This window comes from Mustelus asterias, unplaced genomic scaffold (genome assembly GCF_964213995.1).
Source record: "Mustelus asterias unplaced genomic scaffold, sMusAst1.hap1.1 HAP1_SCAFFOLD_36, whole genome shotgun sequence".
NCBI classification, from domain to species: domain Eukaryota; kingdom Metazoa; phylum Chordata; class Chondrichthyes; order Carcharhiniformes; family Triakidae; genus Mustelus; species Mustelus asterias.
Genome location: NW_027590118.1, coordinates 4,491,704 through 4,563,792, shown reverse-complemented (window position 1 = coordinate 4,563,792; position 72,089 = coordinate 4,491,704). Strand labels below are relative to the sequence as shown.

Genomic DNA, 72,089 nt, shown 5'->3' with positions numbered 1-72,089 from the left:
TGATGCCTGTCTAAACTAAAGCCGTATGTAATTGCAGAGCCCGTATCCTTCCATTCCCATCCTATTCCTCCATTCATTTAGATGCCCTTAAAATGCCGCTATCGTACCTGCTCCCATCACCTGCCCGGGCAGTGCGTTCCAGACATTCACCACCCTCTATGTAAAAAACTTGTCTCGCACACCTCCTCTAAACCTTCCCCCACACACCTTAAACCTATGTCCTCTCGTACTTGCCTTCTCTACCCTCAGAAAGGGCATCTGACTCTCCACTCTATCCATGCCACTCATAATCTTGTAAACCTCTATCAGGTCGCCCCTCAACCTCCGTTGTTCCAGTGAAAACAAACCGAGTTCATCCAATCTCTCCTCATAGCTAATACCATCCAGAGCAGCCAACATTCAGGTAAACCTCTTCTGTACCCTCTCCACAGCATCCACATCCTTCTGTGGTGTGGCAACCAGAATTCTACATCAATATTTTAAATGAGGGCTAACTAAGTTTCTGTGCAGCTGCAGCATGACCTGCCAATTTGTAAACTCAATGCCCCGACCGATGAAGGTAAGCATGCCGTGTGCCTTCTTGACTACCTTATCCACCTGTGTTGCCAGTTTCATTGATCGGTGGATATAGACGCCCAGGTCTCTCTGCTGTCAATATTCCTAAATGGTTATTTCGTTAACTGTATAATTCCTCCATGCATTATACCTTCCAAATTGCATCACCTCACATTTATGTGGATTAAACTACATCCGCCATTTTTCCGCCAAAGTTTCCAACCAGTCTATATCCTGCTGTATCCTCTGATAATACTCTTCACTCCTGCAACTCCACCAATTTCTGCATCGTCTGCGAACTTACTAATCAGACCAGCTGCATTTTCCTCCAAATCATTTGCAATAAACAACGAAGAACAAAGGTCCCAGAACTGTGAAACACCGCTAGTCACAGCCTTCCAATCAGAAAAGCCACCACCGACTCTTACACTCTGCCTTCTATGGCCAAGCCAATTCTGTATCCATCTTGCCAGCTCTCCTCCGATTCCGTGTGACTTCACCATTTTTTTGCCATTCCAGCATAAGGTACCTTGTCAAAGTCTTTACTGAAGTCCATGTACACAACATCCACTGCCTTTGCCTTATCTATCATCTTCATCACTTGCTCGAAAAACTACATCAAGTTCTTGTGGCTCGACCTTTCCTTCAGAAAACCATCTTGCCCGTCGCTAATACATCCACTTATTTCCAATTGGCAGTAAAACTGTATCGAAGAATCCTCTCCAATAATTTCCCGACCACTGACATAATGGTCATCTGACTGTAATTACCTGGATTATCCTTGCTACCCTTCTTAAACAAAGGAACAACATTGGCTATTCTCCAATTTTCTGGGACTTCCCCTGCAGCCAGTGAGGATACAAAGATTTCTCTCAAGGCCCCAGCCTCCTCCCTTGCCTCTCTCAGTATTCTGGGGGATATCCTATCAGGCCCTGGGGACTTGTCTACCTTAATGTTTTCAAGACCTGCAATATTTCCTCCTTTTTGATCTCAACATGACTCAAACTACCGACACACCCTTTCCCAGACTCATCATCCACCAAGCCCTTTTCTTTGGTGGATACTGACGCAAGGTACTCATTTAACACCTCGCCCATTTCTTCCGGCTCCACATATGGATGTATATATATATTATATAAAACTTGGGTTTTTCCTGAATCCTTCAGGCCAATGATTTTTCATGATCCGTTTAATCCCTCCTGACTCCTTGCTTCAGATTCCTTCTGCTTTCCTTTTATTCCACACTTGCTCCGTGTGTTTCCAGCCTCCTCACCTTGACAAATGCTTTCTTTTTCCCATTGACGAGGCTCATAATGTCTCCCATTACAGAAAGTTCCCGAAACGTGTAATATTGGTCCTTCATCCTGACAGGAATGTGCCGGTCCTCAATTCCTATCAACTTCCACTTCAATGCCACCCACATGAACAAAGAACAAAGAACAGAACAGCACGGGAACAGGCCCTTCGGCCCTCCAAGCCTGCGCCGCTCATGTGCCCAACTGGACCATTCCTTTGTATCCCTCTATTCCCAGTCTGTTCATGTGGCAATCTAGATAAGTCTTAAACGATCCCAATGTGTCCGCCTCAATCACCTTGCTTGGCAGTGCATTCCTGGCCCTCACCACCCTCTGGAAAATACGTCCCCCTGACATTTGTGTTGAACCTTGCCCCCCTCACCTTGAACCCGTGACCCCTTGTGTTCGTCACCACCGACCTGGAAAAAAGCTTCCCACCGTTCACCCTATCTATGCCGTTCATAATTTTATACACCTCAATTAGGTCTCCCCTCATCCTCTGTCTTTCCAGTGAGAACAACCCCAGTTTACCCAATCTCTCCTCATAGCTAAGACCCTTCATACCAGGCAACATCCTGGTAAACATTTTCTGTACTCTCTCCAAAGCCTGCACGTCCTTCTGGTAGTGTGGCGACCAGAACTGGACGCAGTATTCCAAATGTGGCCGAACCAACGTTCTATACAGCTGCAACATCATATGCCAACTTTTATATTCTATGCCCCGTCCAATAAAGGCAAGCATGCCATATGCCTTCTTGACCACCCTCTCCACCTGTGCTGCCACCTTTAAGGATCTGTGGACTTGTCCACACAGGTCCCTCTGTGTGTCTATACTCCTGATGGTTCTGCCATTTATTGTATAGATCCCCCTTACATTAGATCTACCGAAATGCCAGACGTTCATTTGCCCTCAAACATCTGCCCCCAATCTACATCCTTCAGTTCCTGCCAAACACTGTTGTAACTCGACTTCTTCCAATTTAGCATCTTCACTTCAGGACTACACTTATCTCTATCCATCAGTACCTTGAAGCTTACTGTTGTGGTCACTGTTCCTGATCTGCTCCCCTGCTGAAACCTCGGCCACCTGGCTGGATTCATTCCCCAATAGCAGGTCCAGTATGACCCCTTCTCTAGTTGGACTATCTACATACTGTTTGATGAAGCCCTCCTAGATGGTCCTTACAAACTCTGCCCCATTACCCCAGGACGAAGTGAGTCCCAGGTAATACAGGTGAAGTTAAAATTACCCATCACAACAACCCTGTTACTTTTACACCTTGCCGAAATCTGCCTCCATATCTGTTCCTCTATCTCCCGCAGGACTTGGGAGGCGTGTAGGAAACTCCCCACATTGTAACTACACCCTTCCTATTCCTGAGCTCTTCCCACATTCTTTCGCTGTCTGAGCACTCCGAGATGTCCTCCCGCACTACAGCTGCGATATTCCCCTTAACCAGTAGTGCAACTCCACCACCCCTTTTACATGTGCCTCTTTCCAGCCTAAGCATCTGTATCCGCGAATGTTAAACTGTCAATCCTGTCCTTCCCTTAAACAAGTCTCTGGAATGGCAACAACATCATAGCTCCAAATAATAATCCAAGCTCTCAGTTCATCTGTCTTACCTGCAAAACTATTCGCATTGAAGCAAATGCACTTCAGTCCACCAGGCCCTCTTTGATCAGCCACCATTCCCTGATAGGTACAGCACTGGGATCGGTATAGAGAAAAGCTCCCTCTACACTGCCCCCCATCAAATACTCCCAGGACAGCAACAGCACGGGGTTAGATACAGAGTAATTCTCCCTCCACACTGTCCCCATCAAACACACCCTGGACAGGTACAGCATGGGGTTAGATACAGAGTAAAGCTCCTTCTAAAATGTACCCATCAAACACTCCCAGGTCAGGTACAGCACGGGGTTAGATACAGAGTAAAGCTCCTTCTGCACTGTCCCCCATCAAGCACTCCCAACACAGGTACAGCATGAAGTTAGATACAGAGTAAAGCTCCCCCAACACTGTCCCCCCATCAAATACTCCCAGGTCAGTTGCAGCACGGGGTTAGATACAGAGTAAAGCTCCCTCTACAATGTCCACCATCAAACACTCCCAACACAGGTACAGCATGAGGTTAGATACAGAGTAAAGCTCCCTCTACACTGTCCCCACATCAAACACTCCCCGGAAACATACAGCACGGGGTTTGATACAGAGTAAAGCTCCCTCGTCACTGTCACCATCAAACACTCCCAGGACAGGTACAGCAAGGGGTTAGATACAGAGTAAAGCTCCCTCTACACTGTCCGCATCAAACACTCCCAGGACAGCTACAGCACGGGTTTAGATACATAGTAAAGCTCCCTCTACACTGTCCCCATCAAACACTCCCAGGACAGGCACAGCACGGGGTTAGATGCAGAGTAAAGCTCCCCCTACACTGTCCGCATCAAACACTCCCAGGACAGGAACAGCACGGGGTTAGATACAGAGTAAAGCTCCCTCTACACTGTCCCCATCAAACACTCCCAGAACAGTTACAGCACGGGGTTAGATTCAGATTAAAGCTCCCTCTACACTGTCCCCATCAAACATTCCCAGGACAAGTACAGCAAGGGTTTCGATACAGAGTAAAGCTCCCTCTACCTTGTCCCCATCAAACACTCCCAGGACAGACACAGCACTGGGTTAGATACAGAGTAAAGCTCCCTCTAAACTGTCCCCATCAAACAGTCCCAGGACAGGTACAGCACGGGGTTAGATACAGACTAAAGCTCCCTCTACACTGTCCCCTTCAAACACTCCCAGGACGGGTACAGCACGGGGTTAGATACAGGGTAAATCTCCCTCTACACTGTCCCCATCAAACACTCCCAGGACAGGCACAGCACGGGGTTAGATACAGAGTAAAGCTCCCTCGACACTGTCCCCATCAAACACTCCCAGGACAGGTACAGCAAGGGGTTAGATACAGAGCAAAGCCCCCTCTACACTGTCCCCCCATTAAACACTCCCCGTACAGATACAGCACGGGGTTAGATACAGAGTAAAGCTCCCTCGACACTGTCCCCATCAACCACTCCCAGGACAGGTACAGCACGGGGTTAGATACAGAGTAAAGCTCCCTCTACACTGTCCCCATCAAACACTCCCAGGACAGGTTCATCAAGGGGAGAGATACAGATAAAAGCTCCCTTTTAACTGTCCCCATCAAACACTCCCAGGACAGGCACAGCACGGGGTACGATACAGAGTAAAGCTCGCTCGACACTGTCCCCATCAAACACTCCCAGGACAGGTTCATCAAGGGGAGAGATACAGATAAAAGCTCCCTTTACACTGTCCCCATCAAACACTCCCAGGACAGGCACAGCATGGGGTTTGATTCAGAATAAAGCTCCCTCTGCACTGGCCCCCATCAAACACTCCCAGGACAGGTGCAGTTCAAAGTTAGATGCAGAGTATAGCTCCCTCTCCATTGTCCCAATCAAACACTCCCAGGACAGGTACAGCATGGGGTTAGATGCAGAGTAAAGCTTCCTCTACATTGTCACCATCAAAAGCTTTTGGCAATTTTCCTTCATAATCGTTGCCTGCAGCACAGTCTGAGCGTGAGTATGTGGCTGTGAGTGTGATTGTGTGCCTATCTTGTGCTTTGTTGGAGATTTCAGAATCTAACAGAAGCTTCCCTTCCTTGCCTTCTCCTGTCTTATATTCTCCTTGACATCCAAAGCGCACCTCATGTTGAAAGCTCGAATCATTTAAACAGACTGTATTCATGTTTTTGTCAATGAGGAAATTGCAAAACCACAGACCACTAGCAGGTGCATTTAGACAGTACAAAGCCCAATGTAGTTTATTTTGGAATGCTACAATGTTGTTCCACTCAGCACACTGCGTGCCTTAATGCTGCAGAAAGATTTTACCATATCTATTCTGATCACATTGGCAACATTTCACTGGGTCAATGTTCCCAACAATTTCTAAATCTTTCCACACAGCAATCTCTCGGTTTCAGCATGTGTTTCCTTGTTTGTTTCTCCATGGTTTGTGTGGATTCTCTGATAGATTCCTCGTCCTTACCCTTCACATGTGCAGTTGTCCACACCCCATGTCCCTGTCTTGCTCCCAAACGCGGCATCCCATTGGAATAAGGCAGCTGATACAGGAGTGTTTCAGTGACTGCAGAAGGTGAGTTCTGATCCTGACCCAGCTGTGTCGGTTTGCTGGGTTAACCCCACCATCCAGTGGCAGTTTAAATAGGGCATGGATTGTTTGAAATCAAAGTGTTAATCAGTCACTCTTTGTGTCTCTGCCTATATGTTTGCATGCCTGTGTCTGTGTATGCCTCTCTGTGTCTGAGTGTTTTTTTGTGTTCATGTTTTAATAAGTGCCAATTTGCCGCAATGTTCCAGCTTAATATACTTGTTTCTGAATCTCAAACTGCCTGCGGTCCATTGCAAATCCACAATAATGTTTAAATTAGTGAATATCTCCCAGTCTCTCTGTGACTCTCTCTGTTACTCACTTGCTCAATTTGTCCATCTCCGTCCCAGCGAGAAGCATGAAGTACTGTAGAACTCTCACCCACTCTCTGAGTCTCTCTCAATCTCTCCCTCTCTCTTTTTCTCTCTCTCTAAATCTCTCAAACTCTCTCTGTCACACACACTGTTGGTTGTGTTCCTCGATTTCAGAAATTCTGAAAGCCATGCAAACCAGAAAAATAATTGCAGCGAGTCCCCACAACATGAGGGAGTGGAGAGAGAAAAGGGATGTGTTACCAATCTCACTGTGGACTGCATATCGATTGTGACTGTCTTCAAAACTGCCCATAAGTCTGTTAACACTTCATTGATTCAGATTAAATGAAAACGGACCTGTATTCTCCCCAGTTGCGTTCTGTTAACTCCCCTGGATTCCACAAACACCTGTCTCCACAACTGTCAATCCCTCTCCCCAGCTCTCCCTCTCGCCCTCCCTCACCCCTGGGAAATAAGGAAAAGCAGGTGACAGAAGTGTTGGTGAGGGATCACTTTGGGGACAGTGACCATAATTCCATTAGTTTTAAGATAGCTGTGGGGAATGATAGGTCTGGCCCAAAGCTTAAAATTCTAAATTGGGGCAAGGCCAATTTTGATGGTATCAAAGAACAAAGAACAAAGAACAGTACAGCACAGGAAACAGGCCCTTCGGCCCTCCAAGTCTGTGCCGCTCCTTGGTCCAACGAGACCAATCGTTTGTATCCCTCCATTCCCAGGCTGCTCATGTGACTATCCAGGTAAGTCTTAAACGATGTCAGCGTGTCTGCCTCCACCACTCTACTTCGCAGCGCATTCCAGGCCCCCACCACCCTCTGTGTAAAAAACATCCCTCTGATATCTGAGTTATACTTCGCCCCTCTCACCTTGAGCCCGTGACCCCTCGTGAACGTCACTTCTGGTCTGGGAAAAAGCTTCCCACAGTTCATCCTATCTATACCCTTCATAATCTTGTACACCTCTATTAGATCTCCCCTCATTATCCGTCTTTCCAGGGAGAACAACCCCAGTTTACCCAATCTCTCCTCATAGCTAAGACCCTCCATAACAGGCAACATCCTGGTAAACCTTCTCTGCACTCTCTCCAATGCCTCAACGTCCTTCTGATAGTGCGGCGACCAGAACTGGACGCAGTACTCCAGATGTGGCCGAACCAGCGTTCTATACAGTTGCATCATCAGACTCCAGCTTTTATACTCTATACCCCGTCCTATAAAGGCACGCATACCATATGCCTTCTTCCCCACCTTCTCCACCTGTGTTGCCACCTTCAAGGATTTGTGGACTTGCACAGCTAGCTCCCTCTGTGTTTCTATACTCCTGATGACCCTGCCATTTATTGTATAACTCCTCCCTACATTATTTATTCCAAAATGCATCACTTCGCATTTATCCGGATTAAACTCCATCTGCCACCTCTCCGCCCAATTGTCCAGCCTATCTATATCCTGCTGTATTGCCCGACAATGCTCTTCGCTATCCGCTATCCGCAATTCCAGCCATCTTCGTGTCATCCGCAAACTTGCTGATTACACCAGTTACACCTTCTTCCAAATCATTTATATATATATATCATAAATAGCAGAGGTCCCAGTACAGAGCCCTGCGGAACACCACTGGTCACAGACCTCCAGCCGGAAAAAGACCCTTCGATCACTACCCTCTGTCTCCTATGGCCAAGCCAGTTCTCCACCCATCTAGCCACTTCTCCTTGTAATCCATGAGCCTTAACCTTCTTAACCAACCTGCCATGTCGGACTTTGTCAAATGCCTTACTGAAACCCATATGGAGGACATCCACGGCCCTTCTTTCATCAACCGTTTTTGTCACTTCCTCAAAAAACTCCACCAAATTTGTAAGGCACGACCTCCCTCTTAGAAAACAATGCTGTCTGTCACGAATGAGATTGTTCCTTTCTAAATGCATATACATCCTGTCTCTAAAAATCCTCTCCGACAACTTCCCTACCACGGACGTCAAGCTCACCAGCCTATAATTACCCGGGTTATCCCTGCTCCCCTTCTTAAACAACGGGGCCACATTCGCTATCATCCAATCCTGAGGGACCTCACCCGTGTCCAAAGAAGCGACAAAGATTCCCGTCAGAGGCCCAGCAAATTCATCTCTCGTCTCCCTGAGCAGTCTAGGATAGATGCCATCAGGCCCTGGGGCTTTGTCAGTTTTAATGTTCTCTAAAAAACCTAACACTTCCTCTCTTGTAATGGAGATTTTCTCTAACGGGTCAACACCTCCCTCCAGACACTCCCGGTTAACACGCCTCTCTCCTTCGTGAATACCGATGCAAAGTATTCATTTAGGATCTCCCCTATTCCCTTGGGTTCTAAGCATAATTCCCCTCCTTTGTCCCTGAGAGGTCCGATTTTCTCCCTGACAACTCTTTTGTTCTTAACGTATGAATAGAATGCCTTAGGATTCTCCTTAATCCTGCCTGCCAAGAACATCTCGTGACCTCTTTTTTTCCCTTCTAACTCCCCGTTTGAGTTCTTTCCTACTCTCTCTATATTCCTCCAGAGCTCCATCTGTTTTCTGTTGCGTGGACTTAAGCTACCCCTCCCTTTTCATTTTAATCAGATCGTCAATTTCCCTGGTTATCCATGGCTCTCGAATCCTACCTTTCCTATCCTTCCTTTTTACAAGCACATGCCTGTCCTGCAGCCTTATCAATAGTTCCTTAAAAGACTCCCACATGCCAGACGCGGACTTACCCTCGAACATCCTCTCCCAATCAACATCCACCAATTCCTGCCTAATCCGGCTATAGTTAGCCTTCCCCCAATTTAGCACCCTGCCCGTAGGACAGCACTCATCCTTGTCCATTACTATCCTAAAGTTAACAGAGATGTGGTCACTATTTGCCACATGTTCCCCTACCGAAACTTTGACGACCTGACCGGGCTCATTTCCCAGCACTAGGTCCAGTAGAGCCCCCTCTCTAGTCGGGCTATCGACATACTGTTCCAAAGAACCTTCCAGTACGCATTTTACAAATTCCTCCCCGTCCGGACCCCCAGCTCTAAGCACTTTCCAGTCTGTGCCAGGGAAATTAAAGTCCCCCACTACAACAACCCTATTTTTTCTGCACCTATCCAGAATCTCCTGACATATCCTTTCCTCCACTTCCCGTGGGCTGTTGGGTGGTCTGTAGTACACCCCCAGCACAGTGACTGCACCCTTCCTGTTTCTGAGTTCCAACCACAGCGACTCAGTACATGACCCCTCTAAGTTGTCTACTCTCTGCAACGCGGTAACATGCTCCTTAACTAATATCGCTACTTCCCCACCTTTTTTAGCCCCTCCTCTGTCTCGGCTAAAACACTTATACCCCGGAATATTCAGCTGCCAGTCCTGTCCTTCTTTTAACCAGGTTTCCGTCACCGCAACCACATCCAAATTCCGCACAAGCATTAAGGCTCGAAGTTCGTCTGTTTTACCCGTCACACTCCTCGCATTGAAGCAGATGCACTCCAGACCTCCAGGCCCACTCAGGTCATCCTCCTCCAGAGTGCTCCTCTTCTTAGCTAGCCTTGACCTGCCCCTCAGCTCAGCCCCACCCTCAGTATTTACTGACCTACTGCTTTGTTCCCCACCCCCCTGCCACACTAGTTTAAATCCTGCTGAAACACTCCAGCAAAACTCCCAGCCAGGATATTTGCTCCCTTCCAGTTAAGGTGTAACCCATCCTTTCTGTCCAGTTGCCATCCTGACTTGAAGATTTCCCAGTTATCTATGAATTTAAAACCCTCCCTCTTGTACCAGCCCTTTAGCCACGCGTTCAACTGTAGAATCTCCCTGTTCCGAGCCTCACTTGCACTAGACACCGGGAACTGTCCCGAGATTGCTACCCTGGAGGTCTTACTTTTTAGCCTCGCACCTAACTCCCTCCATTTCTCTCGTATGACCCCCCTGCTCTTCCTACCTACATCATTTTCACCAATGTGTAAAATCACATCCGTTTGACTACTTTCCTTTTTAAATATGCTTCCTACCCTGTCGGATACATCCAGTACCCCGGCACGAGGGAGGCCGACTACCATCCTGGATTCTCGGTCACTCCCACAGAACCGCCTGTTTGTGCATCTACCCATTGCGTCCCCCACAACTATCGCTCCCCTAAACCCCTTCTTTCCCTTCCAGACCCCTGAGCCTGTCTCCGTGGAGGCGATCTGGTCCTCGTAGCTTACCCCTGGAGGGTCATCCCCCTCCACAGAATCCAAAACATTCTACCTATTTTGGAGGGGGACAACCACAGGGGATCCCTCCACAGACTGCCCACTCCCTTCCCTTCTCCCATCTGTTGCCCATCCCTTTCTTTTATGGGAGACTGCCACTGGGGTACTTTCTGACACATCACCCTTCTGACTATTACCCCTCCTAACTGTGACCCACGTGTCTTCCTTCCGACACCCTGGTGTCACTACCTGACTATAAATTTTATCTATTAATCTCTCATTTTCCCGAACTAAACTGAGCTCATCGAGCCTCAGCTCCAGCTCCCTTACACGATCCTTCAGGAGTTGCAGTTCCACGCATCTGGCACAGATATGGACTTCCGGGAGGCAGGAACTTTCAAAAGTGAATTGGGGGAGCCTGGGAAGGCAAAGGGATGTCTGGTAAGTGGCCGGCTTTCAAAAGTGTGTTAAACAGGGTTCAGGGTAAGCACATTCCTCTTGGAGTGAAGGGAAAGGCTGGTAGAAGTAGGGAACCCTGGATGACTGGGGTTCTTGAGGTCCTGGTCAAGAAGAAGAAGGAGAGCATGACACGCATAGGCAGCTTGATCAAGTGAATCCCTTGAAGAGTATAGGGGGTTTAGGAGTAGAGTTGAGAGAAATCAGGGGAGCAAAAAGGGTACACAAGATTGTTTTGGCAGACAACTCAAAGGAGAATCCAAACAGCTTCTACAAATACAAAAGACCAAAAGAGTAACTAGGGAGAGAGTTGTGTCTCGCAAAGATCAACAGGGTCATCTATGTGCGGATCCACAAGAGTTGGAGAGATCCTAAATGAATATTCCTCATCATTATTCACTGTTGAGAAAAGTATGGATGTTCGGGAACTTGGGGAAATAAATAGTGATGTCTTGAGGTGTGTACATATAACGGAGAGGGAGGTGCTGGAAGTCTTAAAGCACATTAAGGTAGATAAATTCCCTGATGAGGTATATCCCAGGATGTTGTGGAAGGCTAGGGAGGAAATTGCGGTTCCCCGAGCAGAGACATTTGAATCACTGATAATCACATGTGAGATGCCTGAAGATTGGAGGGTGGCAAATGTTGTGCCTTTGTTTAAAAAGGGCTGCAGGGAAAAGCCTGGAAACTACAGGCCGGTGAGCCTCACATCTGTGGTGGGTCAGTTTTTGGAAGGTATTTTGAGAGACAAGATCTATAGGCATTTAGAGACGCATGGACTGATTCGGAACAGTCAGCATGGCTTTGCGAGTGGAAAATCATGTCTCACAAATTTGATTGAGTTTTTTGAAAGGGTAAACAAGGAGGTAGATGAGGGCAGTGCAGTTGATGTTGTCTACATGGACTTTAGCAAGGCCTTTGATAAGGTACCTCTTGGTAAGTTGTTGAGTAAGGTGAAATCACACGGGATCCAGGCTGATGTAGCTAAATGGAAACAAAATTGGCTTGATGACAGAAGACAGAGGGTGGTTGTAAAAGTTTGGTTTTCAAACTGGAGGCCTGTGACCAGCGGTGTGCCTCAAGGATTGGTGCTGGGTCCACTGTTATTTGTCATTTATATTAACGATTTAGAGGAGAAGATAGGGAGGCATTTTTCGTAAGTTTGCAGATGACACCAAGATTGGTGGCATAGTGGACAGTGAAGAAGGTTATCTCGGATTGCAACGGGATCTTGGTCAATTGGGCCAGTGAGCTGACAAATCGCAGGTGGAGTTTAATTAAGATCAATGTAAGGTGATGCATTTTGGTAGATTGTACCAGAGCAGGACTTATTCAGTTAATGGGAGAGCGTTGGGGAGAGTTACAGAAGAAAGAGATCTCGGGGTTTAAAAAGAAGGGCGGCATGGACAAGTTGGTCCGAAAGGCCTGTTTCCATGCTGTAAACCTATTCAACTCTGTGACTCTCCCTTAGTCGCCCCGGCTCTCCCAGCCATGCCCTTTTTCTTCCCCCCCTCGCCCCCTCTCTCCCTCCCTCGCACTCTCTCTCCCTCCCTGGCCTCCTCCCTCCCTCCCTCATCCCCTCTCTCCCACTAAGAGGTGATGTGTTTGGATCTGCTGCAGGGTCAGAATTTTCTGAGAAGTCCCATTGTTGTTGAGCTGCAGTAGATTGAGGGATGGAATATTATTTTGGAAATTAAGTAGTTCCAGATTTTTGATTCATGGAATTTTGCAATTTATGCTCATCCATTTTATTCGTTTTCATGAATAGAAATACTTCCGTTAGGAACTCAAGGGCACACTGATCAATGAAACTATTGGGTTGAGTGAAATCTTGTACATTTCCTGCCTCCATCTTTGATTTTGGAAGAGTTTAAAAACAGGACAAGTTTGACTTAGTTTTAATTTTTAATGTTTCTTTGTCAGTGAACGATGTGAAATGTCTCGATAGCTCTGTCTTCTATTGAAAAGGAACAAGTGTCAGCTAATTCCTGACATTTAAACAACACAACAACCCAGCAGAATTCTCTGCTTTTTCCAAAAACAATTGTAAGTTGTCCACATTTGTATGAATCTAGAAATGAACTCCACTGATTTTCTTACCTGATTGATATGGTTCCTTTGAAGCTGTGTTTCTGCCTCAAACTTTCTGTCAATTTGATCCCTGAATCCTTAAACGCTTGGAAGTAATTCAGACACTTTTGATTTCTATATGGTTCGGAAACATAATGTTCTGATGACTGAATTTCATGGAATTCATTTCCAATTCGAATATCCAATTTATATGCTTATAATTTATCATTGTTGTGTTATTGTATTTAGTTGTATTCTTCCACGATGGTTATTCTCATTCTCACTTTGGATTATTTCAGAAATACTGAAATTATAATTGTGTTTCCTGATTCCATATTGTTGATGTAAATGGTGAAAGACATTGATCCCAGCGCTGATCCTTGTGGAAAACCACTTCTCACCTTCCAGTGTTATCCAAACCTGTGTGTTTTACCCACTGTCGCGAATGAAGGCATAAAGTCGTCTTTAAATACTTAAACACAATTTCCTTTATTCTGTTGCTACTTAAACAACAGCAAATACTTGCAATACATAAACCAAATTCTCATTATCTGTTACTTAACCTAACTTAAGGTTGATTTCCACTTGGAATTAAAACCTGGTCAGGATTTTGTTGTTAAATAGAATCACTCACTTGTTCTCTCCTCCTTCCAGATGTTGTCTCTCCTTGTGAGCTTGGTTCCCGGGTTCTTCACACTGCCTTTCTGAACAAGCTATTTGTGTTAGCAGAGTTAAAATTCCAAAAGTTCCTTGGTAACCAGCCCATTCATTTATGTGAACCCCAATTGCATCGTTCGATGAGGCCAATCATATCCAACCAGAATAGCATCATTGTTCAATTGAGGCCTCATTATCTCAGTGCATATTGTTTGCATTCCAATGGCCATATGAGGAAGAATGTCTCCCAGAAGTCTGTACAGACCTCATCTCTGCCAGGGACAAGCTGTTGAATGTGACACCTTCTGTGCTTTGTCAAATTCCAGGCCACTGACCACAAGGAAATTCAACACAGTGAAAAAAACAACTTTAACCAAGAAGTCAGGTTTGCTTGATTGAAGATCTTTCAGTCTATTAAAAGTTAAAACTCCATTCAGCCACAGCAGCAATCAGTGTTAGTCCCGTTAACTCCGATTCACTGTGTTCTGTCTTTGTAGCCAACTTGTTGTCCACTCTGGTGCTTGTCCTCTTACTCCACTTGCTTTGAGATTACTCACGAATCTGTCAAGTGTTAACTTACTTCAGACATTTAGAAACTCAATGTGTCAGACATGAATCATATTAATCTCATCGATTATTCCAGATTATTAAACAAATAATTCAACGAAATCTATCAAGAATGATCTTAGAACATAGAACATAGAACAGTACAGCACAGAACAGGCCCTTCGGCCCACGATGTTGTACCGAGCTTTGTCTGAAACCCAGATCAAGCTATTTCCTCCTTATCATCCCGAAGTACACCATGTGCCTATCCAATAGCTTCTTAAATGTTCCTAAAGTTTCTGACTGTACTATCCCTGCAGGCAGTCCATTCCACACCCCAACCACTCTCTGAATAAAAAACCTACCTCGGACATCCTTCCTACACCTCCCACCATGAACCGTAGAGTTATGCCCCTTAGTTACCGCTCCATTCACCCGAGGAAATAGTCTTTGAACGTTCACTCTATCGATCACCCTCATCATCTTATAAACCTCTATCAAGTCTCCTCTCAACCTCCTCCGCTCCAAAGATAAAAGCCCAAGTTCCCTCAACCGTTCCTCATAAGACCTACCCTCCAAACCAGGCAGCATGCTGGTAAATCTCCTTTGCACTCTTTCCAGTGTCTCCACATCCTTCTTGTAGTGAGGTAACCGGAACTGCACAAAATATTCCAAATGTGGTCTCACCAAGGTCCTGTACAGTTGCAGCATAACCCCACGGCTCTTAAACTCAAAACCCCTGTTAATGAACGCCAACACACGATAGGCCTTCTTCTTTAAGGCTCTATCCACTTGAGTGGCAACCTTCAGAGATCTATGGATATGAACCCCAAGATCTCTCTGTTCCTCCACATTCTTCAGAACCCTACATTTGATCCTGGATTCCACATTTAAATTTGTTCCACCAAAATGAATCACCTCGCATTTGTCAGGGTTAAACTCCATTTGCCATTTTTCAGCCCAGCTCTGCATCCTATCTATGTCTCTTTGCAGCCTACAACAGCCCTCCAGCTCATCCACTACTCCACCAATCTTGGTGTCATCAGCAAATTTACTGATCCATCCTCCAGCCCCCTCCTCCAAGTCATTTATAAAAATTACAAAGAGCAGAGGACCAAGCACTGATCCCTGTGGCACTCCCCTGGTAACCAGTTTCCAGTCCGAAAATTTTCCATCCACCACCACCCTCTGTCTTCGATCAGACAGCCAATTACCTATCCAATCGGCCAAACTTCCCTCTATCGCACACATGCTTACTTTCTTCATAGGCTGACAGTGGGGGACTTTATCAAACACCTTACTAACATCCATGTATATGACATCAACTGCACTACCTTCATCTACACACTTAGTTACCTCCTCAAAAAATTCTATCAAATTTGTGAGGCACGACTTGCCCTTCACGAATCCGTGCTGACTATCCTGGATTAAGCTGCATCTTTCTAAATGGTCGTAAACCCTAGCCCTAAGGACCTTTTCCATCAACTTAACGACCACCGAAGTAAGACTAACCGGCGATTAATTACAAGGGTAATTTCTGTTCCCTTTCTTAAACAGAGGAACTACATTCGCCACTCTCCAGTCCTCTGGCACCATCCCCGTGGACAGCGAGGACCGAAAGATCAAAGCCAAAGGCTCTGCTATCTCATCCCTTGCCTCCCAAAGAATCCTAGGATATATTTCATCAGGCCCAGGGGACTTATCAACTTTCAGTTTATTCAAAATTGCTAGTACATCTTCCCTCCGAACATCTACTTCCTCCACCCTATCAGCCTGTGACACCCTCTCCTCCTCAAAAACATGGCCCCTCTCCTTGGTGAACACCGAAAAAAAGTATTCATTCATCACCTCTCCTATCTCTTCTGACTCCATGCACAAATTCCACTGCCGTCCTCGACCGGCCCCAGCCTCACCCTGGTCATTCTTTTATTCCTCACATAAGAGTAAAAAGCCGTGGGGTTTTCCTTGATCCGACCCGCCAAGGACTTCTCATGCCCCCTCCTAGCTCTCCTAAGCCCCTTTTTCAGCTCATTTCTTGCTAACTTGTCACCCTCCATCGAGCCAACTGAAACTTGTTTGCTCAAAATAACATACGCTTCCTTCTTCCTCTTGACAAGACATTCCACCTCTTTTGTGAACCATGGTTCCCTCACTCAGCCATTTACTCTCTGCCTGGCAGGGACATACCTATCAATGACACGCAGTATTTGTTCCTTGAAAAGGTTCCACTTCTCATTAGTCCCTTTGCCTGACAATTTCTTTTCCCATCCTATGCTTCCTAATTCCCGCCTGATTGCATCATAATTACCTCTCCCCCAATTGTAGACTATGCCCTGCCGTATGGCCCTCTCCCTCTCCATTGCAACAACAAAATACGCCGAGTTGTGGTCACGATCTCCAAAGTGCTCTCCCACAACCAAATCCAACACTTGGCCCGGTTCATTTCCCAGTACCAAATCCAATGTGGCCCCACCTCTTGTCGGCTTATCCACATATTGTGTCAGGAACCCCTCCTGCACACACTGCACAAAAACTGCCCCATCCAAACTATTCGACCTATAAAGGTTCCAATCAATATTTGGAAGGTTAAAGTCCTCCATGACAACTACCCTGTGACCTCCGCACCTATCCATAATCTGCTTAGCAATTTCTTGCTCCACATCTCTATTACTATTTGGGGGCCTATAGTAAACTCCTAACAACGTGACCGCTCCTTTCCTATTCCTAACCTCAGCCCATATTACCTCTGTAGGCAGATCCCCTTCAAAATGCCTTTCTGCAGCCGTTACACTCTCCTTGATTAACAGTGCCACTCCTCCACCTCTTTTACCAGCTACCCTACACTTACTGAAACATCTATACCCCGGAACTTCCAACAACCATTCCTGTCCTTGTTCTGCCCATGTCTCCGTAATGGCCCCAACATCGTAGTCCCTATTGCCAATCTACGCCCCAAGTTCATCTACCTTATTTCGGATGCTCCTTGCATCGAAGTAGACACACGTCAACCCACCTTCTTGTCTGCTGGTACCCACCTTTGACAATGATACCCTTCCCAGTACCTCACTACACTCACTGACCTCTGGACTACAATTCCTTTTCCCATCCCCCTGAAAAATTAGTTTAAACCCCCCCCAAAGAGTCGTAGCAAGTTTCCCTCCCAGGATATTGGTGCCCCTCTGGTTCAGGTGCACCCCGTCCTGTTGGTATAGGTTCCACCTTCCCCAGAAAGTGTTCCAATTATCCACATAGCTGAAACCCTCCCTCCTACACCATCCCTGTATCCATGTGTTTAACTGCACTCTCTCCCTGTTCCTCAACTCGCTATCCCGTGGCACCGGCAACATACCAGAGATGACAACCTGTTTTGTCCTGGCTCTCAGCTTCCACCCAAGCTCTCTGAATTCCTGTTTTAAATCCCGGTCCCCTCTCTTACCTATGTCTTTGGTGCCGACGTGCACCACGACTTGTGACTCTTCCCCCTCCCCCTTTAGAATCCTGAAGACACGGTCGGAGATGTCACGGACCCTGGCATCCGGGAGGGAACATACCATCCGTGAGTCTCTCTTGTTGCCACAGAACCTCCTATCTATCCCTCTAACAAACGAGTCCCCAATAACTATAGCTCTACCGCTCTCCCTCTTTCGCTTCTGAGCCACAGGGACGGACTCAGCGCTGGCGATCTGGTCACTGCGGCTTACCACTGGAGCTCAAAGCTCCCTCAACACTGTCCCCCATCAAACACTCCCAGAACAGGTACAACGCGGGGTTAGATACAGAGAAAAGTTCCCTCTACACTGTCCGCATGAAAAAACCTCAGCACAGATACAGCACGGGGTTAGATACAAACTAAAGCTCACTCTACACTGTCCCCCTTGAAACACTCCCAGGTCTGGTACAGCAAGGGGTTAGATACAGAGTGAAGCTCCCTCTGCACTGTACCCCATCAAACACCCCCAGAACATGTACAGCAAGGGGTTAGGTACAGAGTAAAGCTCCTTCTACACTGTCCCCATCAAACACTCCCTGGACAGGTACAGCACGGGGTTAGAGACAGACTATAGCTCCCTCCACACTGTCCCCATCAAACACTCCCAGGACTGGTGCAGCACGGGTTTAGATACAGAGTAAAGCTCGATCCACACTGTCCCCATCAAAAACTCCCCGGACAGGTACAGCACGGGGTTAGATACAGAGTAAAACTCGCTCAACACTGTCCCCATCATACACTCGAGGGACAGATGCAACATGGAGTGAGATCAGAGCAAAGCTCCCTCTACTCTGAACCCATCAAGCACTCCAGGATTGGTACAGCACGGGGTTTGATGCAGAGTAAAGCTCCCTCTGCACTGTCCCCATCTAACACATCCAGGTTTGGAACAGCAAGGGGTAAGATACAGAGTAAAGCTCCCTCGACACTGTCCCAATACAACACTCCGAGGACATGGGACAGCGCCGGTTTCGATGCAGAGTCAAGTTCTCTCGATACTGTCCCCCATCAAACATTCCCAGGACAGATACAGCACTGGGTTAGATCCAGAGTAAAGCTCCCTCTCCACTGACCCCATCAAACACTCCCAGGACAGGTACAGCACAGGGTTGGATACAGATAAAGCTCCCTCTACACTGCCCCCATCAAACACACCCAGGTCAGATACAGCACGTGGTTCGATATAGAGTAGAGCTCGCTCTCTCCTGTCCCCCATCGATCACACCCTGGACAGATACAGCACGGGGTTAGATACAGAGTAAACCTCCCTCGACACTGTCCTCATAAAACACTCCCAGGACAGATAGAGCATGGGGTTAGATACAGAGTAAAGTTCCCTCTGCACTATCCCCCATCAAACACTCCCAGGACAGGGACAGCACGGGGTTAGATACAGAGGAAAGCTCCCTCTACACTGTCCCCCATCAAACACTCCCAGGACAGTCACAGCTTGGGGTTTGATATAGAGTAAAGCCCCCTCGACACTGTCCCCATCAATCACTCCCAGGATAGGTACAGCACGGGGTTAGATACAGAGTAAAGCTCATTGACACTGTCCCCATCAAACACTCCCTGGACAGGTACAACATGGGGTTTGATACAGAGTAAAGCTACCTCGACGCTGTCCCCATCAAACACTCCCTGGACAGGTACAGCACGGGGTTTGATACAGAGTAAAGCTCCCTCCACGATATCCCCATCAAACATTCCCAGGACAGATACAGCACGGGGTTAGATACAATCTAAAGCTCCCTCTACACTGTCCCCCATCAAACACTCCCAGGACAGGGACAGCACGGGGTTAGGTAAGGAGTGGAGCTCCCTCTACACTGTCCCCCATGAAACACTCCCAGGTATGTTACAGCAAGGGGTTAGATACAGAGTGAAGCTCCCTCGGCATTGTACCCATCAAAAACCCGCAGGGCAGATACAGCATGGGGTTAGATACAGGCAAAAGCTCCCTCAACACTGTCCCCCATCAAACACTCCCAGAACATGCACAGGAAGGGGTTAGATTCAGAGTTAATCTCCCTTTACACTGTCCCCCATCAAACACTCCCTGGACAGGTACAGCACGGGATCAGATACAAAGTAAAGCTTCCTCCACGCTGTCCCCATCAAACACTCCCTGCACAGGTACAGCACGGGGTTAGATACAGACTATCGCTCCCTCCACACTGTCCCCATCAAACACTCCCAGGACTGGTACAGCACGGGTTTAGACACAGAGTAAAGCAAGCTCAACACTGTCCCCCATCAAACACTCGAGGGACAGATGCCACATGGGGTGAGATACAGAGCAAAGCTCCCTCTACTCTGAACCCATCAAGCACTCCCAGGACTGGTACAGCACGAGGTTCGATGCAGAGTAAAGCTGCCTCGACACTGTCCCCCCATCAAACACACCCAGGACAGGTGCAGCACGGCGTTTAGAACATAAGAACATAAGCAATAGGAGCAGGAGTAGGCCATCTGGACCCTCGAGCCTGCCCCACCATTCAATAAGATCATGGCTGATCTGATGTGAATCAGTTCCACTTACCCGCCTGCTCCCCATAACCCCTCATTCCGCGATCGATCAGGAATCCATCTATCCGTGACTTAAACATATTCAACGAGGTAGCCTCCACCACTTCAGTGGGCAGAGAATTCCGGAGATTCACCGCCCTCTGGGAGAAGAAGTTCCTCCTCAACTCTGTCCTAAACTGACCCCCCTTTATTTTGAGGCTGTGCCCTCCAGTTCTGGTTTCCTTTCGAAGTGGAAATAATCTCTCCACTTCTACCATATCCAGCCCCTTCATTATCTTATTGGCCTCTATAAATCATCCCTCAGCCTTCTGAACTCCAACGAGTACAAACCCAATCTGCTGAATCTCTCCTCATAATCAACACCCCTCATCTCCGATATCAACCTGGTGAACCGTCTCTGCACTCCCTCCAAGGCCAATATATCCTTTCGCAAGTTAGGGGACCAAAACTGCACACAGTATTCCAGCTGCGGCCTCACCAATGCCTTGTACAGAAGCAGAAATACATCTCTGCTTTTATATTCTATCCCCCTCGCGATAAATGCCAACATCCCATTTGCCTTCTTGATCACCTGTTGTACTTGCAGACTGAGTTTTTGCGACTCATGCACAAGGACCCCCAGGTCCATTTGCATAGTCGCATGTTGTAATTGTTTTCCATTTAAATCATCATCCAATTTGTTATTATTACTTCCAAAGTGAATAACCTCTCATTTGCCAACGTTATGCTCCATCTGCCAGATCCTCGCCCACTCACTCAGCCTATTCATATCTCTCTGCAGACCTCCCGCTTCCTCCACGCAATTCACTTTCCCACTTATCTTCGTGTCATCATCAAACTTTGTTACCCTGCACTCAGTCCCCTCCTCCAGATCATCTATGTAAATAGTAAACAGTTGAGGCCCCAGGACCGATCCCTGCGGCACGCCACTAGTCACCATCTGCCAACCAGAAAAGCACCCATTTATTCCAACTCTCTGCTTCCTGTTGGAATTCCAATCCCCAATCCACGCTAACACCCTACCCCCAACTCCCTGTGACCGAATCTTCTGCAGCAACATTTTGTGAGGCACCTTATCGAATGCCTTTTGGAAATCCAAAAACACCACATCTACCAGTTCCCCTCTGTCAACCGCACGAGTCACATCTTCATAAAAATCCAGTAAGTGTCCCCTCATGAATCCATGCTGCGTCTGCTTGATCGACCCATTCTTATCCAGATGGCCTGCTCTTTCTTCTTTAATGATGGATTCCAGCATTTTCCCAACTACAGACGTTAAGCTAACCGGCATGTAGTTACCCGCCTTTTGTCTACTTCCTTTTTTTATACAGCGGCGTAACAGTAGCCGTTTTCCAATCAGCTGGCACCTCTCCAGAGTCCAGTGAATGTTGATAAATAACCACTAACACATCCGCTATTACCTCTGACATTTCCTTCAGTACCCTGGGATGCATTCCATCTGGGCCCGGGGACTTGTCCACCTTCAGACCCGTTAGTCTACCAAGCACTGCCTCCCTGGTAACATGAATTGTATTGAGTACCTCTCCTCCTACCAACACTCGATCGTTAATATTCGGTAAACTATTTGTGTCTTCCACCGTGAAGACCGACACAAAAAACCTATTTAAAGTCTCAGCCATTTCCTCGTTTTCCACTATTAAATCCCCCCTCTCGTCCTCCAAGGGTCCAACAGTCACTGTTGCCACTCTATTCCTTTTTATATATTTGTAAAAGCTTTCACTGTCATTTTTTGTATTTGGAGCTAGCCGAGCTTCATCACCTATCTTTCGTTTCTTTATCGCTTTCTGCGTCGTTCTTTGTTGTTTCTTAACGTTTTCCCAATCTTCCGATTCTCCACTATTTTTGGCCACTTGTACGCATCGGTCTTTAATTTAATACTCTCCTTAATTTCCTTCGTTATCCACAGCTGGTTATCCCTTTTCATACAGTCCTTCTTTATCACCGAAATATATTGTTGCTGAGTACTGAAAAGGATCTCCTCAAAAATCCTCCACTGTTCCTCAGCTGTCCTACCTCCCAGTCTGCTCTCTCAGTCCACCTCAGCCAATTCAGCCCTCATCCTATCGTACTTCCCTCTGTTCAAACAGAGGACGCTGGTATGGGACCCTACTTTCTCCTCTTCCATTTGTATCAAAACTTCGATCATATTGTGATCACTTGACCCAAGAGAGTCCTTCACAAGAACATCCTTAATTCTACCTACCTCGTTACACATTACCAGATCTAACATAACTCGTTCCCTCGTCGGTTCTGTAACATACTGTTCAAGGTAACGATCCCGACAGTATTCTAAGAACTCTTCCTCCATCCCACTCCTTCCAACTTGAGTCAGCCAATCAATATGCAGGTTGAAGTCCCCCATGATTATTGCCTTTCCGTTTTTGCACCCATCCATTATTTGTTTGTTTATAGCCCTCCCCACCTCAAAATTATTATTTGGGGGCCTATAGACCACGCTTACTAGTGACTTTATCCCGCTACTATTCCTTATCTCCACCCATTATGATTCCACGTTTTGTTCCTTAGAGCCTATGTCATCCCTCACTACTACCCTGATATTATCTTTTGTTAAGAGAGCCACTCCACCACCTTTTCCTTCCTGTCTATTCTTCCTAAATGCCTGATACCCCTGGATATTAATCTCCCAGTCCTGGTCTCCCTGCAGCCACGTTTCTGTAATGGCCACTGGATCATACCCATTTGTGCTGATTTGCACCATCAACTCATTAACTTTGTTCCGAATGCTTCGTGCATTCAGGCAAAGTATCCTTATTCCAGCTTTTATCTGGACCCGAATTGTTGAAATGTTATTAACCTCCTCTTAGACTGTCTATAACCCTTCTCTGTTTGCGAGCTAACTTCCTCGCTCCCAGTCACCTCGTTTCGATCCCCTCCCCCCAACCAATCAAGTTTAAATTCTCCCCAGTAGCCTTAGCCAACCTTCCCGGTAGCCTTAGCTAGGGTTAGATACAGAGTAAAGCTCTCGCTACACTGTCCGATTCAAACACTCCCAGGACAGGTCCAGCATGGGATTAGATACAGAGGAAAGCTCCCTCTACACTGCCCCCCCCCGCCCCATCAAACTCACCCAGGACACGTACAGCACGTGGTTGGAAACAGAGTAAAGCTGCCTCTATACTGTCCCCCATCTAACACACCCTGGACAGATACAGCCTGGGATCAGATACAGAGTAAAGCTCCCTCTACACTGTCCCCATCAAACACTCCCAGGACAGGTACAGCACGGGGTTAGAGACAGAGTAAAGCTCCCTCTACACTGTCCCCCATCGATCACTCGCAGGACAGGTACAGCACGGGGTTAGATACAGAGTAAACTCCCTCTACACTGTCCCCATCAAACACACCCAGGACAGGTACAGCACGGGGTTAGATACATTCTGAAGCTCCTCCTGCACTCGAAGAGTGGGGGCGAGGGGAGGGGGCGAGGGGAGGGCGCGAGGGGTGGGGCGAGGGGAGGGCGCGAGGGGTGGGGCGAGGGGTGGCGCGAGGGGATGATCTGTTGCAGGGGGTGATCTTTTTTCAATAGATTGGTTGAAGCCTTGGGCAGAGAGATGGCAGATGGCGTCTAATTTAGACAAATGTGAAGTAATGCATTTTGGAAGGTCGAATACAGATAGTAAATAGACAGTAAATAGCAGAACCCTTCAGAGTATTGATAGGCAGCGGGATCTGGGTGCACAGGTACACACGTCACTGAAAGTGGCAATGCAGGTGGAGAAGGTAGTCAAGAAGGCATACGGCATGGTCGCATTCATCGGCTGGGGCATTTAGTTTAAAAATTGGCAGGTCATGTTGCATCTTTATAGAACCTTAGTTCGGCCGCACTTGGAATATGGTGTTCAATGCTGTCACCACACTACCAGAAGGATGTGGAGGCTTTGGAGAAGGGATAGAAAAGATTGACCAGGTTGTTGCCTGGTACAAATGGCATTAGCTATGAGGAGAGGTTGGAGAAACCTGGTTTGTTCTCACTGGAATGACGGAGGGTGAGAGGAGATCTGACAGAAGTCTACAAGATTATGAGGGGCATGGACAGAGTGGATCGTCAGCAGCTTTTTCCCAGGGTGGAAGAGTCAATTACAGGTTACAGGGCACAGGTTTAAGGTGCGAGGGGCAAGGTTTAAAGGAGATGTCTCAGGCAAGGTTTTTTACACAGAGAGTGGTGGGTGCCTGAAACTCAATGCCGGGGAGGGAGTGGAAGCAGATACAAAAGTGACTTTGACATAATCATGAGTAGGATGGGAATGGAGGGATATGGTCCTGGAAGGGTAGGAGGTTTTAGTTCAGTCAGGCAGCATGGTCGGTGCAGGCTTGGAGGGTGCAGGCCTGTTCCTGTGCTGTAATTGTCTTTGTTCTATTACCCAGATAATGGGCAGCTGGGCTGTGACTGCACAGCAGAGTTCACCCTAACACTTGCCCCCTCCTCCCAACAATATTCCTTCTCTCCTGTCCCTGCCACTCTGCCTTGTCTCACTGTCTCTTACACACTATCTCCCCTTTCTCACATTCTCTCTCCCTCCTGATGACTCTCAAAAGAGGCAGAGAGCGGGAAAACCCACCATGACATCCTGAATACAATGAATTCAAGCGGCTGCTGCAGGTTTTTTGAAACATAGAAACATAGAAGACAGGAGCAAGAGGAGGCCATTCGGCCCATCGAGCCTTCTCCGCCATTCAGTATGATCATGGCTGCTCATCCAACTCAATAGTCTAATCCTACCTTTTTCCACATCCTTTGATCCCATTCGCCCCAAGTGCTCTATCCAGCCGCCTCTCGAATACATTCAATATTTTAGTATCAACTACTTCCTGTGGTAATGAATTCCACAGGCTCTCCACTCTTTGGGTGAAGAAATGTCTCCTCATCTAAATGGTCTACACTGAATCCCCAGACTGTGACCCCTGGTTCTGCACTCTCCCACCATCGGGAACATCCTCCCTGCATCTACCCTGTCTAGTCCTGTTTGAACTTTATAAGTCTTTATGAGATTCCTCCTAATTCCAGTGAAAACAATCCTAACCCAGTCAATCTCTCCTCATACATCAGTCCCGCCACTCGTGGAATCAGCCTGGTAAAGCTTCGCTGCACTCCCTCGAGAGCAGGAACATCCTTCCTCAGAAAAGGAGACCAAAACTGCACACAATTCTCTGGGTGTGGCCTCACCAAGGCCCTGTATATAATTGTAACACATATCCCTGCTCCTGTACTCGAAACCTCTCGCAATGAAAGTCAAGATGCCTTCTTCACCGCCTGCTGTACCTGAATGCTTACCTTCAGTGACTGGTGCACAAGGACACCCAGGTCCCGCTGCACACTCCCCTCTCCCAATTTGCACCATTTCAGGTCGCAATCTGTCGTCTTGATTTGCTTCCAAAGTGAATAACCTCACATTCAAAGAACAAAGAACAGTACAGCACAGGAAACAGGCCCTTCGGCCCTCCATGCCTGTGCCGCCCCTTGGTCCATCTAGACCAATCGTTTGTATCCCTCCATTCCCAGGCTGCTCATGTGACTATCCAGGTAAGTCTTAAACGATGTCAGCGTGTCTGCTTCCACCACCCTACTTGGCAGGGCATTCCAGGCCCCGACCACCATCTGTGTAAAATACATCCCTCTAATATCTGAGTTATACTTCGCCCCTCTCACTTTGAGCCCGTGACCCCTCGTGAACGTCACTTCTGATCTGGGAAAAAGCTTCCCACTGTTCACCCTATCTATCCCCTTCATAATCTTGTACACCTCTATTAGATCTCCCCGCAGTCTCCGTCTTTCCAGGGAGAACTACCCCAGTTTACCCAATCTCTCCTCATAGCTAAGACCGTCCATACCAGGCAACATACTGGTAAACCTTCTCTGCACTCTCTCTAACGCCTCCACGTCCTTCTGGTAGTGCGGCGACCAGAACTGGACTCAGTATTGCAAATGTGGCCAAACCAGCGTTCTATACAGCTGCATCATCAGACTCCAGCTTTTCTACTCTATACCCCGTCCTATAAAGGCAAGCATACCATGTGCCTTATTCACCACCTTCTCCACCTGTGTTGCCACCTTCAAGGATTTGTGGAGTTGCACACCTAGGTCCCTCTGTGTTTCTATACTCCTGATGACTCTGCCATTTATTGTATAACTCCTCCCTACATTATTTCTTCCAAAATGCATCACTTCGCATTTATCCGGATTAAACTCCATCTGCCAGCTCTCCGCCCAATTTTCCAGCCTATCTATATGCTGCTGTATTGCCCAACAATGCTCTTCGCTATCCGCAAGTCCAGCCATCTTCGTGTCATCCGCAAACTTGCTGATTATATCAGTTACACCTTCTTCCAAATCATTTATATATATCACAAATAGCAGAGGTCCCAGTACAGAGCCTTGCGGAACACCACTGGTCACAGACCTCCAGCCGGAACAAGACCCTTTGACCATGGGGGACTTTATCAAACGCCTTACTAAAATCCATGTATATGACATCAACTGCCCTACCTTCATCAACAAACTTAGTTACCTCCTCAAAAAATTCTGATGCATGACTTGCCCTTCACGAATCCGTGCTGACTATCCCGGACTAATCCGCATCTTTCTAAATGGTCGCAAATCCCATCCCTAAGGACCTTTTCCATCATCTTACCGACCACCGAAGTAAGACTAACCGGCCTATAATTACCAGGGTCATTTCTATTCTCTTTCTTAAACAGAGGAACAACATTCGCCATTCTCCAGTCCTCTGGCACCATCCCCGTGGACAGTGAGGACCCAAAGGTCAAAGTCAAAGCCTTTGCAATCTCATCCCTTGCCTCCCAAAGAATCCTTGGATATATTTAATCAGGCCCAGGGCACTTATCGACTTTCACTTTATTCAAAAATGCCAGGACATCCTCCCTCCGAACATGTACTTCCACCAGCCTATTAGCCTGTAACACCTTCTCTTCCTCAAAAATATGGCCCCTCTCCTTGGTGAACACTGAATAAAAGTGTTCATTCATCACCTCTCCTATCTCTACTGACTCCATACACAAGTTCCCACTACTGTCCTTGACCGGCCCTAACCTCACCCTGGTCATTCTTTTATTCCTCACATAAGAGTAAAAAGCCTTGGGGTTTTCCTTGATCCGACTCGCCAAGGATTTCTCATGCCCACTCCTCGCTCTCCTAAGCCCCTTTTTCAGCTCATTCCTTGCTAACTTGTAACCCTCAATCGAGCCATCTGAACCTTGTTTCCTCATCCCTATATAAGCTTTCCTCTTCCTTTTCGCAAGACATTCCACCTCTTTTGTGAACCATGGTTCCCTGACTCGGCCATTTCCTCCCTGCCTGACAGGGACATATCTATCAAGGACTCACAGTATTTGTTCCTTGAAAAAGTTCCACTTTTCATTAGTTCCTTTCCCTGACAGTTTCTATGCCCCCTAATTCTTGCCTAATCGCATCATAATTACCTCTCCCACAATTATAAACCTTGCCCTGCCGTACAGCCCTATCCCTCTCCATTGCAATAACAAAAGACACCGAATTGTGGTCACTATCTCCAAAGTGCTCTCCCACAACCAAATCTAACACTTGGCCCGGTTCATTTCCCAGCACCAAATCCAATGTGGCCCCACGTCTTGTCGGCCTATCCACAAATTGTGTCAGGAAACCCTTCTGCACACACTGCACAAAAACTGCCCCATCCGAACTATTCGACCTACAAAGGCTCCAATCAATATTTGGAAAGTTAAAGTCCCCCATGACAACTACCCTGTGACCCCCACACATATCCATAATCTGCTCAGCAATTTCTTCCTCCACATCTCTATTCCTATTTGGGGGCCTATAGTAAACTCCTAACAACGTGACCGCTCCTTTCCTATTTCTAACTTCAGTCCATATTACCTCAGTGTGCAGATCCCCCTCGAAGTGCCTTTCCGCAGCCGTTCAACTATCCTTGATTAACAATACTACTCATCCACCTCTTTTACCAGCTTCCCGACACTTACTGAAACATCTATACCCCGGAACGTCCAACAACCATTCCTGTCCTTGTTCTACCCATGTCTCCGTAATGGCCACATCATCGTAGTCCCAAGTACCAAACCACGCCCCAAGTTCATCTAGCTTGTTCCGTATGCTCCTTGCATTGAAGTAGACACACTCCAACCCACCTTCCTGTTGACTGGTACCCACGCTTGACCTTGATACCTTCCCCAATACCTCACTACCCTCAACACTGACTTCCGGACTACCACTCCTTTTCCCACCCCCTGGACAAATTAGTTTAAACCCCCCTGAAGAGCCGTAGCAAATATCCCTCCCAGGATATTGGTGCCCCTCTTGTTCAGGTGCACCCCCTCCTGTTTGTACAGGTCCCACCTTCCCCAGAATGTGTTCCAATTATCCACGTATCTGAAACCCTCCCTTCTACACCATCCCTGCAACCACATGTTTAACTGCACTCTCTCCCTGTTCCTCAACTCGCATTCACGTGGCACTGCAACGTGCCAGAGATGACCACATGTTTTGTCCTGACTCTCAGCTTCTTGCCCAGCTCCCGAAATTCCTGTTTTAAATCCCCGTCCCTTCTCTTACCTATGTCGTTGGTACCAATGTGTACCATGACTTGTGACTGTTTCCCCTCCCTCTTAAGAATCCGGAAAACATGGTCCAAGGCGTCACGGACCCTGGCATCCGCTAGGCAACATACCATCCGTGAGTCTCTTCTGCTGCCACAGAACCTCCTATCTATCCCTCTAACTAACGAGTCCCCAATAACTATTGCCCTCCCGCTCTCCCCCTTACCCTCCCGAGCCACAGGGCCGGACTCAGTGCTGGCGATTCTCTCTCTGCGGCTCACCACTGGTATGTCGTCCCCCTCAACTGCATCCAAAGCGGAATACTTGTTGCTAAGGGGAACGACCACAGGGGATCCCTGCACTGACTGCTTCCTCCCAGCCCCTCTCACTGTCACCCATCTATTTTCCTTTCCTGGAGAAACTATATACATGAAGCTTCTGTCTATGGCCACCTCTGCGTCCCTAATGATCCTAGGTTCATCCAACTCCAGCTCCAGTTCCCTAACACGGTTTTCGAGGAGCTGCAGATGGGTGCACTTCCCACACATGTAATCAGCAGGGACACTGACGGCGTCCCTCACCTCAAACATACTGCAAGAGGAACATAGCACTGCCTTCACACCCATCCCCTCAAGATACCTTGCCAATACCATTAGCAGATAGAGTTGCTCCAATGGAACAATGAGCTATTTTCCGCCCCCCCCCCCTTTTCCTCGGAATCCACACGGACTAAACTTAAGATTTGCAATTGAAGAGACAACAAAACACATTAAACGTACCCCGCCTCACCCTTTCTGCTCAAGCCCTGAGAGCCAAAGCCCTTACAGCTCTCACTCCGCTGCCCGCTCAAAAGTGCGGCCTGCTTTTAAACGCAATAAAAACCTTCCCAAGCCTCCCTTGGGACTACTTCCAGTTTCAGAAAAAACCTCAAATTTTAAACACAAAAATCACAGAAAAATAAATCAAGTGTAGAAACAAACTCTCTTACCCTCAGCCTGCTCCTGTGGAACAATTAGGCTGAAACCACCAAGGTAATCCCATTTTAATCCCACCAAAAACCTTCCCAGGCCTCTTCTGGGCCAACTTTCGATTTCGGAAAAAGCCTCTGATTTTGAACACAAAAATCATCTAACTGTCCTGGGAGCCTTTAGAGGACGGGGTATAGAGTATAAAAGCTGGAGTCTGATGTTGCCACTGGACAGAACGCTGGTTAGGGCACACTTGGAATACTGCGTCCAGTTCTGGTTGCCGCACTACCAGAAGGACATGGAGGCTTTAGAGAGAGTGCAGAGAAGGTATACCAGGATGTTGCCTGGTATGGAGGGTCTTAGCTCTGAGGAGAGATTGGGTAAACTGGGCTTGTTCTCCCTGGAAAGACGGAGAACGAGGGGAGACCTAATAGCGGTGTACAAGGTCATGAAAGGGATAGATAGGGTGAACGGTGGGAAGCTTTTTCCCGGGTCGGAGGTGAAGATCACGAGGGGTCAAGGGCTCAAGGTGAGAGGGGCGAAGTATAACTCAGATATCAGAGGGACGTTTTTTACACAGAGAGTGGTGGGGGCCTGGAATGCGCTGCCGAGTAGGGTGGTGGAGGCAGACATGCTGACATCGTTTAAGACTTACCTGGATCGTCACATGAGCATTCTGGGAATGGAGGGATACAAACGACTGGACAAGTTGTACCAATAGCGGCACAGGCTTGGAGGGCCGAAGGGCCTGTTTCCTGTGCTGTACTGTTCTTTGTTCCTTGTTCTTTCCTGGAAGTGTTTGATGGGGACAATGTAGAGGGAGCATTACTCTGTATCCAACCACGTGCTGTACCTGTCCTGGGAATGTTTGATGGGGGACAGCGAAGAGGGAGCTTTACTCTGTATCTAACCCCCCGCAGTACCTGCCCTGAGTGTGTTTGATGGGGGACAGTGAGAGGGAGCTTTACTCTGTATCTAACCCCGTGCTGGACATGTTCTGGCTTTGTTTGATGGGGACAGTGTGGAGGGAGCTTTTCGCTATATCTAACCCCGTGCTGTACCTGACCTGGGTGTGTTTGATGGGGGACAGTGAGAGGGAGCTTTACTCTGCATCTAACCTCGTGCTGGACCTGCTCTGGGTTTGATTGATGGGGACAGTGTGGAGGGAGCTTTTCTCTATATCTAACGCCGTGCTGTACCTGACCTGGGAGTGTTTAATGGGGACAGTGTAGAAGGAGCTTTACTCTGTATCTAACACCGTGCTGTATCTTTCCTGGGAATGTTTGATGGGCCGCAGTGTCGAGGGAGCTTTACTCTGTACCTAGCCCCGTGCTGCACCAGTCCTGGGAGAGTTTGATGGGCACAGTGTAGAGGGAGCTTTACTCTGTATCTAACGCCGTGCTGTACCTGTCCTGGGAGTGTTTGATGGGGGACAGTGTAGAGGACGCTTTACTCTGTATATATCCCCGTGCTGTACCTGTCCATGGAGTGTTTGCTGGGGGACAGTGTAGAGGGAGCTTTACTCTGTATCGAACCCCGAGCTGTACATGTCCTGGGAGTGTTTGATGGGGGACAGTGTTGAGGGAGATTTACTCTGTATCTATCCCCGTGCTGCATCTGTCATGGGAGTGTTTGATGTGGCGGCAGTGAAGAGGGAGCTTTACTCTGCATCTCACACCCCGCTGTTCCAGTCCTGGGTGTGTATGATGGGGACAGTGGAGAGGGTGCTTTACTCTGTATCTAACCCCGTGCTGTAACTGTCCCTGGAATTTTTGGTGGGGGAGGGACAGTGTAGAGGGTGCTGTATTCTGTATCTAACCACGTGGTGTACCTGTCCTGGGTGTCTTTGATGGGAGACAGTGTAGAGGGAGATTTACTCTGTATCTAAACCCGTGCTGTACCTGTCCAGGGAATGCTTGATGGGGGACAGTGTAGAGGGAGCTTTACTCTTTGTCTTACCCCATGCTGTATCTGTCCCGGGAGTGTTTGATGGGGGAAAGTGTAGAGGGAGCTTTACACGATATATAACCCCGTTGTGAAACTGTCCCGCGAGTGTTTGATGGGGACAGTGTAGGGAGAGCTTTACTCTGTATCTAAATCCGTGCTGCATTTTTCCAGGGAGTGTTTGATGGGTACAGTGTAGAGGGAAGTTTATTCTGTATCGAGCCCCGTGCTATACCTGTCCAGGGAGAGTTTGATGGGGGAGAGTGCAGACGAGCATTACTCTGTATCTAACCCCGTGCTGTACCTGTCCTCGGTTTGTTTGATGGGGACAGTGTAGATTGAGCTTTACTCTGTATCTAACCCCGTGCTGTACCTGTCCTGGGAGTGTTTGATGGGGACAGTGTAGTTGGAGCTTTACTCTGTATGTAACCCCGTGCTGTACCTGTCCTGGGAGTGTTTGATGGGGGACAGTGTTGAGGGAGCTTAACTCGGTATCAAACCCCGTGCTGAACCTGTCCTGGGAGTGTTAAATGGCAAGTGTCGAGGGAGCTTTACTCTGTATCTAACCCCGAGCTGTAACTGTCCTGGGAGTGTCCGATGGGCACAGTGTAGAGGGAGCTTTACTCTGTATCTAACCCCGTGCTGTACCTGTCCTGGGAGTGTCTGATGGGGCACAGTGTAGAGGGAGCTTTACTCTATATCTAACCCCATGCTGTATCTGTCCTGGGAGTGTTCGATGGGGGACAGTGAGAGGGAGCTTTACTCTGCATCTCACCCCGTGCTGGACCTGTTCTGGGTTTGTTTGATGGGGACAGTGTGGAGGGAGCTTTTCTCTATATCCAACCCCGTCCGGTACCTGACCTGGGAGTGTTTAATGGGGACAGTGTAGAGGGAGCTTTACTCTGTATCTCACCCCGTGCTGTACCTGTCCTGGGAGTGTTTGATGGGGACAGTGTCGAGGGAGCTTTACGCTGTATCTATCCCCGTGCTGTACCTGTCCTGGGAGTGTTTGATGAGGATCGTGTAGAGGGAGCATTACTCGGTACCTAACCGCGTGCTGTACCTGTCCTTGGAGTGTATGACGGGGGACAGTATGGAGGGAGTTTTATACTGTATTTAACCGCGGGCTGTACCTGTCCTGGGTGTGTTTGATGGGAACATTGTAGAGGGAGCTTTACTCTATATCTAACCCCGTGCTGTACCTGTCCTGGGACTGTTTAATGGGGACAGTGTCGAGGGAGTTTTACTCTGTATCTAATCCCGTGCTGTACCTGTCCAGGGAATGATTGATGGGGGACAGTGCAGAGGAAGCTTTACTCTGTATCTAACCCTGTGCTGTACCTGTCCTGGGAGTGTTTAATGGGGGACAGGGTAGAGGGAGCTTTACTCTGTATCTAATCCCATGCTCTATCTGTCCAGGGAGTGTTTGATGGGGGACAGTGTAGAGGGAGCTTTACACGGTACATATCCCCCTTGTGAAACTTTCCCGGGAGTGTTTGATGGGGGACAGTGTACAGGGAGCTTTACTCTGTATCGAACCCCGTGCTGTACCTGTCCAGGGAGTGTTTGATGGGGGACAGTGTAGGGAGAGTTTTACTCTGTATCTAAATCCGTGCAGCATGTTCCCTGGGAGTGTTAGATGGGGACAGTGCAGCGGGGGCTTTATTCTGTATCTAGTCTCGTGCGATACCTGTCCAGGGAGAGTTTGATGGTGGACAGTGCAGAGGAGCATTACTCTGTATCTAATCCCGTGCTGTACCTGTCCCGGGAGTGTTTGATGGGGACAGTGTGGATTGAGCTTTACTCTTCATCTAACCCCGACCTGTACCTGTCCTGGGAGTGTTCGATGGGGTCAGTGCAGAGGGAGCTTTACTCTGTATGTAACCCCGTGCTGTACCTGTCCTGGGAGTGTTTGATGGGGGACAGTGAAGAAGGAACTTTACTCTGTATCTAACCCCGTGCTGTACCTGTCCTGGGTGTGTTTGATGGGGGGACAGGGTAGAGGTAGCTTCACTCCGTATCTAACCTTGTGCTGTACCTCTCCTGGGAGTGTTTGATGGGGACAGCGTAGAGGGAGCTTCAGTCTGTATCTAACCCCGTGCTTTAACTGTCCTGGGAGTGTTTGATTGGGACAGTGTAGAGGGAGCTTTGCTCTGTATCTAACCCCGTGCTGTACCTGTCCAGGGAGTCTTTGATGGGGGACAGTGTCGGGAGAGATTTACTCTGTATCTAAATCCGTGCTGCATCTTTCCTGGGAGTGTTAGATGGGGACAGTGCAGCGGGGGCTTTATTTTGTATCTAGTCCCGTGCGATACCTGTCCAGGGAGAGTTTGATGATGGACAGTGCAGAGGAGCATTACTCTGTATCTAACCGCGTGCTGTACCTGTCCTGGGTGTGTTTGATGGGGACATTGCATAGGGAGCTTTACTCTACATCTAACCCCGTGCTGTACCTGTCCTGGGACTTTTTGATTGGGACATTGTCGAGGGAGTTTTACTCTGTATCTAACCCCGTGCGGTACCTGTCCTGGGAGTGTTTAATGGGGGACAGTGTAGAGGGAGCTTTTGTCTGTATCTTGCCCGATGCTGTACATGTACTGAGTGTTTGATGAGGACAGTGTTGAGGGAACTTTACTCTGTATCTCACCCCCGCTGTACCTGTCCTGGGTGTGTTTGATGGGGTCAGTGTAGAGGGAGCTTCACTCTGTACCTAACCCCGTGCTGTAACTGTCCTGGGAATGATTGATGGAGGGGACAGTGTAGACGGAGCTTTACTCTGAATCTAACCCCGCGCTGTACCTGTCCTGGGTTTGTTTGATGAGGGACAGTGTTGAGTGAGTTTTACTCTGTATCTAATCCCGTGCTGTACCTGTCCAGGGAGTGTTTGATGGGGGACAGTGTAGAGGAAGCTTTACTCTTTATCTATCCCCGTGCTGTACCTGTCCTTGGAGTGTTTAATGGGGGACAGGGTAGAGGTGCTTTACTCTGTATCTAACCCCATGCTGTATCTGTCCAGGGAGTGTTTGATGGGGGACAGTGCAGAGGGAGCTTTACACGGTATATAACACCCTTGTGAAACTTTCCCGGGAGTGTTTGTTGGGGGACAGTGTACAGGGAGCTTTACTCTTTATCTAACCCCGTGCTGTACCTGTCCAGGGAGTCTTTGATGGGGGACAGTGTCGGGAGAGATTTACTCTGTATCTAAATTACAGGGACTGGGAACGTCCGACATGTGGAGTTTTTTCAAGGAGCAGCTACTGCGAGTCTGTGATAGGTATGTCCCTGTCAGGCAAGGAGGAATTGGTAGGGCTAGGGAACCGTGGTGCACCAAAAAAGTTTCTTTGTTGGTTAAAAAGAAAAAGGAGGCTTATGTTCGGATGAGACGTGAGCACTCGGGTAGTGCACTAGAAAGCTTTAGATTGGCTAAGAGGGAGTTGAAGAGCGAGCTTAGAAGGGCTAAAAGGGGACATGAGAAGACTTTGGCGGATAGGGTTAAAGAGAATCCTAAGGCGTTCTATAGGTATGTCAAGAACAGAAGGTTGGTTAGGGCAAGTTTAGGGCCAGTTATAGATGGCAGAGGGAAGTTATGTGTGGAACCGGAGGAGATTGGTGAAGCATTGAACCAATATTTCTCTTCGGTGTTCACGCAAGGGGACATGAATATAGCTGAGGAGGACACTGGGTTGCAAGGGAGTAGAATAGACAGTATTACAGTTGATAAGGAGGATGTGCAGGATATTCTGGAGGGTCTGAAAATAGATAAATCCCCTGGTCCGGATGGGATTTATCCAAGGATTCTCTGGGAGGCAAGAGAAGTGATTGCAGAGCCTCTGGCTCTGATCTTCAGGTCGTCGTTGGCCTCTGGTATAGTACCAGAAGATTGGAGGTTAGCGAATGTTGTCCCATTGTTTAAGAAGGGGAACAGAGACTTCCCCGGGAATTATAGACCGGTGAGTCTCACTTCTGTTGTCGGCAAGATGTTGGAAAAAATTATAAGGGATAGGATTTATAGTTATTTGGAGAGTAATGAATTGATAGGTGATAGTCAGCATGGTTTTGTGGCAGGTAGGTCGTGCCTTACTAACTTTATTGAGTTTTTTGAGAAAGTGACCAAGGAGGTGGATGGGGGCAAGGCAGTGGACGTGGTATATGTGGATTTTAGTAAGGCGTTTGATAAGGTTCACCATGGTAGGCTTCTGCAGAAAATGCAGATGTATGGGATTGGGGGTGATCTAGGAAATTGGATCAGGAATTGGCTAGCGGATAGGAAACAGAGGGTGGTGGTTGATAGTGAATATTCATCATGGAGTGCGGTTACAAGTGGTGTACCTCAGGGATCTGTTTTGGGGCCACTGCTGTTTGTAATATTTATTAATGATCTGGATGAGGGTATAGTTGGGTGGATTAGCAAATTTGCTGATGACACCAAAGTCGGTGGTGTGGTAGACAGTGAGGAAGGGTGTCGTAGTTTGCAGGAAGACTTAGACAGGTTGCAAAGTTGGGCCGAGAGGTGGCGGATGGAGTTTAATGCGGAGAAGTGTGAGGTAATTCACTTTGGTAGGAATAACAGATGTGTTGAGTATAGGGCTAACGGGAGGACTTTGAATAGTGTGGAGGAGCAGAGGGATCTAGGTGTATGTGTGCATAGATCCCTGAAAGTTGGGAATCAAGTAGATAAGGTTGTTAAGAAGGCATATGGTGTCTTGGCGTTTATTGGTAGGGGGATTGAATTTAGGAGTCGTAGCGTTATGTTGCAACTGTACACAACTCTGGTGCGGCCGCACTTGGAGTACTGTGTGCAGTTCTGGTCCCCACATTACAGGAAGGATGTGGAGGCTTTGGAGAGGGTGCAGAGGAGGTTTACCAGGATGTTGCCTGGTATGGAGGGGAGATCCTATGAGGAGAGGCTGAGGGATTTGGGATTGTTTTCGCTGGAAAGGCGGCGGCTAAGAGGGGATCCTATTGAAACATATAAGATGATTAGAGGTTTAGATAGGGTGGATAGTGATAGCCTTTTTCCTCTGATGGAGAAATCCAGCACGAGGGGGCATGGCTTTAAATTGAGGGGGGGTAGTTATAGAACCGATGTCAGGGGTAGGTTCTTCACCCAGAGGGTGGTGAGGGATTGGAATGCCCTGCCAGCATCAGTAGTAAATGCGCCTAGTTTGGGGGCGTTTAAGAGATCCGTAGATAGGTTCATGGACGAAAAGAAATTGGTTTAGGTTGGAGGGTCACAGTTTTTTTTTTTTTTTAACTGGTCGGTGCAACATCGTGGGCCGAAGGGCCTGTTCTGCGCTGTAATGTTCTATGTTCTATGTTCTAAATCCGTGCTGCATCTTTCCTGGGTGTGTTAGATGGGGACAGTGCAGCGGGGGCTTTATTCTGTATCTAGTCCCGTGCGATACCTGTCCAGGGAGTGTTTGATGGTGGACAGTGCAGAGGAGCATTACTCTGTATCTAACCCAGTGCTGGACCTGTCCTCGGTTTGTGTGATGGGGACAGTGCAGAGGGTGCTTTACTCTGTATCTAATCCCGTGCTGTACCTGTCCAGGGAGTGTTTGTTGGGGGACAGTGTAAAGGGAGCTTTACTCTTTATCTATCCCCGTGCTGTACCTGTCCTTGGAGTGTTTAATGGGGGACAGGGTAGAGGTGCTTTACTCTGTATCTAACCCCATGCTGTATCTGTCCAGGGAGTGTTTGATGGGGGACAGTGCAGAGGGAGCTTTACACGGTATATAACCCCCTTGTGAAACTTTCCCGTGAGTGTTTGTTGGGGGACAGTGTACAGGGAGCTTTACTCTTTATCTAACCCCGTGCTGTACCTGTCCAGGGAGTCTTTGATGGGGGACAGTGTCGGGAGAGATTTACTCTGTATCTAAATCCGTGCTGCATCTTTCCTGGGAGTGTTAGATGGGGACAGTGCAGCGGGGGCTTTATTCTGTATCTAGTCCCGTGCGATACCTGTCCAGGGAGTGTTTGATGGTGGACAGTGCAGAGGAGCATTACTCTGTATCTAACCCAGTGCTGGACCTGTCCTCGGTTTGTGTGATGGGGACAGTGCAGAGGGTGCTTTTCTCTGTATCTAATCCCGTGCTGTACCTGTCCCGGGAGTGTTTGATGAGGACAGTGTAGATTGAGCTTTACTCTGTATCGAGCTCCGTGCTGTACCTGTCCTGGGAGTGTTAAATGGGGAGTGCCGAGGGAGCTTTACAGTGTATCGAACCCCAAGCTGTACCTGTCCTGGGAGTGTCCGATGGGGATAGTGTAGAGGGAGCTTTACTCTGTATTTAACCCCGTCCTGTACCTGTCCTGGGATTGTTTGATGGGGGCAGTGTAGAGGGAGCTTTACTCGGTATCTAACCCCGTGCTGTACCTGTCCTGGGAGTATCCGATGGGGAACAGTGTAGAGGGAGCTTTACTCTGTATCTAACCCCGTGCTGTACCTGACCTGGTTGTGTTTGATGGGGGACAGTGGAGAGGGAGCTTCATTCTGTATCTAATCCCGTGCTGTACCTGTCCTGGGAGCGTTTGATGAGGGAGAGTGTCGAGGGAGCTTTGCAAGGTATATAACCCCGTTGTGAACCTGTCCCGGGAGTGTTTGATGGGACAGTGTCGGAAGAGCTTTACTCTGCATCTAACTCCGTGCTGTATCTTTCCTGGGAGTGTTTGATGCGGACAGTGTAGAGGGAAGTTTATTCTGTATCTAATCCCGTGCTATACCTGTCCAGGGAGAATTTGATGGGGGAGAGTGCAGACGAGCCTTACTCTGTATCTAACCCCGTGCTGTACCTATCCTCGGTTTGTTTGATGGGGACAGTGTAGATTGATCTTTACTCTGTATCTAACTCCGTGCTGTACATGTCCTGGGAGTGTTTGATGGGGGACAGTGTTGAGGGAGCTTTACTTTGTATCTCAGCCCGTGCTGTACCTGACCTGGGAGTGTTTGATGGGGACAGTGTAGAGGGAGCTTTACTCTGTATCTAACCCCGTGCTGTACCTGTCCTGGGAGTGTTTGATGGGGCGGGGGGGGGGGGGGGGGGGTGGGGGGGTGGCGGGGACAGTGCAGTGGAAGTTTTAATCTGTATCTAACTCCGTGCTGTACCTGTCCTTGGTTTGTTTGATGGGGACAATGTCGATTAAGCTTTACTCTGTATCTACTCCGTGCTGTACCTGTCCTGGGAGTGTTAAATGGGGAGTGTCGAGGGAGATTTACTGTGTATCTAATCCCGAGCTGTACCTGTCCTGGGAGTGTCGGATGGGGATAGTGTAGAGGGAGCTTTACTCTGTATCTAACCCCGTGCTGTACCTGTCCTGGGAGTGTTTGATGGGGGACAGTGTAGAGGGAGCTTTACTCGGTATCTAACCCCGTGCTGTACCTGTCCTCTGAGTGTTTAATGGGGAACAGTGTAGAGGGAGCTTTACTCTTTCTCTAACCCCGTGCCGTACCTGTCCTGGGAGTGTTTGATGGGGGACAGTTTAGAGGGAGCTTTACTCTGTATCTAACCCCATGCTGTATCTGTCCAGGGAATGTTTGATGGGGGACAGTCTCGTGGGAGCTTTACTCTGTATCTAACCCCGTGCTGTCCGTGTCCTGGTAGTTTTGGATGGGGACAGGGTAGAGGGAGCTCTACTCTGTATCTAACCCCGTGCTGTATCTGCCTGGGAGTGTTTGATGGGGACAGTGTAGAGGGGGATTTATTCTGCATCTCGTCCCGTGCCATACCTTTCCAGGGAGAGTTTGATGGGGGACAGTGCAGAGGAGAATTACCCGTGCTGCACCTGTCGCCGGTTTGTTTGATGGGGACAGTGTAGATTGAGATTTACTCTGTATCTTACTCCGTGCTGTACCTGTCCTGGGAGTGTTTGATGGGTCAGTGTAGAGGGAGCTTTACTCTGTATCGAACCCCGTACTGTACCTGTCCTGGGAGTGTTTGATGGGGGACAGTGGAGAGGGAGCTTTACTCTATATCTTGCCCCGTGCTGTACCTATCCTCGGTTTGTTTGTTGGGGACAGTGTAGATTGATCTTTACTCTATATCTAACTCCGTGCTGTACCTGTCCTGGGTGTGTTTAATGGGGGACAGTGCAGAGGGAGCTTCACCCTGTATCTAACCCCGTGCTGTACCTGTCCTGGGAGTGTTTGATGAGGGACAGTGTAGAGGGAGCTTTAACCTGTATCTAAACCCGTGCAGCACCTGTCCTGGAAGTGTTTGATGGGGCACAGTGCAGAGGGAGCTTTACTCTGTATCTAACCCCGTGCTGTACCTGTCCTGGGAGTGTTTGATGGGGGACAGTATAGAGGGAGTTTTACTCTGTATCTAACCCCGTGCTGTACCTGTCCTGGGAGTGTTTCATGGGGAAATGGTCGAGGGAGCTTTCCTCTGTATCTAACTCCGTGCTGTACCTGTCCAGGGACTGTTTGATGAGGACAGTGTAGAGGGAGCTTTACTCTGTATCTAACCCCGTGCTCTGTCTGTCATGGGAGTTTTTCATGTGTGAACAGTGAAGAGGGAACTTTACTCTGTATCTGACCCCGTGCTGTACCTGACCTGGGAGTGTTTGATGGGGGGACAGTGTAGAGGGAGCTTTATTCTGTATCTACCGCCATGCTGTACCTGTCCTGGGTGTGTTTCATGGGGGGGGGGAGGGGGCGAGGACAGTGTAGAGGAAGTTTTACTCTGTATCTAACCCCGTGCTGTACCTGTCCAGGGAATGTTTGATGGGGGACAGTGTAGAGGGAGCTTTACTCTTTATCTAACCCCGTGCTGTACCTGTCCTGGGAGTGTTTGATGGGGACAGTGCAGATTGAGCTTTACTCTGTATCTAACTCCGTGCTGTACCTGTCCTGCGAGTGTTAAATGGGGAGTGTCGAGGGACCTTTACTGTGTATCGAACCCCGAGCTGTACCTGTCCTGGGAGTGTCCGATGGGGATAGTGTAGAGGGAGCTTTGCTCTGTATCTAACCCCGTCCTGTACCTGTCCTGGGAGTGTTTGATGGGGGACAGTGTAGAGGGAGCTTTACTCTGTATCTCACCCCCCAGCCCCCCCCCCCCCCCCCGCCCCCGCTGTATCTGACCTGGGAGTGTGTGATGGGGGACAGTGTAGGGGGAGATTTACTCTGTATCTAACCCCGTGCTGTACGTGTCCTGGGTGTGTTTGATGGGGATCGTGTAGTGGGAGCTTTACTCTGTATCTAACCCCTTGCTGTTCCTGTCCTGGGACTGTTTGATGGGGACAGTGTAGAGGGAGCTTTACTCTGTTTCTAACCCTGTCCGGGGAGTGTTTGATGGGGACATAAGAACATAAGAAATAGGAGCAGGAGTAGGCCATCTAGCCCCTCGAGCCTGCCCCGCCATTCAATAATATCATGGCTGATCTGAAGTGGATCAGTTCCACTTACCCGCCTGACCCCTCTAACCCCTAATTCCCTTACCGATCAGGAATCCATCTATCCGTGATTTAAAAATAATCAACGAGGTAGCCTCCACCACTTCAGTGGGCAGAGAATTCTTGAGATTCACCACCCTCTGAGAGAAGAAGTTCCTCCTCAACTCTGTCTTAAACTGACCCCCCTTTATTTTGAGGCTGTGCCCTCCAGTTCTGGTTCCCTTTCGAAGTGTAAAGAATCTCTCCACCTCCACCCTATCCAGCCCCTTCATTGTCTTATAGGTCTCTACAAGATCCCCCCTCAGCCTTCTAAATACAACGAATGCAAACCCAATCTGCTCAGTCTCTCCTCATCATCAACACCCCTCAACTCTGGTATCGACCTGGTGAACCTTCTCTGCACTCCCTCCAAGGCCAATATATCCTTCCGCAAATAAGGGGACCAAAACTATACACAGTATTCCAGCTGCGGCCTCACCAATGCCCTTGCAGATGAATAAGACATCTCTGCTTTTATATTATATCCCCCTTGCGATATAGGGCAACATCCCATTTGCCTTCTTGATCACCTGTTGTACCTGCAGACTGGGTTTTTGCGTCTCAGGCACGAGGACCCCCAGGTCCCACTGCACAGCAGCATGTTGTAATTTCTTTCCATTTAGATAATAATACAGTTTGCTATTATTTCTTCCAAAGTGAATAACCTCGGATTTGTTAACGTTACACTCCATCTGCCAGATCCTGGCCCACTCACTCAGCCTGTTCAAATCTCTGTGCAGACCTTCTACGCCCTCCACACGATTCACTATTCCACTTATCTTTGTGTCATCTGCAAACTTTGTTACCCTACACTCAGTCCCCTACTCCAGATCGTCTATATAAATAGTTGAGGCCCCTGTACCAATCCCTGCGGCACGCCACTCGTTACCATCTGCGAACCAGAAAAGCACCCATTTATTCCGACTCTCTGCTTCCTGTCGGATAGCCAATCCCCAATCCACGCTAACACCCTACCCCTTACTCCGTGTGACCCAATCGTCTTCAGCATCCTTTGAATGCAGAATGTAAGTTTGTTCCTCCACGAATACACTTGATTTAAATAATTGAGGAACAGAGCATCTATTTCAGGTCAAGCAGAGGTGGCAGTGTGGGAGCATGGTGCTAAATATCAGAATTATCAATATCTGACTGCTCAGAGACAGGAATTAAAATAAATATATTCACTGCATGTGAAACATGTATAAAATGATATGCTTTAAAAAGTTACTGCTCGTGTTCAGTGACTGGAACTAATGTACTTCACCTTGAGATCTCTATAAATGTGCCTCTTCTGTTCTGTACAGTCAGTTGGAGAAACGGATTTCAAAATGTTTTTCAATTAGATTGTATAAGATCTCCACATGCATTTTCACAAATTCCCTCAATAAATCCCCAGCTGCATTTAACAAGGCAGTCCCCACCAATTGAATTCTGGATTTCACTCTGCGTGAGATGTCAGCACCTCCGGGAATGTCACCCCGCTTGCTGAACGCTGACACACAGACTCACTGTTCCTGGGAGATAAAGTGTTCTTGTGTTGGATCGGGTCATCTCATTGTCCCAATACTGCAAACAATCACAATATGGAACGGGTTCTCACTTCGACACGGGTCAATTATTCCCCATTCGGCATTGATTGCAATCAGTTGGTCAATCTGATTTACTTTACTGGGGCACTCTTCACATACAACAGAAAATGTCTGCAATTAATTCATTCGAATTCCAAAGTAAATATGAATAATGAACCTTGGATCACGAGGGAGATTGTAACACTGATTAAGAGGAAGAGAGAGTTGTCTGAAATGTACAGGCAGCAAGGAACAGATCAGATGCTCGAGGAGTATAAAAAGTGCAAGAAGCTCCCTAAGAGGGAAATCAGGAGGGCTAAAAGAAGACATGAGGTTGCTTTGGCAGACAGAGTGAAGGAAAATCCAAAGAGCTTCTGTAAGTATGTTAGGCGCAAAAGGATAGTGACGGAAAAAATTGGTCCTCTTGAAGACCAGAGTGGTAGACTCTGTATGGAACCAAAATAAATGGGGGAGATACTAAATTGATTTTTTGCATCCTTATTTACTGAGGAAACGGGCATGGAGTCTACGGAAATAGGGCAAACTGGTCGGGAGGTCATGTAACCTTTACAGATTAAAGGGGAGGAGGTGCTCGTTGTCTTGTGGCAAATCAGAGTGGATAAATCCCCAGGACCGGACAGGGTATTCCCATGGACCTTGAGGGAAGCTCGTGTTGAACTTGCAGGGGCCCTGACAGACATATTGAAAATGTCAGTATTCACGGGAGAGGTGCCGGATGATTGGAGGGTGGCTCATGTTGTTCCGTTGTTTAAAAAAGGTTCCAAAAGAAATCCGGGAAATTATAGGCCAGTAAGTTTGACGTCGGTGGTGGGCAAGTTATTGGAAGGTGTGATAAGGGACAGGATCTACAAATATTTGGATCGACAGGGACTTATTAGGGAGAGTTAACATGGCTTTGTGCATGGTAGTTCATGTTTAATCAACCGATTACAGTTTTTTCGAGGAGGTTACCAGGAAAGTGGATGAAGGGAAGGCAGTGAATGTTGTCTACTTGGATGTCAGCAAGGCCTTTGACAAGGTCCCTCATGGGAGCTTTGTTAGGAAGGTTCAGTTGCTGGGTGTACATGGGGAGGTAGTAACTTGGATTAGACACTGGCTCATTGGAAGAAGCCAGAGAGTGGTTGTGGAGGATTGCTTCTCTGAGTGGAGGCCTGTGACAAGTGGTGTGCCACAGAGATCAGTGTTGTGTCCGTTGTTGTTTGTCATCTATATCAATGATCTGGATGATAATGTGGTAAATTGTATCAGAGCATTTGCTGATGATACAAAGATTGGAGGTGTAGTGGACAGTGAGGAAGGTTTTCAAAGCTTGCAGAGGGATTTGGACCAATTAGAAAAATGGGCTAAAAAATGGCAAATGGAATTTAACGCAGACAAGTGTGAGATATTGCACTTTGGAAGGAATAACCAAAGAAGAACATACAGGGTAAATGGTAGGACTCTGAAGAGTGCAGTTGAACAGAGGGATCTGGGAATACAGGTACAGAATTCCCTGAAAGTGACGTCACAGGTGGATAGGGTCGAAAAGAGTGCCTTTGGTACATTGGCCTTTATAATTCGGAGTATTGAGTATAAAAGTTGGTGTGTTATGGTAAGGTTATATAAGGCATTGGTAAGGCCGAATCTAGTGTAATGTGTACAGTTTTGATCACCTAGTTACAGGAAGGATGTAAGTAAGGTTGAAAGAGTGCAGAGAAGGTTCACAAGGATGTTGCCGGGACTTGAGAAGCTGAGTTACTGAGAGAGATTGAATAGGTTGGGAGTTAATACCCTGGAGCATCGAAGCATGAGGGGAGATTTGATAGACGTGTATAAGATTTTGATGGGTATAGATAGAGTGAATGCCAGCAGGCTTTTTCCGCTGAGGCTCGGGGAGAAAAAAACCAGAGGGCATGGGTTAAGGGTAAAAGGAGAAAAGTTTAAAGGGAATATTCGGGGGGTTCTTCTTCACGCAGAGAGTGGTGGGAGTGTGGATTGAGGTACCGGCTAAAGTGGTAAATGCTTTTAACATTTAAGAAAAACTTGGACGGGTTGATGGATGAGAGGGGTTTGGAGGGATATGGTCCAAGTGCAGGTCAGTGGGACTTGGCAAAAAATGGTTCGGCACAGACAATAAAGGCCAAAAGGCCTGTTTCTGAGCTGTAATTTTCAATGGTTTTCTAAATGCATTAGTTGTAATTTATCAAAATTCACTGGACTCTGGGGAGGTGCCAGCTGATTGGAAAACAGCTAATGTAACGCCACTGCTAAAAAAGGAGGTAGACAAAAGGGAGGTAACTACAGGCCGGTTAGCTTAACATCCGTAGTTTGGAAAATGCTGGAATCTATCATTAAGGAAGAAATAACAGGACACCTGGAACATAATGGTTCAATCAATTAGACGCAGCATGGATTCATGAAGGGAAAGTCATGTTTGACTAATTTCCTGGAATGTTTTGAGTATATAACGAGTGCGGTTGACAGAGGGGAATCGGTGGATGCGTACTTACATTTCCAGAAGGCATTCGATAAGGTGCCTCACAAAAGGTTGCTGCACAAGATGAAGGTACACGGAGTTGGGGGTGAAGTGTTAGCGTGGATTGAGGATTGGCTATCTAACAGGAAGCAGAGAGTCGGAATAAATGGGTGCTTTTCTGTTTGGCAGTTGGTAACTCGTGGCGTGCCGCAGGGATCGGTGCTGGGGCCTCAACTATTTACCATGTACATCGACGATCTGGAGAAGGGGACCGAGTGTAGGGAAACAAAATTTGAGAATGACATAAAGATGAGTTGGAAAGCACATTGCATGGATATGGCCTGCCTCCTTGGTGCCGGGATCCGGGATGCCTCTGATCGGGTCCCAGAAATCCTGAGGTGGGAGGGAGAGGAGCCAGAGGTCGTGGTACACATTGGTACCGCTGACATAGGTAGGAAGAGGGAAGGGGTCATGAAAAGAGAATATAGGGAGTTAGGTAGACAGTTGGGAAGGAGGAACGCAAAGGTAGTCATCTCAGGATTGCTGCCTGTGCCACGGGAAAGTGAGAGCAGGAATGGAGTGGGGTGGAGGATGAATGCGTGTTTGAGGGACTGGAGCAGGGGGCAGAGATTCAGGTCCCTCGATCATTGGGACCTCTTTAGGGGCAGGTGTGACCGATACAAAAAAAGACGGGTGGCACTTGAATCCCAGGGGGACCAATATCCTGGCAGGAATGTTGGCAAGGGCGACTGGAGAGACTTTAAACTAGAAAGGTTGGGGGGAGGGAATCGTGAAGAGGTGACTGAGAGCGAGGAGGTTAGCCCACAAATAGAGGAGGATTGTAGACAGTGTAAGCGGGAGAATAGACGGGTGATGGAGAAGGGGAGAGCTCAGACCAAAGGCGTGAATTGGAAGGAGGTATTCTCGAGGGAAAGTACCGAAGAAAGGTGGCAGATTTTCAAGGAATGTTTGTCTGGAGTTCTGCATCACAACGGTCCGATGAGACAGGGAGGATTTGGTAGGTTACGAGAACCGTGGTGCACGAAAGCTGTGCTGAACCTCGTCAAAAGGAAAAGGAAAGCGTACAATAGGTTCAGGGAGCTTGGCGGTGATGGGGATCTAGATGAGTATACGGCTTCTAGGAAAGGGACTTAAGAAGGAAATTAGGAGAGCCAGAAGGGGTCACGATAAGGCCTTGGCAGGTAATATTAAGGAGAACAATAAGGCGTTCTCTGAATATGCGAAGAGTAAATGGATGAGATGTGAAGAAATAGGACCAATAAAATGTGAAGCTGAGAAAGTCTGTCCGGAACCGGAAGAAATAGCAGAGGTGCTTAATGAATACTTTACCTCGGTATTCATGGTGGAAATATACCTGGGTGGGTGTACCACAGGATTGCGGCGGACTGCGAAGATTGAGTTTGTCGACATGAAGAGGATGTGTTGGAAATTTTGAATAGCATCAAGATAGATAAGTCGCCGGGTCCGGATGGGATGTACTCCAGGTTACTGTGGAAGGCGAGGGAAGAGATTGCAGAGCCTCTGGCGATGATCTTTGCGTCGTCGATGGAGACGGCAGCGTTTCCGGAGGATTGCGGATGTGGTTCCTATATTCAAGAAATGGAAGAGGGATAGCCCAGGAAATTACTGACTGGTGAGTCTAACCTCAGTGTTTGGTCAGTTGATGGAGAAGATCCTGAGGGACAGGATTTATGAACATTTAGAGAAGTTTAGTATGCTCAAAAGTAGTCAGCACGGCTTTGTCAAAGGCAAATCGTGCCTTACGAGCCTGGTGGAGTTCTTTGAAAATGTAACTAAACACGTTGACGAAGGAAAAGCAGTGGATGTGGTTTACATGGACTTCATCAAGGCGTTCGGTAAGGTCCCCCATGCAAGACTTCTCGAGAAAGTGAGAGGGCATGGGATCTAAGGGGCTGTTGCCTTGTGGATCCAGAACTGGCTTGCCTGCAGAAGGCAGAGAGTGGTTGTAGATGGGTCTTTTTCTGAATGGAGGTCGGTCACCAGTAGAGTGCTCCAGGGACCTGTTCTAGGACCCTTGCTGTTTGTCATTTTCATAAATGACCTGGATGAGGAAGTGGAGGGATGCGTTGGTAAGTTTGCCGACGACACGAAGGTTGGTGGGGTTGTGGATGGTCTGGAGGGATGTCAGAAGCTGCAGCGTGACAAAGATAGGATGCAAGACTGGGCGGAGAAGTGGCAGATGGACTTCAACCCGGATAATTGCGCAGTGCTACGTTTTGGCAGGTCAAATGGGATGACGGAGTATAATATCAAGGGTAAGACTCTTAGCAGTGTAAAGGATCAGAAGGACCTTGGGGTCTGGGTCCATAGGACTCTAAAATCGGCTTCACAGGTTGAGGTGGTGGTTCAGAAGGCGTATGGTGTGCTGGCCTTCATCAAGCGAGGGATTGAGTTTAGGAGTCCGGGGATAATGATGCAGCTTTATAAGACCCTCGGCAGACCCCACTTGGAGTACTGTGCTCAGTTCTGGTCACCTCATTACAGGAGGGATGTGGAAATTATTGAAAGGGTGCAGCGAAGATTTCCAAGGATGTTGCCTGTGTTGGGTGGCATCCTTACGAGGATCGGTTGAGGGAGCTCGGTCTTTTCTCCTTGGAGAGACGAAGGATGAGAGGTGGCCTGAGAGAGGTGTAAAAGATGTTGAGAGGTATAGATCGAGTGGATTCTCAGAGGCGTTTTCCCAGGGCTGAAATGGCTGCTATGAGAGGACACGGTTTAAGGTGCTGGGGAGTAGGTACAGAGGAGATTTCAGAGGTAGGTTTTTCACCCAGAGGGTGGTAGGTGAATGGAATTGGCTGCCGTCAATGGTGGTGGAGGAAAACTCGATAGGGTCTTTTAAGAGACTTCTGGATGAGTACGTGGGACTTAATAGGATTGAGGGTTGTAGGTAAGTCTATATATAGCCTAGGTAGGTAGGGACATGACCGGCGCAACTTGTGGGCTGAAGGGCCTGTGTGTGCTGTAGTTTTTCTATATTCTATGTTCTATGTTCTAAAAATATCAGCTATGATTGAATGGCGGAACAGACTCGATGGGCCGAATGGCCTAATTCTGCTCCTATGTCTTACGGTATTATGATCGTATGGCCCTGAGAACATGTTCCGATGTTTAGATCATATGGTGGGACCAATGACGCTCACGGAAAGTATCACCAATGCTGTACACTGTAACAATTGTGTCTGGAACCAGCAACTAATATACTTGGTTCCAGATGGCAATTTGATTTTATTGAACGTGGAGCTCATGGCTAAAGGATCTGTCTCCTTTTGTAATTGATATATCAGTAGAATTGTGAAACTTGTATGAGTGTATAAACGTGAGGAAATAGTCTCTGTCCCTGGGGCTTTTTCGGAACTGTAATTAAGCTGTAAGGAAAATCTTTGGGTGAAATTGGTGACTTCATCTGTTTGTTCAGTGGCTGTAAGTAAACCCAGTCAACATGGGAGCCGATTTTCTGATCTGCTGGATTTTCTCTCTTATAAGTAAAGGGAAAGCTCTCAATGCGTCAGTGGGAAAATTCCTCTCAGTGTCAGGAGCAGCATCTATTCCTCCAGAAAAGGGAGAGATGGCTCTCGGTTTTCTGATCAAGCTGAAGATTTTGTGGGCACTATACGATATCCAGACAATATACTTCCCCATTCTGGCTGCGTTCGGTGTGCCAGGTAAGTAACAAGCTGCAGCAGATAGGTCAGTAACCGCATGTTGCCAGTATTGGGCATCTTAACCGCCTGTCCCGCTCTTTCCTTCAGTATTTTTTGTAAATGGAAGCTGTTTTTTGTACAGAAGAGGCTGGGAGAGAACATTACCTCATTGGCTGTATAGCATTTTGAGAATAACTGAACTTGTTAAAGTGCTTGCTTTTTTTTCTCTCTTTTTTCCTTCTGTTTGTCTTTCTTTCTTCTTTCTGTTTTTATTTCAAAAGAAACACTTTCTTAACCCTTAAGAGTACTGATAGGTAGAGGGATCTGGGTGTCCAGGAACAAAGGTCACTGAAAGTGGCAATGCAGGTGGAGAAGGTAGTCAAGAAGGCATACTGCATGGTTGCCTTCATCGGCTGGGATATTGAGTTTAAAAATTGGCAAGTCATGTTGCAGCTTTATAGAACCTTAGTTAGGCCGCAGATGGAATATAGTGTTCAATTCTGGTCGCCACACTACCAGAAGGATGTGGAGGCTTTGGAGAGGGTACAGAAAAGATTTACAGGATGTTGCCTGGTACGGAGGGCATTAGCTATGAGGAGAGGTTGGAGAAACTTGGTTTGTTCTCACTGGAACGATGGAGGTTGAGGGGCGACCTGATAGAAGTCTACAAGATTATGAGGACAGAGCGGATAGTCAGAAGCTTTTTCCTAGAGTGGAAGAGTCAATTACTAGATGGGGGTTTAAGGTGCGAGGGGCAAGGTTTAAAGGAGATGTACGAGGCAAGGTTTTTTACACAGAGGGTGTTGGTTGCCTGGAACTCGCTGCCGGGGGAGGTAGTGGAAGCAGATACGATAGTGACTTTTCAGAGGCATCTGGACAAATACATGAATGGGATGGGAATAGAGCCATATGGTCGCTGGAAGGGTAGGAGGTTTTAATTCAGACAGGGTCCATAGGACTGTAAAATCGGCCCCGCAGGTGGAGGAGGTGGATAAAAGGCGTATGGTGTGCTGGCCTTTATCAATCGAGGGATTGAGATTAGGAGTCCGGGGATAATGATGCAGCTATGTAAGACCCTCGTCAGACCCCACTTGGAGTACTGTGCTCAGTTCTGGTCGCCTCATTGCAGGAAGGATGTGGAAAAGATTAAAAGGGTGCAGAGGAGATTTACAAGGATGTTGCCTGGATTGAGTGGCATGCCTTATGAGGATAGGCTGAGGGAGCTCGGTCTTTTCTCCTTGGAGAGACGTGGGATGAGAGGAGACCTAAGAGAGGTATATAAGTTGTTGAGAGGCATAGATCGGGTGGACTCTCAGAGGCTTTTTCCCTGGGTGGAAATGGCTGCTACGAGAGGACACAGGTTTAAGTTGCTGGGGGGGGGGGGGAAGGAACTGGGGAAATGTTAGGGGGAAGCTTTTCACTCAGAGGGTGGTGGGCGAGTGGAATCGGCTGCCGTCAGTGGTGGTGGAGGCAAACTCAATCGGGTCTTTTATGACACTCCTGGATGAGTACATGGGACTTAATAAAATGGAGAGTTATAGGTAGGCCTAGAAGGTAGGGATATGTTCGGCACAACTTGTGGGGCCGAAGGGCCTGTTTTGTGTTGTAGTTTTCTATGTTTCTCTGTCGGCAGCATGGTCGGTGCAAGCTTGGAGGGCCGAAGGGCCTGCTCCTGTGCAGTAATTTTCTTTGTTCCTTCTTTCTTTCTTTCACTTGTCAATGGTTGTTACATTCCACCATGCTCTGATGTTCTGCTCCATGTTCAGATTACTGTTTCTGAATGGATAAATTAGATTACAATTTGACGTTCAGTTACTAATTATTTAGATTAGTTAATTGTTTAATTTCGACCAATAAATTTCAATTAGCTATTTAATTCCATGTGTCTTCAGGACAATAATTGTGACAAATAAATAAACTTTAACTTTATCAGCTGTGATTTTGTGCTGAAGCTGCCTTATTTTAGCGATGATAAGGTGACAACATTGAATTCCATCAAGCACATTCCTTGATTCTTTTACATAATGATCAATCTCCATCTTAACTGCATCTACCCATTTTGTTTCCAAATCCTTGATTAGACTTGACGAAAGAAATTAAGACCGGTCTCCTGATATCAACCATCAGCAACATGTTTTGTACTCTTTTCTGTTCTTTAAGTTTATTTTAGTTTAGTTAGGGCATCTTGATCGGTACGGGCTTGGGGGGGGGGGGGGCGGGGGGGGGGGGGCAAAGGGCCTGTTCCTGTCCTGTACTTGTCATTGTTCTTTCTTGTTCTTTCTTTGTAAGTTCGTAATAGGCCATTCACCCCCTCGAGCCTGCTTCGCTGCTGAGCAAGATGATGGCTGATATGATTGTGGCTGTAACGTCTTCCATTAACATTGACTCCTTTTTACATCAACAATAGAATCCGCACAGTGCAGAAGGAGGTCATTCAGCCCATCGAGTCGGCACCGACAACAATCCCACCCAGGTCCTATTCCTTAACCCCACATATTTACCCTGCTTGTACCCCATGTTAGAGGGGTTTCCGACAAGGTGTCATACATACTCAGGAAACCAATGCCACAGTATAAAGTAAAATCATTGTCTCGTTCAATGCCAGGAGTACTGTGGGGAAGGCAGATGAGCTGAAGGCGTGGATAGACACATGGAAATATGACACTATAGCCATGAGTGAAACTTGGCTACAGGAGGGGCAGGACTGGCAGCTTAATGTTCCAGGGTTCCAATATTTCAGGTGGGATAGAGGCAGAGGGATAAAAGGTGGGGGGGGGGTGGCATTGTTGGTCAGGGACAATGTTACAGCGGTACTCAGGCAGGATAGATTAGGGAGCTTGTCTACAGAGGCCCTATGGGTGGAGCTGAGAAACAGGAAAGGTATGACCACATTAATGGGCTTGTATTATAGACCACCCAATAGTCAGCGAAAATTGGAGGAGCAAATCAGCGGAGAGATAGCTGACAACTGCAAGAAGCACAAAGTTGTGATAGCAGGGGATTTTAATTTTCCACATATAGATTGGGACTCGCATACTGTTAAAGGTTCAGACGGGGTAGAGTTTGTAAAATGTGTTCAGGAGAATATTCTACATCAGTATATAGAGGTGCCGACTAGAGAGGATGCGATATTGGATCTCCTATTGGGCAATGAGTTAGGGCAGGTGATGGATGTGAGTGTGAGGGAACACTTTGGATACAGTGATCATAATGCCATAGTTTCAACCTGATCATGGATAAGGATAGATCCGGTCATCAGGTTGAAGTTCTGAACTGGAAAAAGGCCAAATTTGATGAAATGAGAAGGGATCTGGAAGTGCGGATTGGTTCTCTGGTAAGGATGTAAATGGAAAGTGGGAGGCCTTCAAAGGAGAAATTTTGAGAGTGCAGAGTTTGTATCTTCCTGTCAGGATTAAAGGCAAAGTAAACAGGAATAAGGAACATTGGTTCTCGAGGGAGATTGTAACACTGATTAAGAGGAAGAGAGAGTTGTATGAAATGTACAGGCAGCAAGGAACAGATCAGATGCTCGAGGAGTATAAAAAGTGCAAGAAGCTACTTAAGAGGGAAATCAGGTGGGCTAAAAGAAGACATGAGATTGCTTTGGCACACAGAGTGAAGGAAAATCAAAAGAGCTTCTATAGGTATGTAAGGAGCAAAAGGATAGTGAGGGATAAAATTGGTCCTCTTGAAGAACAGAGTGGTACACTGTATATGGAACCAAAAGAGATGGGGGAGATACTAAATGGTTTTTTTGCATCTGTATTTACTGAGGAAACGGGCATGGAGTCTACAGAAATAGGGCAAACAGGTAGGGAGATCATGGGACCTTTACAGATTAAAGGGGAGGAGATGCTTGCTGTCTTGAGGCAAATCAGAGTGGATAAATCCCCAGGACCGGACAGGGTATTCCCACGGACCTTGAGGGAAGCTAGTGTTGAACTTGCAGGGGCCCTGGCAGACATATTTAAAATGTCAGTATTCACGGGGGAGGTGCCGGGTGATTGGAGGGTGGCTCATGTTGTTCCGTTGTTTAAAAAAGTTTCCAAAAGAAATCCGAGAAATTATAGGCCATTAAGTTTGACGTCGGTGGTGGGCAAGTTATTGGAAGGTGTGATGAGGGACAGGATCTACAAATATTTGGATAGACAGGGACTTATTAGGGAGAGTCAACATGGCTTTGTGCGTGGCAGGTCATGTTTGACCAATCTATTAGAGTTTTAGAGGAGGTTACCAGGAAAGTGGATGAAGGGAAGGCGGTGGATGTTGTCTACCTGGATTTCAGCAAGGCCTTTGACAAGGTCCCTCATGGGAGGTTAGTTAGGGAGGTTCAGTCGCTGGGTATACATCGAGAGGTAGTACATTGGATTAGACAGTGGCTCAATGGAAGAACACAGTAAGAAGTTTAACAACACCAGGTTAAAGTCCAACAGGTTTATTTGGCAGCAAAAGCCACACAAGCTTTCGGAGCTCCGAAAGCTTGTGTGGCTTTTGCTACCAAATAAACCTGTTGGACTTTAACCTGGTGTTGATAAACTTCTTACTGTGTTTACCCCAGTCCAACGCCGGCATCTCCACATCAATGGAAGAAGCCAGAGAGTGGTTGTGGAGGTTTGCTTCTCTGAGTGGAGGCCTGTAACTCGTGGTGTGCCGCAAGGATCGGTGTTGGGTCCATTGTTGTTTGTCATCTATATCAATGATCTGGATGATAATGTGTTAAATTCGATCAGCAAATTTGCTGATGATACAAAGATTGGAGGTGTAGTGGACAGTGAGGAAGGTTTTCAAAGCTTGCAGAGGGATTTGGACCATCGAGAAAAATGGGCTAAAAAATGGCAAATGGAATTTAACGCAGACAAGTGTGAGATATTGCACATTGGAAGGACAAACCAAAGAAGAACGTACAGGGTAAATGGTAGGACTCTGAAGAGTGCAGTTGAACAAAGGGATCTGGGAATACAGGTACAGAATTCCCTGAAAGTGACGTCACAGGTGGATAGGGTCGAAAAGAGTGCCTTTTGTACATTGGCCTTTATAAATCGGAGTATCGAGTATAAAACTTGGAGTGTTATGGTAAGGTTATATAAGGCATTGGTGAGGCCGAATTTGGAGTATTGTGTACAGTTTTGTTCACCTAGTTACAGGAAGGATGCAAATAAGGTTGAAAGAGTGCAGAGAAGGTTCACAAGGATGTTGCCGGGACTTGAGAAGCTGAGTAACAGAGAGAGATTGAATAGGTTGGGACTTTATTCCCTGAAGCGTAGAAGATTGAGGGGAGATTTGATAGAGGTGTATAAGATTTTGATGGGTATAGATAGAGTGAATGCAAGCAGGCTTTTTCCGCTGAGGCGAGGGGAGAAAAAAACCAGAGGGCATGGGTTAAGGGTGAAAGGAGAAAAGTTCAAAGGGAATATTAGGGGGGGGGGGGCTTCTTCACGCAGAGAGTGGTGGGAGTGTGGAATGAGCTGCCAGATAATGTTGTAAACGCGGAGTCACTTTTAACATTTAAGAAAAACTTGGACGGGTTCATGGATGAGAGGGGTGTGGAGGAACATGGTCCAAGTGCAGGTCAGTTGGACTCGGCAAAAAATGGTCCGGCACAGACAAGAAGGGCCAAAAGGCCTGTTTCTGAGCTGTAATTTTCTATGGTTCTATGGTTGTAAAACCTCATTGCAAACCAGTGATCAATGAGAGAAATTATTAATGACAGTCTCACGTACAGAGCACCTGGACCCTTGGAATAAGTTCTGACATTATCACTAAAAATCAAAAGCTTTACGCTTTCTTAATCTAATTCTCCACTTTACATTAGTAAAAAAGTAATTTCATCTAATGTCAATCCATCAACATAAATCTCCATCACATTATTCAGCCAATTGCTCAGTACCTTCCAACATAATAGTTTCTTATTTGTCCATTACTAACCAGACGTTATTCCCACTCCAGTTCTGATTACTTCACTGTTGCCGGGATATGGCAGCCATTAATGTAATAGCCAACGTGAAGGTTTTCCAGAGGCTCACTGGCAAGATTGACTGAACATTTGTTCCCGCGTCCAGGGTTATGTCTCATCTGTGTGTGAGCTGCGATCCAATTATTTATAAAGTTGCAAAATGTGTTCCCTTACAATCATCTCCCAGTTTACTTGCTGAGGTTCCCAGGACAATGGCTCTTAAACTATTCAAATCTCCCATTATGCTTTTCGGTACCTTGCATTGACTGAAAATGTTCAATCGCAGCAAAATACTTGAAATGCATTTAAAATATCAATTTATATGTCTTAAAATCTGAATTACTGTCTTTAAATCTCTTACTGTATTAATATGTGGGCAAGTCATCATTCCCTCCCTACTTTGTCGGTGTCTGTATTCTGTCCAAGCTCAGAGAAATTTAAAATAATCACTTTCATCCTGCCACTCAGGGGCAATTTAGCATGACCAATCAACATATCCCACACATCTCTGGACTTTGGACAATCTATGCTAACTTGATCCAAAAGCTTCACCAGAGTGAATAGATGACCTCTACCTAACCTTTCGAATCCATTAATCACCCAAAATGAGCTTTAAATCTCTTCAATTAAGAAGATGAAAGCCTATTCTGTGTAAATTCACTCGTTTTACTTATACGGCCGCTCATTGCTGATGGATCTGGTAAGGTAATGCCCATATTTGTCGAACCGCCTATCATTAGAAAAATACACTTTTTAAAAAATTACTGGATGAGAAACTGAGCTACATATTTGAGGATAGAGTACAAAACTATCCTACATATTGTTTTCACTGGGAAGACGGAGGATGAGGGGAGACCTGATAGAGGTCCACAAAATTATGAGAGACAGAGACAGGGTGGATAATCAGAGGCTTTTCCCCAGGGTGAAAGTGTCAATTACGAGGGGGCACAGGTTCGAGATGAGAGGTGTTCACACAGAGAGGGTGGGTGCCTGGAATGCGCTGGCAGAGGAGGTGGTGGAAGCAGGAACATTAGCAACATTTAAGAGGTATCTGGATGGGTACATGAATAAGTACGGAATAGAGGGATATGGATCGAGTAAGGCAGAATATTTATTTTTGTAGTTTAGTTAGGGCATCATGATTGGCACAGGCTTGGGGGGCCTCTTTCTGTGCTGTACCTTGTCCGAAAAAGGGTGGCATGGTGGCACAGTGGTTAGCACTGCTGCCTCACAGCGCCAGGTACCCGGATGCAATTCCATCCTCAGGTGACTGTGTGCAGTTTCTTCCAGGTGCTCCGGTTTCCTCCCACAATCCAAAGATGTGCATGTTAGGTGGATTGGCCATTGTAAATTGCCCCTTAGTGTCGGGGGGATTAATGGGGGAAATATGTGCGATTACGGAAATAGGGCCTGGTTGGGATTGTTGCCAGTGCAGGCTCAATGGCCGAATGGCCTCTTTCTGCACGATAGGGATTCTATGATTCTATTCTTTGAATGCTAATCATAGAATCATAGAATCCCAAAAGTACAGAAAGAGGCCATTTGGCCCATCGAGTCTGCACCGATCACAATCCCACCCAGGCCCTATCCCCATATTCACCCACTAATCCTTACAACCTACGCATCTCAGGACACTTAGGGCAATTTTAGCATGGCCAATCAACCTAACCCGCGCATCTTTGGACTGTGGGAGGAAACCGGAGCACCCGGAGGAAACCCACGCAGACACGTGGAGAACGTGCAAACTTCACACAGACAGCGACCCAAGCCGGGAATCGAACCCAGGTCCCTGGAGCTGTGAAGCAGCAGTGCGAACCACTGTGCTACCGTGCCGCCCAATGTTTGAGTTCGGAACAAATCTCCATGTTACACGACAATGCAGAAAACATGTGGGCCAGAATTTTACCGGACTGCCCACCACGGGAATCAAAGCGGGGAAGGGGCGGACAATGGGAAGGTCCGTTGATCTCGGGTGGGATTTTCCAGTCTCGGGTCGAGCCAGGCTGTGAAACCCTGCCCAGGCTGTTGCCCGGCGAGAGATGAAGCTTTTCCCTATCATCTGTTTTCTTACAGTTAACGTGGTGACGATTGCCATCCTGTCTCGGGGAAAGTGTGGCCTCTCCAGATGTGTGACTCACTACCTGATAGGCATGGCCCTTGCCGATCTCCTGGTCGTTATAATCGATCTTATACTGAGGCAGATTCCTATCGCTTACCGGGAACAGTTTATTTTCTTCAGGAATGTTGCTCTGTGTAACATCCATGCTGTCTTTCTTTACGCTGTTACGGACTTTTCCGTCTGGTTCACAGTGACTTTCACCTTTGACCGATTTGTGGCCATTTGTTGCCAGAATCTGAAATCTAAATATTGCACAGCGAAAACAGCAGACGTGGTTCTGGGAATCGTGACAGTTCTGAGCCTTTTGAAAAATATTTTTTGGTATTTTCTATATACCACCGAATATTACCTTTCAAACAGTTCCTGGTTTTGCCGTGTTGATTTCCATGTAACCCGCTCGATGGCCTGGGCTGTTGTTGAATTAATGCATTACATTATAACGCCATTTCTTCCGTTTGTTTTGATTCTATTGTTCAATGTGTTAACAGTCAGATACATTTTAATGGCCAGCAGAGCCCGCAGCAGACTTCGAGGTCGTAGCTCTGGGGAGACCACCAGCGACCCAGAGATAGAGAACCGAAGGAAATCCATAATGTTGCTGTTTATCATATCGGGGAATTTCATCTTCTTATGGGTGGTGTTCATGGTTTGCTCAATATTAAGACGACTGGATTACTTGGGGTATTCTGTTCCCCTGCCCACGTTTGTCCGGGAAATTGGCTTCATGCTGCAGCTCCTGAGCTCCTGCACCAACACTTTTGCTTATGCAGTGACTCAAAGGAAATTTAGAGAGGAGTTTTGGAATGGAGTGAAACAACCCTTCAAATTGATGGCCAAATTACATCATTGAGAAGACATCACAATTTGGAACATTGTTGCTGCCGTGTTCTGTGCATTCTACTGTTGGGCTATGTTCCTTTTTTAATTTTCTGAACCAAGTCTCAAACATGGTGCAAAGTTAATTGTAGTTGTTGTCACTTGTAAATGCTTCATACCCTCTTACCTGCAAGGAAGTGACCCAAACACAACTTCTGTACAGATGGGTTTCAAACAATGACTTGGTCAAGAGGATTAGCAGTCCCAAGTTCAGCCTCTTGCTCAAAAAATGCTTAGGAAATGACTCCGACCATGGTTATTTCCCAGAAATTGACCAATCCTGAGGAATGCCGAGCCAAGTGCTCAGTATCTCAAATGTGAATCGGCTGATTTGATCTCTACCGTTCTTTGAAGGAAGACTTTCAAGAAAATTAGGCTGACACGAGCAAAACAAGATATCAGGATGATTCTGTCCTGTAATCTTTGCACCATCACTTGAAAAAACGGTGAAGAAATATTAATGCTTGTATATTAAATTCCAAATCTCCACTCCTCCACCTGATTCATCTCCACTGCCTGATGCTCCTTAAATAAAATATTGGTTCGGCCACATTTGGAATAGTGCATCCAGTTCTGCTCTCCACACTACCAGAAGGACATGGAGCCTTTGGAGAGAGAGCAGAAAAGGTTTACCAGGATGTTGCCTGGTATGGAGGGTATTAGCTATGAGGAGAGATTGAGTAAACTGGAACTGTACTCCCTGGAAAGACGGAGGCTGAGGGGTGACCTGACAGAAGTTTATAGAATTATGACGGGTATGGGGAGGGTGAACAGTTGGAAGCTTTTTTCCCAGGGAAGAAATGACAATCACATGGAGGCACAAGTTCAAGATAAGGGGGGAAAGGTTCGGTGGAGATGTGCGGTGTAAGTTTTTTACATGGAGGGTAGTGGGGGCCTGGAATGCACTGACAAGTGAGTGGATATACATGTAGTGATGCTTGGATAGTGCTGTCTTCCTTGATTGTAGAAACTATTAATAATCTAATGCTTACAGTATTATAGTATAAGTGAGTATAAACTATTGCCTAGCTCCTGTCGGTTGGCTGAAGTCATAGAACATAGAACAGTACAGCACAGAACAGGCCCTTCGGCCCACGATGTTGTGCGGAGCTTTATCTGAAACCAAGATCAAGCTATCCCACTCCCTATCATCCTGGTGTGCTCCATGTGCCAATCCAATAACCGCTTAAATGTTCCTCAAGTGTCTGACTCCACTATCACTGCAGGCAGTCCATTCCACACCCCAACCACTCTCTGCGTAAAGGACCAACTTCTGAGATCCTTCCTATATCTCCCACCACGAACCCTATAGTTATGCCCCCTTGTAATAGCTCCATCCACCCGAGGAAATAGTCTTTGAACGTTCACTCTATCTATCCCCTTCATCATTTTATAAACCATCTCTTAAGTCTCCCCTCAACCTCCTCCACTCCAGAGAGAACAGCGCTAGCTCCCTCAACCTTTCCTCATAAGAGCTACCCTCCAAACCAGGCAGCATCCTGGTAAATCTCCTCTGCACTCTTTCCAGCGCTTCCACATCCTTCTTATAGTGAGGTGACCAGAACTGCACACAATATTCCAAATGTGGTCTCACCAAAGTCCTGTACAGTTGCAGCATAACCCCACGGCTCTTAAACTCCAACCCCCTGTTAATAAAAGCTAACACACCATAGGCCTTCTTCACAGCTCTATCCCCTTGAGTGGCATCTTTCTATGATTCTATGATGACCAGTTTTGAATAAACTGAAGGTCGATACGTCCCCTGGGCCTGATGAAATATATCCTAGGATTCTTTGGGAGGCAGGGGATGAGATTGCAGAGCCTTTGGCTTTGATTTTTGGGTCCTCACTGTCCACGGGGATGGTGTCAGAGGACTGGAGAGTGGCGAATGTTGTTCCTCTGTTTAAGAAAGGGAATGTGATGGGATGGCCTTGTTCTGCAGACAACTGCCTGCTATGATAAGCTGAATGCAGCTGCGATCACTTGTTATCACACAAGTGTTCTGTGTTGCAGCATACGTGCACCGAATGTGACTGGCCAGTGAAGGTCAACACGAGGAGTGCACGAAGTATTATTATCCTCTGATTGGTAACGAGTATATTGGGGCTACAGCTGGTAGGCTATCGGGTCGCTTGCATGCGTTAGAAAAAAAGTATTTGTATTGTACCAAAACAAAGAAGTGTGTTCAGTCTCCCCTGAGGACTGCAGGCTTTGTTAGCCTGCATCATTAAGGAAGACTGACCCGACGTCGTAACATAATGAAAGAAAGAGGGTGATTAAACATCTGGAGTTGAATCGATTTGTTGTCGAACCAAGCTTGATAGAGTGTGAATTGAGATTATCAGTTGAGGCAGATACATTAGCAACGTTTAAGACTTATCTGGATAGGCATATAAACAGACGAGGAAGAGAGGGATACAGGCAGTTGGTCTAAATAGGACAACGTGATCAGCATAGGATAAAAGCAAATTACTGCGGATGCTGGAATCTGAAACCAAAAGAGAAAATGCTGGAAAATCTCAGCAGGTCTGGCAGCATCTGTAAGGAGAGAAAAGAGCTGATGTTTCGTATCCAGATGGCCCTTTGTCAAAGTTAAAAGTCATAGAAATTGGGAGATATTTATACTGCAGGGGGAGGGAATGAAAGATGAGTCATAGCCACAGAGACCAGGGGGGAAAGGCTGCTAATGGCAGCCCATAGAGAGAATAGAAGGTGTGAACGGCCAAACTGTGATAGATGAAATGTGGGGCGAGGGGGCTAGTTGTTGGGAGAGAGGTAAAATTTCTAAAAAGGGGGAGAGGGGAAGCAAAGGGCGAGTTAAGGTAAGGAAAGGGGGGATAAAGTAGGGGGAAAGATCGGGGGGGGGGGAGATAAATGAAGAAAGACAATGAAGAAGTAAAAGGTAGAGAACATATAAAATGAAATGAAATGAAAGCAAAGGGGGTGGAGGTGGGGTAGAGAGAATCATCTGAAGTTGTTGAATTCGATGTTGAGGCCGGAAGGTTGTAAAGTGCCGAGTTGGAAGATGAGATGCTGTTCCTCCAGTTTGTGTTGAGCTTCACTGGAACATTGCAGCAGGCCAAGGACAGACATGTGGACATGGGAGCAGGATCGAGTGTTAAAATGGCAGCAACCGGAAGGTCAGGGTCCTGATTACGCGCAGACCGAAGGTGCTCAGCAAAGCGATCACCCAGTCTACGCTTGGTCTCTCTGATATAGAGGAGACCACATTGGGAGCAGCGAATGCAATAGACCAAATTGAAAGAGGTACAAGTGAAACTGTGCTCAACGTTCAGCACAGGCTTGGAGGGCCGAAGGGACTGTTCCTGTGCTCTACTGTTCTTTATTCTGTTTGCTTGTTTCCTGGGTGACATTGAGTGGATTAAATCAGAAATATTTCAGCTTATGTTTAGTGTTAAATGCTAGCGAATCAATGATAACTTTGCTCCCCCATAGATTAATTGACAAAGAAACAGAGAAGTGGTTGGATTAGAAATGAATTGTCTGGATCAACTCTTGAGTGTCCACACAATAGGTTGTCTGGTCGGAGCTCAAGTATCAGCATGGCATGTGGTTGGCACCATTTGCAATGTACTATCAGGGTCAAATGCAGCACATGCCCAGGACTTGGTACAGCACAAATCCAGCATCAACAACTGTACATTCCCGGGTGTGGGTACAGTGAACTGCTCGGTACGGCATTCTGTTGGGGGTATGTATGAGACACTCCTGAGCTCCCTTGTATGGAACACTCACAGGTTTACACAATGCAAGCGACAAGCGTTTTTTGCACTGGACTATCGGATTCCGGCAGAACACACACTCAGTTCCCACAGCATTGACCTCAGGTTGGATTTTACAGTTTTGGGACGAATGAGGCGGAAAAATCCGCCCCCTATTTTGTGGTTGAAGGCACATTACATTCGCTACTTTTGGTACATCGCATTTCAGGATCCAAGTGTGACACTTGTCCGGCTCCGGGTGAAGTGTTTTATTTGTTCTTTCGTGGGGTATGGGTGTCTCTGGCTGGCCAGCATTTATTGCCCATCTCTAGTTGCCCTTGGAGGGCATTTCAGAGTCAACCACATTGCTGTGGCTGTGGAGTCACATTTAGGCCAGACCAGGTCAGAATGGCACATTTCCTTCCCGAAAGGACATTAGTGAACCAGATGGGTTTTTGCGACAATCGACAATCGTTTCATGGTCCTCAGTAGATTCTTAATTCCAGATATTTTTTATTGAGTTGAAATTTCACCAGCTGCCATGGCGGGATTTGAACCCGGGTACCCAGAACATTGGCTGAGTTTCTGGATTTATAGTCTAGCGATAATACCACTGCACCATCGCCTCCTCTATATTTCTGCTGCCTGTCGAACACATTTCTACTTCTGGAATACTACCTTACTGATTCTTGGTCAGCACATTTCCAGGTCAAGGAACAAGATATTCCAGGCTCCTGGCGTAACAGACACACTGATCCAGACGCTCCAATTTCCAAAATGGCCAGAGAGCACATTTCCTGTTCTTCACCATAACAAGCTGCATTCTTTGCACCTGGTACAGTAACAGTATATGGTAAACGCCTGGAACTTTGTGCATGGCGGTTAGCACTGCTGTCTCACAGCGCCAGGGACCCGGGTTCGATCCCTGGCTCGGGTCATTGTCTGTGCGGAATCTGCACGTTCTCCTTGTGTCTGCGTTGGGTTTCCTCCGGGTGCTCCGGTTTCCACCCACAATCCAAGTATGTGCAGGTTAGGAGGATTGGCCATGCTAAATTGCCCCTTAGTGTCCAAAGGTGTGCAGGTTAAGTGGATTGGCCATGATAAAATAAGCAGTGTTATGGGATAGTACATGGTTGGGGGGGGGGGCAGGGGGGCGGGAAAGGGGTGGGGGAGCGGGGTGCTTCTGTAAGGTGCGCTTCTGGAGATTCAGTGCAGAATTGATGGGCCAAATGGCCTCCCTCTGCATTGTCGTAATTATATGGTTCCAACTCATTCTCTGGAGGGAGAATGTAAGTGGTTCAGAATTATTCAGGAATTAATGTTTCTATTAAACTGAAGAATACGTCTGCAGTAATAGAATATAGAACATAGAAAAATACAGCAGAAACAGGCCCTTCAGCCCACAAGTTGCGCCGGTCATGTCCCTACCGACCTAGGCTTATATATAGACTTACCTATTACCCTCAATCCTATTAAGTCCCATGTACTCATCCAGAAGTCTCTTAAAAGACCCCATCGAGTTTGCCTCCACCACCATTGACGGCAGCCGATTCCACTCACCAACCACCCTCTGAGTGATAAACGTACCCCTGACATCTCCTCTGTACCTACTCCCCAGCACCTTAAACCTGTGTCCTCTCGTAGCAGCCATTTCAGCCCTGGGAATAAGCCTCTGAGAATCCACCCGATCTATACCTCTCAACATCTTGTACACCTCTATCAGGTCACCTCTCATCCTACATCTCTCCAAGGAGAAAAGACCGAGCTCCCTCAACCTATCCTCATGAGGCATGCCACCCAATCCAGGCAACATCCTTGTCAATCTTCTCTGCATCCTTTCAATAATATCTACATCCTTCCTGTAATGAGGCGACCAGAACTGAGCACAGTACTCCAAGTGGGGTCTGACGAGGGTCTTATAAAATTGCATCATTATCTCCCGACTCCTCAACTCAATCCCTCGATTGATGAAGACCAGCACACCATATGCCTTCTGAACCACTCCTCTACCTGCGAGGCCGATTTAAGAGTCCCATGGACCCGGACCCCAACGTCCTTCTGATCCTCTACACTGCTAAGAGACTTACCCTTGATATTATACTTCTTCATCCCATTTGACCTGCCAAAATGTACCACTGCGCAATTATCCGGGTTGAAGTGCATCTGCCACTTCTCCGCCCAGTCTTGCATCCTATCTTTGTCACACTGCAGCTTCTGACATCCCTCCAGACCATCCATAAGCCCACCAACCTTCGTGTCGTCGGCAAACTTACCAACCCATCTCTCCACTTCCTCATCCAGGTTATTTATGAAAATGACAAACAGCAAGGGTCCCAGAACAGATCCCTGGGGCAATCCACTGGTGACCGACCTCCATTCAGAAAAAGACCCATCTACATACACTCTCTGCCTTCTGCAGGCAAGCCAGTTCTGGATCCACAAGGCAACAGCCCCTTGGATCCCATGCCGTCTCACTTTCTCGGGAAGTCTTGCATGAGGGACCTTATCGAACGCCTTGCTGAAGTCTATGGAAACCACATTTACTGCTTTTCCTTCGTCAACGTGTTTAGTCACATTTTCAAAGAACTCCACCAGGCTCGTTTGGCACGATTTGTTTTGACAAAGCCGTGCTGACTACTTTTGAGCATACTAAAATTCTCTAAATGCACATAAATCCTGTCCCTCAGGATCTTCTCCATGAACTGACCAACCACTGAGGTTAGACTCACCGGTCGGTAATTTCCTGGGCTATCCCTATTCCCTTTCTTGAATATCGGAACCACATCCGCAATCCTTCAATCCTCCGGAACCTCTCCTGTCTCCATCAACGACGCAAAGATCATCGCCAGAGGTTCTGCAATCTCTTCCCTCGCCTCCCACAGTAACCCGGGGTACATCCCATCCGGTCCCGGCAACTTATCTATCTTGATGCTATTCAAAATTTCCAACATATCCTCTTTCTTAATTTCGACAAACTCAAACTTCTCAGTCTGCCGCAATCCTGTGGTACAACCATCCAGGTATTTTTTCCACCGTGAATACCGAGGGAAAGTATTCATTAAGCACCTCTGCTATTTCTTCCTGTTCCATAAAGACTTTCTCACCTTCAAATTTTATAGGTCCTATTAGTTCACATCTCATCCTTTTACTCTTCACATATTTATAGAACGCCTTAATTTTACCTGCCAAGGCCTTCTCGTGACCCCTTCTGGCTCTCCTTATTTCCTTCTTAAGTCCCTTCCGAGAAGCCGTATACTCATCGAGATCCCCATCACCGCCAAGCTCCCTGAACCTATTGTACGCTTTCCTTTTCTTTTTGACTCGGTTCAGCACAGCTTTCGTGCACCACGGTTCCCGTAACCTACCAAATCCTCCCTGTCTGCTCGGAACGATGTCATTTAGAACTCCAGACAAACAATCCTTGAAAATCTGCCACCTTAGTTCGGGACTTGCCCTCGAGAATGCCTCCTTTCAATTTACGCCTCTTATCTCCTGCCTGATGGCTTCATATTTCCCCTTACTCCAGTTAAACACTTTCCCAGCTTGCCTGACAATTCAACACCATCACCACTGTCGGGGTTTTTCAGATGCTAAGTACTGAGCTCAACTTGAGCTAATACAAAGACTCGCAACCACAGTATTCTGGTGAAGGACGTTCGTTATTGACCGCTGGGAGAGAAGGAGCTGGGCAGTCTTAGAGGCATAGAGGTTTACAGCATGGAAACAGGCCCTTCAGCCCAACTTGTCCATGCCGCCCTTTTTTGAACCACTAAGCTAGTCCCAATTGTCACATTTGCCCCTCTCCCTCTATACCCATCTTAACAATGTAACTGTTTATATGCTTTTTAAAAGACAAAATTGTACCTGCCTCTACTACTACCTCTGACAGCTTGTTCCAGACACTCACCACCCTCTGTGTGAAAGAATTGCCCCTCTGAACCTTTTTGTATCTCTCCCCTCTCACCTTAAACCTATGCCCTCTAGTTTTAGACTCCCCTACCTTTCGGAAAGGATGGTGACTATTGCCCTGATCCGTGCCCCTCATTATTTAAGCCACCTCTATAGATCCTCATTGTTCCACTGGAGCAAGCACAGAGGGAGTGATTTGTGGCAGGAGTGCTGGTGAAATTTAGTTAGTTAGTTGGTGTGTTTTTTGCCTTTATTTTTCGAGCAGTTTTTTTTTCTTTTCTTAATTTTAAACTGAAAACCGGAAGTGGGCCGCTAAGGATTCTGGGAAAATTTTTTTTAAGCGCGCGAAGTATAAAAGGTAGGTCGCAGTGTACAGCGGGCAGCGTTGGGAGCGGGCAGTGGAGTGAGTGGGAAGCAGAGTGTGAGCTATAAGGGCTTTGGCTCTGTGGTGAACCACTGTAATACTGTCTGTATATGGGATTAGCCTGGGCACGCCCCTGCTGCCTCAATCCGGGGCTCCGCCCTCCTCGGGGTATAAACGTGGTTGCTCTCTGCCCCTTTTGCCTCAGTTTGGGTTGGCCATCGGTTTGGAAGTGCTTCTGTTCTTGTTAATTAAAGCCTGTTGTTTCACAACATCTAGTCTTTGCCTGAATCAATGGTGCATCAGGTTCACAGGGCTTCAGGGGACAGGGCAAGCAGGGGTGAGTTTTAATTCTTATTTACGTTTTTCTCCGGGTACCTTGGTAAAAAGGGTGAAATATGAGTGTGAAGCCAGTGTGTTGTTCCCAGTGTAGGATGTGGGAGGTCCTGGAGGCACCTGGCCTCCCGGACATCCACATCTGTGAGGGGTGTGTCGAGCTGCGGTTCCTGAGGGCCCGTGTTACGGAGCTGGAACAGCAGCTCGAGGATCTTAGGCTGTTAAGGGAGAATGGGGAGGTGATACACATGAGCTATCATCAGGTGGTCACACCAGGGCCACGGGTGGAGGCCAAGTGGGTGACGGCCAGGAAGGGTAAGGCTAGGGTGATTGAGAGCACCCCGGTGGATGTGCCCCTACACAACAAGTACTCCTGCCTGAGTACTGCTGGGGGGGACAGCCCGCCTGGGGGAAGCAGCAGTGGCCGTGTCTCCGGAGTGGACTCCGGCCCTGTAACTCAGAGGGCTAAAGAAACGAGGAGGAAGGCAGTATTAATCGGGGACTCGACAGTCAGGGGGACGGACGGGCGATTTTGCGGAGGCAGGCGGGAGTCTCGCATGGCAATCTGCCTCCCTGGGGCCGGGATCCAGGATGTCGCTGGGTGAGTCCCAGAAATCCTGAGGGGGGAGGGAGAGGAGCCGGTGGTAGCGGTACATATTGGTACCGCTGATGTGGGTAGGAAAGGGAAAGGGGTCATGAAAAGAGAGTATCGGGAATTCGGGAGACAGCTGAGAAGGAGGAAAGCAAAGGTAGTAATCTCAGGATTGCTGCCTGTGCCACGGGAAGGTGAGGACATGAATGGAGTGAGGTGGAGGATGAATGTGTGGCTGAGGGACTGGTGCAGGGGGCAGGGATTCAGGTTCCTGGACCATTGACCTCCATAGGGGCAGGTGTGACCTATACACAAAAAACGGGTGGCATTTGAATCCCAGGGGGACCAATATCCTGGCAGGAAGGTTGGCTAAGGCTACTGGAGAGAGTTTAAACTAGATAGGTTGGGGGGAGGGGATCGAGACGAGGTGACTGGGAGCGAGGAAGTTAGCTTGCAAACAGAGAAGGGTTATAGATAGTGCAAGAGGGAGGATGGGCAGGGGATTGAGAAGGAGAGAGCTCAGACCAAAGGCGTGAGATGTGCTAACTTTAATGCCAGGAGTATACTGAATAAAGGGGATGAGCTCAGATCGTGGATCGATGCCTGGAAGTGTGATGTGGTGGCAATTGCGGAGACTTGGATGTCTCAGGGACAGGACTGGATACTCCAGGTGCCGGGATTCAGATGTTTCAGGAAGGACAGGGAGGGAGGCAAGAGAGGGGGTGGAGTGATCAGGGATAGTGTCACAGTTGTAGAGAAAGTATATGCTGTGGTGGGATTGTGTACAGAGTCTCTGTGGGTGGAAGCTCGGAGTGGGAAGGGGTCGATCACTTTGCTGGGAGTTTTCTATAAGCCGCCCAATAGTAACAGGGAGGTGGAGGAGCAGATAGGGATACAGATCCTGGAGAGTTGCAATAATAGCAGAGTTGTTGTGATGGGAGACTTTAATTTCCCAAACGTAGATTGGAATATCCCGAGGGTAAGGGGATTGGATGGGGAGGAGTTCGGTAGGTGTGTTCAGGAGGGATTCCTGACACAGCATGTGGACAAGCCTACAAGAGGAGAGGCTGTACTTCATCTGGTACTGACCAATGAACCTCGACAGGTGTCAGATCTCTCAGTGGGAGAGCATCTTGGGGATAGCGATCATAACTCTATCTCCTTCATGCTTGCATTGGAAAAAGAGAGGATCAGGCAAGCTAGGAAAGCGTTTATATGGAATAAGGGGAAATATGAAGACATAAGGCAGTAAATTAGAGGAGTAAATTGGAAGGAAGTATTCTTGGGGAAATGTACTGAAGAGAGGTGGCAGTTTTTCAAGGAATGTCTGTCTCGAGTTCTACAGGACAAGGTTCTGAGCAGACAGGGAGGAGTTGGGAGGTGAAAGGAACCCTGGTGCACGAAAGCTGTGCGGGACCTAGTCGGGAAGAAAAGGAAAGCGTACAAAAGATTCAGAGAGCTTGGTGAAGATCGGGATCTAGATGAGTATACGGCTTGTAGGAAGGGACTAAAGAAGGAAATTAGGAGAGCCAGAAGGGGTCACGAGAAGGCCTTGGTAGGTAGGATTAAGGAAAACCATAAGGCGTTCTATAAATATGTGAAGAGTAAAAGGATGAGACATGAAGGAATAGGGCCTATAAAAGGTGAAGGCGGGAAAATCAGTACGGAACCAGTAGAAATGGCAGAGGTGCTTAATGAGTATTTTGCCTCGGTTTTCACGGAGGAGAAGGACCTGGGTGGATGCACTGCGAGGCTTGCGGTGGACTGGAAAGATTGAGTATGTGGACTTTAACAAAGAGGTTGTGCTGGAATCTTTGAATGGCATCAAGATAGATAAGTCACCGGGTCCGGATGGGATGTACCCCAGGTTACTGTGGGAGGCGAGGGAAGAGATTGCAGAGCCACTGGCGATGATCTTTGCGTCATCGATGGAGAGGGGAGAGGTGCCGGAGGATTGGAGGATTGCGGATATGGTTCCTATTTTCAAGAAGGGGAATAGGGATGGCCCAGGAAATTACCGACCGGCGAGTCTAACCTCAGTGGTTGGTAAGCTATGGAGAAGATCCTGAGGGACAAGATTTATGAGCATTTAGAGAGGTTTAGTATGCTCAAGAATACTCAGCATGCCTTACGAGCCTGGTGGAGTTCTTCGAAAATATGACTAAACACATTGACGAAGGGAAAGCGGTTGATGTGGTTAATCTGGATTTCAGCAAGGCGTTCGATAACGTTTCTAGAAAAAGTGAGAGGGCATGGGAACCAAGGGGCTGCTGCCTGCGGATCCAGACTGGCTTGCCTGCAGAAGGCAGAGAGTGAGTATAGATGGGTCTTTTCCTAAATGGAGGTCGGTCACCAGTGGTGTGCCCCAGGGATCTGTCCTGGGACCCTCGCTGTTTGTCATTTTTATAAATGACGTGGATGAGGAAGTGGAGGGATGGGTTGGTAAGTTTGCCGACGACACGAAGGTTGGTGGGGTTGTGGATAGTCTGGAGGGATGTCAGAAGTTACAGAGGGACATAGATAGGATGCAAGACTGGGCGGAGGAGTGGCAGATGGACTTCAACCCAGATAATTGCGTAGTGGTCCATTTTGTCAGGTCAAATGGGATGAACAACAACAACAAAGAACAATACAGCACAGGAACAGGCCCTTCGGCCCTCCAAGCCCGCGCCGCTCCCCTGTCCAGGATTGAATCCTGAATCCAGGAACCCCGCCCAATTTTCCAGCCTGTCTACATCCTAATATCCTATCCACCGAGCTGTCCCTCACAGCTATGATGCTTTGTTCATCACAACCTATTAACTCACCCCCACCCCCCACATTCCAGACCATGTGATCTCCAGGGAGAGGCGAAAACCCAGAGTGAAAACCCCAGGACCAATATGGGGAAAAGAAATCTGGGAAATTCCTCTCCGACCCCCTGAGGCGATCGAAACGAGTCCAGGAGATCACACTGGCCCTGATCAGAAAATGCTTCCCAACCCTATTCATTTCCACTTCTGCTTTACGAACACCATCTGAATTCCCTGCCCCCGAGACAGGTTCCCAACTATCCGCAGTCTCGCTCTGTACTGGCACCAGCAAGATGATCATAGAATAAAGCCTTGAAACGAGAAACAAAGAACAATTAGCCCGCGCCGCTCCCTGGTCCAAACGAGACCACTCTTTTGTATCCCGCCATTCCCACTCCGTTCATATAGCTGTCTAGATAAGTCTTAAACGTTCCCAGTGTGTCCGCCTCCACCACCTTGCCCGGCAACACATTCCAGGCCCCCACGACCCTCTGTGTAAAATATGTCCTTCTGATATCCGTATATCAGATATATGAAGGAATACAATATTAAGGGAAAGACTCTTCGTACTGTAGAGGAACAGAAGGACCTTGGGGTCTGGGTCCAAAGGACTCTAAAATCGGCCCCGCAGGTGGAGGAGGTGGTTAAGAAGGCGTATGGTGTGCTGGCCTTTATCAATCGAGGGATTGAGTTTAGAAGTCCGGGGATAATGATGCAGCTATATCAGACCCTCGTCAGACCCCACTTGGAGTACTGTGCTCAGTTCTGGTCGACTCATTACAGGAAGGATGTGGAAAAGATTGAAAGGGTGCCGAGGAAATTTACAAGGATGTTGCCTGGATTGAGTGGCATGCCTTATGAGGATAGGCTGAGGGAACTCGGTATTTTCTCCTTGGAGAGACGTAGGATATTAGGAGACCTAAGAGAGGTATATAAGATGTTGAGAGGCATAGATCGGGTGGACTCTCAGAGGCTTTTTCCCAGGGTGGAAATGGCTGCTACGAGAGGACACAGGTTTAAGTTGCTGGGGGTGGGTGGGTGGGTAGGTACTGGGGAAATGTTAGGGGTACGTTTTTCACACAGAGGGTGGTGGGCGAGTGGAATCGGCTGCCGTCAGTGGTGGTGGAGGCAAATTCAATAGGGTATTTTAAGAGACTCCTGGATGAGTACATGGGACTTAATAGGATGGAGGGTTATAGGTAGGCCTAAAAGGTAGGGATATGTTCGGCACAATTTGTCGGGCCGAAGTGCCTGTTTTGTGCTGTAGGTTTTCTATGTTTCTTTGTTTCTAAGATCACCCCTCAGCCTCCTACGCTCCAGAGAAAAAAGTCCCAGTCTCTCCAGCTTCTCCTTATAACTCAATCCATCAAGTCCCGGTAGCATCCTACTAAATCTTTTCTGCACTCTTTCTAGTGTAATAATATCCTTTCTACAATAGGGTGACCAGAACTGTATACAGTATTCCAAGTCCAACAAATCTCTCAGTTACATCATGGTGGCATTATAATTATGCATTTTCCAAAAGACATTTTGCCCCCCCTCTGGCTCATTATGATCCAATCATTCGTACAAATCATATACCTTGACTAATTACAGATATTCTCTGACAGTATGGGAATAAGAAGTCCCAGTAATTTCTGCTTGATTTTCCCCTGGCAACCTATTGCACGTTTCAGCCTCGCTTTTCTAGTTGAAGGCTCTGTTATTGATTGAGTTGTCTGGAACCACGAGCTTGTCCTTACTCAATGAATGTCTCTTTCACTGAGCTGTCTGCTATCCATGCTGAAAAGAGTTATGCTTCCACAGGTGTATTGCTTATAAAGAATGTGGTTCACTTCATTGACCTATCTCCCATGATGCCTTAGAACTCATTAGCCAAATCTATGTCTGTTCAATAATACTCTTTTGAAAACACATGTTTGACTGTTCTAACTTGTGCTTATATGTGTTTCTATGCAGACAGAATCTCTGCAAAATACGTAAGGCAGTCTGTGATTCTTATCCTAAGTTAATCCACTCTATTTTAATAGTCATTATTGGTGTTTTAATCCCTGGGTATTTCAAATTCCTCCAACAATCGCCAATGCAGCAACATCCCTCCTCAAGTAAAGGGACCAAAGCTGTACACAATATTCTAGGTGTGGTCTCCAATTATTCGTCCTGTAGTAGCAACAATTCACAATTTTATACTCTAGTCCTTTCGCATTAAATGCCAAGATTCCATTTGCCTTCCTATTATCTTCTGTATCCAGATATTAGTTTTATACGATTCATGCAGACACCCAGATCCCTCTGCCCCGAAGCAGAAGGAAGACATGCCCCTGTCTACATCAACGGAGATGAAGTGGAAATGGTTGAGAGCTTCAGGTTTCTACGTGTCCAGATCATCAACAACCTGTCCTGGTTCCTTCACACCGACGCTATTGTTTCTGTAATCATCACTA

General features: G+C 47.4%; 1 protein-coding gene across 1 annotated transcript; it reads left to right on the top strand.

Annotated features, from left to right (window-relative positions):
* The first annotated feature begins 48,909 nt into the window (after positions 1 to 48,909).
* LOC144482687 (putative G-protein coupled receptor 139) lies at positions 48,910 to 57,907 on the top strand. Its single transcript, XM_078201529.1, has 2 exons — positions 48,910 to 49,006; positions 57,012 to 57,907. Exons 1-2 carry the CDS (start codon positions 48,910 to 48,912, stop codon positions 57,905 to 57,907), a joined length of 993 nt encoding a protein of 330 aa, XP_078057655.1.
* Positions 57,908 to 72,089: the final 14,182 nt, after the last annotated feature.

Excerpts from the sequence above, each read along its gene's own strand:
- LOC144482687 (XM_078201529.1), top strand. The coding sequence starts at position 48,910 with ATGGCTCTCGGTTTTCTGATCAAGCTGAAGATTTTGTGGGCACTATAC. Across the intron at positions 49,007-57,011 it reads GGCTGCGTTCGGTGTGCCAG|TTAACGTGGTGACGATTGCC; the intron begins GTAAGTAACAAG and ends GTTTTCTTACAG.